We start from the raw sequence: 69,117 nt of genomic DNA on the forward strand, positions 1-69,117 counted from the left end.
AAATGGCTCACTTTGGTGGGACCTCTTCCTATGGGGGCACTAGTTATTTCCCCCATCACTTCAGCCTTTTGCAGGAGAGCTGAAAGTGCTTCTGCACACAATATGAAGAGGTAGGGTGAGATGGGATCTCCCTAACGAATGCCTCTTGATGGGGTAAAAAACTGTTGAGGTTCCCCATTAACAAGAATTGAGTAGGACACTGACTTGATACATCTCTGAACCAAGTCCACCCACTGGGGAGGGAAACCAACTTTGGTCATTACAGCTTCTACAAAGACCCATTCCACCCTGTCATAGGCTTTACTCATGTCCAATTTGAGGGCCATGAACCCTTTCTTGCCTTTCATCCTCGTTGCCATTGAATGGAGAATTTCATAAGCAACTAGGGTGTTATCTGAAATAAGTCTTCCAGGTACAAATGCACTTTGGTTTGCTGAGATGATCTGAGGCAAGATGAGTTTCATCCTATTTGCCATGGTTTTTGAAACCACTTTGTATAGGACATTGCATAGACTAATAGGTCTGAATTCTGTTACTCTCTTTGGACTTTTAACCTTTGGAATGAGGGCTATATAAGTATCATTGACCTTTTTAAGGGAACCTCCTTTGTTTAGAACACCCAGTGCATAATCACACACTTCTTTCCCAACCAATTCCCAAAGTTTTTGGTAAAAATGGGCTGGGAATCCATCAGGACCAGGAGATCCTAATGGATTCATTTGGAAAATGGCTTTCTTGACTTCCTCTGTAGTAAAGGGTGTGGCTAAAACCTCCTCCATTGTTTGACTGATTTTTGGCTTAAGAGCATTGAGGCATGTATCTATGTTAAAAGACAATGAAGAGCTGAAAAGGTCAGAGAAGAAACCTGTGAAGATGCCACCTATCTCTCCCTGTTCAAAGGTAGTTCTACCCGTGCCATCATATATGGATGTGATAGCATTTGTCTTTTTTCTTTGGTTCGCTTGCATGTGGAAATATGTTGTATTTCTATCCCCCTTTCTCAGCCAATGCTGTTTTGCTCGCTGCCTCCATTTCATATCAGTTTCAGCCAGGGACTTTTCAGCCTTCTCTTGCATTAGCTTCATAGCATCAATGTGTTCCCCATCTCCATTATCTTGTAGATGACTAATCTTAGCCCACATTCGAGTAGTCTTTTGTTGTTCAACTCTGCTGTGATTTTTCTCCCAGTTGGTTAAACCTTTTTGACAGATTTCCAGTTTCATTCTCAGATCTTCAGCTAAATCCCCTCCCACTCCCATTTTTATCCATGCTTGTTCTAAAACATGACCACAGCCTTCTCTGATGTCCCAAGCAGCCTCATATCTAAAAACTTTTTTTTCCTGCTACCCTTTCCACCATTATGAAGGATTGAGGTGCTTAGAGGTGAATGATCAGACTTGATAGCTGCCATCACATTACACAATGCAGAAGGAAAAAGATCAAACCACTCTCTGTTGGCCATTACCCTATCTATCCTTTCCTTTGTAAAACCCCTGCCCCTTCTATTATTTGACCAGGTGAACTTTTGACCAGTATAAGTAATGTCTCGAATACCACAGTGTACTAGTGCCTGTCTAAAGTTCTCAATCTGTTTGTAGGGTCGGCCCTGACCTCTTACTTTCTCTCTTTGGTGGAGGATCTCGTTAAAATCGCCTGCACACACCCAAGGTACTACCGGGTCAGGTTTTAGCATTTGTAGTAACTCCCAGCTCCCTTTCCTTTTGCCTACTTCAGGATGCCCATAGAATCCAGTGAATTGCCATGGCCTGCTATCCTTTTCACTAGTGATAATGGCACTTATATGCCACCTAGTGTAACTAATAAATAGTCTTCAATCATATAACATAACATCATGAGATGATGAAAGAATAATAAAAAAAAAATAGATGATGAATAGCATTATACTTAGCAAGTACTTGATCAATGGTTATTTTAATATTTTAAAAATTCACCTGATCATGCTAATGCTAATTGCTAAAGTGTTATTCGTTGGAATCAAATCAAGAGATGATATATAATAATAATCAAAAAAGTGATTAAAATAATAATATAAATATTTAATTCTTTTACTAAAATATCAACCTCGATCGTTTTGTAATTGCAATAATCAGTTAATCGTTTTAATTGTATTAGTCAGCACCATTATTCCATTCACATCAGTGGTACGTATAAGAACAAAAGAAACCTTTGGCCGGTCATGATCGTATTTATAACTGCAAGCCGTGCACATAACAAAATCAATATTTTCATGCATATGGTCGATGATGATATGGATTCATAACCTGATCAAAGTACTCTTCTGTTCTCATACCATTATTTATATATGTTGATGCAAGCATGCATCCGTACTGTTGTTTTCCCTATATCATTAGCATAAATGGACAATGAGATAGGGAAGAATGATTCTGTCTTTATGTGATCATGAATTAAATGCCGTTTGGTTAGTGAGAAAATGACCAGCTAAAGTAGAAGATTGATTCAACTTCACTTCTCACCAAGATGACTGAGTCATTTCTTGATATCATCGATCGACCATCAATGCATAATGGCGGAATTTGCCACCCAACATTAGCTGACAAACAACCCTCGGCATGTTGCTAAGTCAGCAATTAACCTAAAGTGGGGGAACATGATGTCTCATTGTATCCTACATACGTAGCTTCCTCCAATCCATTTTCGAAGCTTAGGGTTATATCCAATTCGATCTTCTTTTCTCTTTTGAATTAGGTTTACATCATAAATGGGGTTTTGAAGACCTATCATCGCCACCATCGATCTCTTATACATGAGATGTTTTCATCTCATTTGTACCATACATTAGTTTTCCCTATCCAAATATATTATATTTTATTTCTAAATTTTAAAAGCATCTCCTTATTTAAACAGTACATAAATAGTAAAAATCTGATATGAACAGTTCGTGAACAGTATATAAATAGTGTATGAACAGTATAATTTGACATGAACAATATATAAACAATACGTAAACAGTAAAAAATTCGGCTACCCTTATTAAATAGTGGGACCACACATTTTTTAAATTCTAAAAATTAAAAACCATCTCATCTCATCTCACTATCCAAACATATATTTTTTTTACAAATTATTTCATCTCATCTTAACTCAAAAGTTTCATTACTATTAAAAATATCTCATCTCAAAATTCTTAATTTGAATTCAAATATAATTTATCTAAAACTATTAGTATCATCATGTCCAAATGACAAAAAAACTTCCTTGCCAATGGTGGAGGGTGAGAGTTGAGACCCCAAGCATTTTTTGCACGTGCCACCTGTCATTCCACAGGTGTCGGCTTGTGAGCAAAATTCAGGTTTAATGCAGACAAATCAGCCACCTACACCTTGAGAGGAATGAAGTTTTGGGAATCAAGAGCCGCATGAGTGACTCGGACTCGATGCTAATTAATCAACAGGGACGTCGTCAAGACGGAGAAAAAAATCTTCCTTAATCCCCCGTTAAACCCACAAACAAAGCTTTATATCAAAACAAGTTGAGAAGCTGATCATCACATTCAAGCTGCAGTAGTGACATGTATGATGTATTTGGTCAAAATCAAAGGGCTATTTCATTAGGAAAATGCAGACAGCACAAAGGATACGGTACGGAGTGTTTGGAGCCCACCAATCATTCTATATCCAAGTGCTAAAATCCAACACTACTCGCCTTGCGCGTCACTACCTATCCTATTAATTATTAAACTATATTCACCCCCCGCCGGACTTTTAAATTCCGATGGCAACGTTACAAAACCGTTTCTCATTTCACTACTACCCGACGAACTCAGACCGCCTTTCTTCTGTCGCCTTCTCTCTGTATTTTTCCATCCGCAAGCCGTTTTGGCTTGGGGTTTGATATTCAACCCTGCCTTTCAGGCTGAAAGAAATGATCTAAATACAATTTCACTCCATAAATGTTTAGGTGTAGTTTTGATAGTAAAATGAAATTAAATAATTTGATATGGAAGTTGAAAATTAAATTAAATATTGTTATAATATTATTTTTTAATATTATTATTATTTTAAAATTTAAAAAAAATGAATTATTTATTATATTTTACATGTGAATTTTAAAAAGTTACAATGATAATATAAGATGAAATGAAATCGTTTCTATATCCAAATTAAGTTATTTATAAAATTAAATTTATATTAATATAATATATTAAAATTGTAAAACTCGATCGTTTTATTGTAACATAGATATAAAATAATATCGTTACCTTAGTTTATGAATTTAGTTTTAAGAGTTATTCTATTTAAGTGTTTACATGATATAATATAATTTAAAAAATAAGTTTTTTTTATAAATAAAATCTTACTATTTAAGTGAAGTGGTTCATATGTTCTACATCAACTTGAATTAATTGAATTTTTCAGTTTTATTTATTGCTTCGGACTCTTTTGGCATAATTTGGCATGCATGTGGAGCGTACGCGTATCCGGCCAAAGGTGAGGCAATTTGGAAGGAGTTTTGCTACATACAAGCACAGTTGCGCACTAATCTGTGTACCAATACTGATTTATTCATACTTAAAATTTAAATCAACACTGTTTTCAATAAAATTTACTTTTTGACCAATCACATCACATTGGTGCACAGATTAATGCACAATTATGCTTGCAACTATATTTTTCCATTTGGAAGTACATTATGCACACGGTTGAAGATTAAAAAACTCATCAATGGAAGATTAAAATATTTACAAACAAACAAACTAACAATAGAGAAAGGCATATGCCTGCATTTATCATTTCTTCCCGTCTATCTTATCATGTATATGTGTATAGTCACAGCTCGTACCATCTAAGCTATATAGGCTAGCGTGTTTTCAACTTCACATGCAACAGTAAAACACTCCCCCTCCGACCTCACGGACCGATCCCAAAACAAGCCTGAATAGATTGAAGCTCAGTCAAAATCTCCCCCTGAAGATCTGTGATAATGGCAGGAGCTGATCAAACCACAAAAACCACCATCGCCACCACCACCAAAGCCAAGTTTCAATCAAGCAAACCGGCTGCTCGTAGATTTGTGGGAGTCCGACAAAGGCTCTCGGGGAGATGGGTGGCGGAGATCAAGGATTCGTCCCAACGTGTAAGGCTATGGCTAGGAACATACGATACTCCCGAAGAAGCATCTCGAGCCTACGATGAAGCAGCTCGAGCCCTGCGTGGGGAAAATGTCCGCACCAACTTTGCAGTTCCAGTGAACCCAAGTTCGAACATCTCAGGGACTTCGCCTTGTAACGGAGGGCTGCACTCGCAACCTGATGGGCGGCATGGTCTCAGCTTCTCTTCCTTGAAGGTTAAGTTGAGCAAAAATTTATAGAGTATCGTGGCGAGGACGAGTGAGAATAAATCCTCAAAAAGTAGGGTGAGCGATCAATCAACTTTTGCTAAGATTTTCCACTTTAGAAATAACCAATACCAAGGTGGTCCTATGGAGATTAACAACGCTGAGAAAGCTGTGCAACCAAGCATTATAGTTCCTCATATGGAGACTGAGCCTTCTTCTTGGGAAAGCTCGAGTGTCTCGGAATGCAGTGCTGAGTGGATAGGTTACCGGCAAAATAGACTGGATTCGGACGGGTCAGATATTGGTGAAGTTAGTTTTGGTCGTGATCACGGCTTCCTGGACCAGATTGGGGGCTGGACGGATAGCCCAGAACTGAGTGTTGATGGTGGTCATGAGGAGGAGGGTTCGAGGAATAAGAGGTTCAAGGTTTCTTCTTCTGTAGTGGTGCCTCCAACGTTTACTGGATCCCCAAATATTGGTGAAATTTGAAGGCATTATTGGGATGGACCAAGATCTAATGTTGTATAAGACTTCCTTTTGGAAAGGTGCATGATGAGACTTATCGGAAGTTTCAAAACTTCTTTTTCTTTTTTAGCAGATCAGAAGTTTCTAAGAAAGTTGCTGCTTCTGCTTTTTTCAAGTGATCATAGTTATGCCTAGAAAAGAAGAAGGCCGGGCGCAGAAGGGTCGATGGTCATAAGTTCTTAAAAACTGTGTGTGAAAGAGAGAGAGAACAGTGCTTTGGAATAAACAATAATATAAAGACTAGACCATATATCTATAACAAGGTTATTGTAACATGATATATTGACATGGCCAAGTTGGGTCACTTGCAATGAGAACCATGCTCATAATTATCGACAGCTAGGAAACAGAGACCAACACACACACACACACACATATATATATACTAGGTGGGAGTAACGTGTAAAGCACGTTTGTCTAATTTTATGAAATGATTATTTGTAAAACATAATATATATTTTATAAAAATTATTGATGTCACTTAATAATTTAAGGCATATTGGAGAAGATAAAAAAATTAGTTCAAAATATCATATAATCTAATACATATTTATAACATCCATAATTTTAGCAAAGATGTATACGAAAAATTTAATAAAAGTCTAACACAAACGGTAGTTCAAAATATGTGTCGTTTGATATTTGTATTATAATTCATCAATTTATGTAATCCTGTAGACGATCAATAGAGACAACATTGAATTCTTATTTTGCTGTTGGTTGAATCGATCAAGATCAACATAAAGTTAAAATATAATCTTTTTATAAAATTTGTGATATAATATTTTTTATATATAGCATATATATAAATTCTAAAATATATTTTGAAGTTGTTGGCCGAATTTACTCTTTATTGATTAGTTCAAGGATTACGACCTTTGTCACGTGCCCATCATAGCAAGCCCACGTGTGGAATATGACTTAGTGGAAGCTACGTCCTACTACCATGGGAAAAAAAACACTTTGATTAAACACACTTGTATTATATATTATATGAGATTTTTAAATTTAGAATACTCAATAATCTGATTTAATGAAACGTATAATACACATGTATTATACTTAGGAATTCACGTCTTATGCACCTAATACACGTGTATATGTTAAGGAGAAAGAGAAAAATATAATAACTAATCTTTAATTACTTATTATTATATAAACTATTAAGTATTGTAATTATTGTGATTAATAAATCATATAACAACATTGAATGTTATCTCTCTCAACATTTATGTCTTCATTCTATATGCCGGTTACATTCACATGTATTTAAACAAACGGTGTTAACTTTAACGGAAAAACAAGAAAAATCGTTAAAACAAGATTTTCCGTTTCATACACACTTTTTATATATAGAATATATGTATATAAAAATTAACTACATTTTCCCTTTTATATATATAAACATTAATTTAATTAATATAAGCCATCTCAATTATATTGAGCTAAAGTTTATGGTATTCGTGATAGTGTGTATATATATATATATACTATCCCCTATAAAAGGGAAAATCTGAGTTCAAATCCCCTATAAAAAAAAATATATATATATATATCACCAATATCTTTTAAAATTCTCCCGTCCAAACTTTAAGTGGATTTTAGAGATAAAAGATAAACACAACGTAATATTTATATAACATTTACTTAAAAAAAATAAGTATTTGTGACGAGTTATATATATATATATATATATGTGTGTGTATATATATTAGCGACAAGAATTACTATTTGTTGTGAGAATGATTTTATTTTAATAGAAAATAGTCATGATTTTAATTTGTAGCATATTATAACTAACTATAAATAAGCATTTTTCTTTTTAGTGAATATTATACAAATACTGTTGTCTTCCAAATAGTTCTAGTATTAAAATGTTGTATAAATACATATTTTGCCTCTTAATTCCCGAAATTCACTTAGAAGATATTTTAAGGGATTCTTATATAAGTTTGTAGTTAACATTTGGAAGAAGAGCTTGGTACAAACCAATTAGGGTCCGTTTGGGATTAACACAAATGTTCTTAGATATTCTTAAATTATTTCACTATTATTTTTAAAATATTTCATTATTATTTATAAATTACTTGATCACTACCATTCACAGATATTTCGATATATTCTTAATATCCAAACAACCCTCAGAGTATATATATATATATATATATATATATATATATATATTTCTAAGAAACCGCTCTCTTTGAAGTTCACTAGCTAACGCCCAACATGATTTGATTTTCACCAAACATGTGATCTTGAGGAGTTTCCATGCGTTTTGCTCCGATCCCCTTCATTCTCTTTCATTTTCTCATGTTCAAACTCTCTCTTTCTTTAGATGTTGTAGTTCATATTATGCGCTTTGTTGTCCTCTACCACACACGCACTTTGCCATGCACGATCATCATCTCCTTCATCCACCTGCCATCTTTAGCCTTTAACACAGCCATATTGTTGGCTTGTGAGCCATATACGCCACAATAAGCATGCGCGAGTATTATGTTGCCGGAACTCATATCCCTGCACGTGCTTGTGCTAAGATTGATGTTTACTTTTGCCTCCTTGACCTCAAGGACGTAGGTGTAAAGACCTCTGGTCATCACTTTGGATCAGTCATGCACCTCTACTCGTCACTGTTTGAATATTAAGAGAGTCTCAAATGATCTGTAAACAGTAATAATAATTTATAAATAGTAATAAAGCAGTCAGAAAACATTTGAAAATGGTACTTATATTCCCAAACAAATCCTTACTCACATCAATCTTAATTCCCAAAGAATTGAAGCCATTAATGAGGTATGACCATTTTTTTTTTTGGTTGCATATATAAGTTGAAAAGTCATGGGACTGAAACAAACTCTTTGACTCCATGTTTTAGACTTCTAATAAGGGTCTTAAAGAGACACTGTTTTGTTTCTCATCGGCCCCTCATTTTCTATCCTGCTAATTGATTTGTTCAATCCAATATTATTTTTGTGAAGGGAGGCCCTCAAGGAGAAAGGCACAAGCCTAGGGAGATCAGGTCGCAAGGAGTACGGGCCCATCAAGTAAGGCATCAAAGCACGACGGAGGCTTGGGATGGGAGCCAAGCGCAGAGCCCACAACGCACCTCCCCATCTAAAGAGGCCAAGGGGCCTAGCCTAGCCCAAGCGGAGGGTCCCCAGGGGGACAGCAGGCACCTAGTAACCTGGTAGTGGACCTAGCCCGGCCTATAAGAAGGTAAATAGCTGACAACTGCCGCGAGACCCCGACGGCCAGGCGTGTCCATTCCTAGACGTGTCAAGTTAGGGGCATGCCACATTTAATGAATGTCAGGAAGCCCGAACACGCGATGGCACGCAAGCGCTGTAGAACAGCACAACCTCGACCTGACACCCTGCCAAGATGGGTGGCTAGTGTTAGGTCTAACCCAAGCACGGCTTGACCCCTCACAATCTCCCTTGACAACCGAATTCAGGACATGTATAAATAGCCCTGCCCTAACAAGAGAAACTCTTTGATTTTCTCATTCTAGATTCTCTTGACTTTCCTCTCTGCTTAAAGGTTCTTTACTGACTTTGACATCAGAGGATCCTTGCACTTCACCCAAGCCACTCTACTCCTTTGTCGAAGTTTGGGCCACCATGGAACTGCTTGGACGACGAAACACAACATCAACAATTTTGTTTTTTTCCTATTTGTTTGGTGATAATACATGTGGGTTTGTCACTAGAAAATGCTTAAAATGGGAATAACTATATTTCTATTTTGAAAATTTATTTCCAATGGGAACTAGCGATATGGCCATGGTTACTCCTTGAACCGACTTTTTTCAAATTTTATAAATTAATTCTATATATTATAAATTTAGAGAAATGTTTGACGGAAGGTTTTAAAATCCAAGTAATCCAAGTAATAAAGGGGCAAGAGATATTAAAATGAGGGATGCTACTCATCACCCCACACCACACTTTATATATATATATATATTAATATTATTTATTTATTTATTATTTTTATTTTATTCTGTTTAAACTAATTGAGTTGTTCTATTTATTATCCTACACCACATATTTGTTATAGGAAAAAAAAAATTAAAATAGATATGGTTTGTAATGTGTGAAAATAATTAGTAGAATTATTCACGAAAATATTGTCTCTACTACTTGCGAGTTACTTAGTTGTCACTGGTGTGTGGATTTTCTAGAGTTTCTTGAAACCATCGATCTTAATCATGGTTATAATTAATTATTGCATTTGTCCCTGGTGTGTGGATTGGTCCCTGGTGTGTAGAAGAAATCCTCTCTTGCGTCGTATTCTGTTGCGTCTTAGAAAGTGTTTTTTACAACAATTTTCCCAATTCGCTGCAATGGTGCAAGCCCAACTAGTTGTTGGAGCCCAATGTGCAGCGATCAGGAAGTTGCTAGAAAAACCTGTATCCCGACAATAGAAGGGTGTTTTGCAGCGATATTACACTGCTGGAAAAGCCTGTATTCCTTGTAGAATTAATTAATTATTGCATAAATTAGGATCTACACAAAGTAATGGTTTGGCACTTCCCAAAAGATTAAAAATGATAATCAATGAATAATATATGCCAAGCAATAATGTTGATGAATTTACAATAGGAATTACTTGACGATTTTTTTTAATGAAGGGATATTTTAAAATTCTTTGGATGCTTATGAATACATTTCAAACCAATTATACCACATAATTTTTTAATTAAAGGTAATTTTAAAATATATTGGTGGATGCTTGTGAGCACCCCACAATTTGAAAACTAGTCCTCTTTTGCCTGTTTGCAAGAAGTAGAAGGCATCATTTTCTTTCCTCCTCTCCATGCTTCCTTAGATATTGAGCTTCCTACCAACTTGCAAGAGGAATACTAGTTTGGTAAATGAGGTCATTGACTTCATTTGAGTTTACTAATTAGACCTATCTAGTCAGTAGGTGGATGACAAGATCAGTTTAATTGGAACAGAAAACATTATCAGGGTCCGATCTTGTTTTGGTGTTTAAGGGCTAGAGACATCAGATGGCCCATGGCTAGATCAATTTCTTGGAAGACTTTCTTCAGAAATATCTTATCTTTACACTTCTGAATTGGAGGGGAGCAATCAATACTCTACTCCCCTAAACGAGCTTCGTCAGAAACTTCGGGGTTTCAAACCATCCTTCTTTTGGGTTCCAATTCGATTTTCTTTCTCGATTTTCATTTCTGGGTTCAAGAAACTTCTGGGTTTCAGATCCTCAACCATTTTCATTCTTGATTTTCATTTTTTTTTATTAGAGTCGGGCTAGTGTCTGCTTGCATGTTACCTCTACAAGTGACCCCTAGTATAAAATTCATCTTTTATTTTTATCCCATTTTTTTATTCACATTTTTTTGTCATTTTTAAATATTTTTAAAAAATAAAAAAATACATTAATACATTAAAAATTACTTCTTTAATCATTAAATAAAAAAAATACTAAACGGTCAAATAGAGCGGTCAACAACAGGCAGCATAGTAGCTTTTCTCTTTTTATTTTTATTATATTTTTTGTCAGATGAAAACATGGCAAATTACCACATCACCCGCTTACACATCAGTTCCGCATGGGCGGTTGTAAGTAGCAAAGTTGTTCCATTTAAGAGACACATGTCAATTTTTGAACTCGCTACTTAATTTGAAGAAAAACCCTGGCATTTCTCTGTTTTATTTTCTATTAAATTTTTATGTTGAAAAATGATATTTACAGTCATAAAGTGCACAAACACTACTCATTAATCCTTTTGAAAGATATAAATAAATATAAAACTTACATCAAAAAATTATTTTTTAATAATGAGCCCAACTCTTTTTTAAAAAAAAATGTACGACGCTTGCATAACCAATTACTATATTCAACATTACTCTTTTATATACATAAATATATATATATATATATATATGTAAGTAAGTGTGTGTGATATGTTAGCTATTGATTTGTGATATGTATATAAGGAAACAGAATTGGATAAGCTGAGATGGATAAAAGTATCAAAATCCATTCAGAGGGAGAGAGATTGAGAAGGAGACAAGGCTCGTCGGGGATTGTATTTGATGATAGATTCTTGTCAGGGCAGCTCAACCAAACCTTGATCAACAAGAGCTGGAGAAGCTAGATATCAAAGAGGCCAAAACATCAAGAACCGAACTTGGACCAACTATTACCATTGAGCGCAACAGATCCAATGATGGAGCACGTTTCTAAGGAAGGTAGTTTTGGCTATCAATCCACCTTCGCCGAAGCACTCGACGTGCAAGTCATGCCTCTTTTGGATAGGCAGGGAAAAAGGAAAGGAGAACGCGAAACCTCCTCCTTGTATAAATTAATTCTCGATCGGGAACTCCTCCTTTATGATGCTCATCTCTCTCTCTCTCTCTCTCTCTAATTTACGATTACTCAAAAGCGGATTAGATTTGGGACGTCAGTTCTACACTACTCAAATTGGTTTTAACACGTGATTCTTTAAATAACTTGTTCTTGATCTTATCCTTTCTCCTCTGTCGAATCTTTTCATTATGAGGTACATGAGGATCATCAGAGAGCTCATGATGTTATGAATTCATATCTCTTAGTCTTTGATCTGTGTCTCTGATCAGTATCAGAGATGGTGAAAAGTGAGAATGCAGGAGAAGAGATGAGTGAGGGAGAAGAGATGGATTGAGGGAGAAAAGGCGTTGGGTGGGCGAGGGAGAAGACTCGAGTGTGAAGGAAGGGGAGTGATGGGTGAGAGGGAAGAACCGGTGGTTGGGTGTATAGACCGGTTTGCCACGTGGGCGTGTGATGTGTGACAGTAGACCAGTGCTTGAGTAGAGTTTTTCAAAAGAAAAAGTTATTTGAGCATGAGTAGAAATATTTTGTCTACAAATAAATTTTACAAAAATTAACTTACAGAATTATATGACTTTATCATATGGTAGGTGAAATTGTCTAATTTTTTTGTTGTAAAATATATCTAACGTCTTACATCAATACACATCAATATATAAATTTGTTTTTGTAAGATCTTTTTATAAATATCTAACGTCTTATGTTGTATATCTTATTCTCATTTTACTTTCATTACAATATACTAATGCAAAAATTTTTATTGGTCACTTAAAAAAATTAATTTAAAAAGAATATTTCTATATTTATAAAAGAATTATATAAAAGTAATCTCATAAATTGACATGATTTTATCTTATTTGTTAGATCTACTTTATAATTGGTCATTTAAAAAAATTAATTTAAAAATAATACTTCTATATATATAAAAGAATTATATAAAAGCAATCTCATAAATTGACATGGTTTTATCTTATCTGTTAAATTTACTTTATAATTAGTCACTTAAAAAAATTAATTTAAAAATAATATTTCTATATTTATAAAAGAATTATATAAAAGTAATCTTATAAATTGACATAATTTTATCTTATCTGTTAGATCTACTTTATAATAAAAATAACTTTATAATTTAACAAATTATATTAAGTCACATTAATTTATAAATTACTTTTGTATAATTATTTTGTGGTAGAGTATTTACTCTAGAAAATATGAATAATCAGGAGGACAAGACTGAGATAAGTATAGTATATTTTATTTTTGTTGGATTATTATTTATCTCCCGACTCGGATAGGAATGGGATAAATCCTATGACCAAACACTGCTCGAGTATCGATTATAATTTATAATGCTTCAAGCGATGGTACCCACAGGTCCAATACTCGGGAACTAGGCAATTCGTTCTCAGGACGCCGTCGTTTTAGTGACTACTTTTTCATTGGCCTCCCGGTTCCGCTGTGTCCAAGTAGTCTCGTGCTCAAGAAAAAAAAACATTTCTGAATACAGGTTGTCCAGTTACCCCTAGGGTTTCTCTGAGACCTCCGTACTGAAGCTTCATAGGTATGAAAACGAAATCTTTTGTTCGGTAATATTAACAGGTCCGACTTTTTTTCTCAGAATTCTAACCTCATTTTTGGTTTATTTTCATTTTTATTTTTCAAATTTATGATGCATTCGATTATGTGTTTCAAATGACGGTTCCTCTTATTTAAGATAAGAGTTCTCAGATTTTTCGTTGTGTCGATCTGTTTGCTGTTGATTTATTGTTATTTGGGTGAAGAACTGACACCATGATGGATGTAATAATTTATTTTTTCTCATATTATTGTAAAGAAATCGTTTTTTTCGTATATCTGTTACAAAAATTTGTTTTCATTTTTTTTTTCTGAATTTGCTTCTCATGAATCATTTAGGTTCTGCATTACAATGACAGAGACAAATGTAACAGTTAAGGTTGATGAAGCTCCTTTTGAACATTGGTTTGACAAAACTACTCATATACTTCCCTCTGTCTTTTGTCCACCAGCTTTTCATTAAAGTGTTATAAAGAGTTACTCGGTTGGGACTTGATGAATATGAGGCCCATCTTTTGCGGTAACATTGAATTTGATGCGAAGCAGTCTGATGTTGAGCGACTTTTCAGAAGATATGGCAGGGTTGAGAGGGTGGATATGAAGTCTGGTAAGTTATTTTTCTGCTCAGTCGTATTCTTGTTTGCTTTATATTATGAATAATTACTAACTATGATCTATCCTGGGCTCTTATGTACACTTTTTTTCACATGTGTGGATGTTGAGTTTGCCTTGAGTGATCCAGCTACTATAAAAAGTGAAAGATTCCTTGGGCTACTGGTGATGGTGATTTTGTTGATAACAGTATGATATGTTTTTAAGCTACAATGTATATTTGCTTGGCTCTCTCTTTTATGTACATTAATGTGACGAAATCTGAAACAGAATTATTAATGAGTTATATCACATATTTTGTATGAGTGAGTACAGATTGAAGTTTGAATGCATGTTATTTGTGCTTTGGATAGTTGGATTGATTTGGATAAGTATGGTAGAATACAGATATTCAACAAGTAAGTCCTACGGAAACTGAGAGATCTAACAGGACTATTGGCCTCATATCAATGTCGGATTGCCTAGACACTATTTTGACCTTCACATCTCAACGGCAAAAGTGCCCTCTTATGTTGAGTCGTTTTGGGGTTTCAACATGTTTAAGAAAAGGTAAAATAGCATACACCCATCGAAAATGATCAAATTAATTCAATGACCCTTTTCGTATATCGGTCACGGCAGCCAACAACAATACAGACCAGTTATGTTGTTGACTTATTTCTTCTCAACTGGGTCGGTTTTATTCTCAAATTACTTTTTGCTACTTTATCAAAATATTGGAATGACATAAATGCCCTTTTCCTATCAGCTGAAAACTTGTAATATGTGGTTTAAGGGAGATGGAGGTTGAGGGTGCACACATGATGGAACATCCATGCCAAAGAATTTGTGTTTTTTTTTTTTTTAATTGAGAGGTGTAACCTTAAAAGAATGCATATAAAGTCATCTTTTTAAATTTTCATGTACCCATGATCAGTAGCTATCAGAAAAAATAGCTGATTTTTTCTATAAGTAATAATTATTCATTAATAAGTGCAAAACAAGTGCATTGGAAGTATACAATAGAGACGCCCATCCAGAAGAAGATAAAGATGCAAGAAAGTTGTGTAGGTTTAGCCCATTAAAGTCTATGGAGATAGTCCAAGATAAAAATGCGTTGATAAAAAAAAAAAAAAAATGTTTTGAGCTCCTCGAACGTCCTTTCGCAATCCTCAAAGATAGCTGATATACAAGGGGGTCAATTTTATTCATTAAAATCATTATTTTCAGATGGGTGTTATGTTATTTTCCCTCAAGAGAAGCAAGTTTCATTGAAGTGTAAACCCCCATACTCAACCATTTCTTTGGCGCAGGATTACTTGGAATGTCCATGCTCTTCTTCGATGGATGTGCTTCTCTGCATTTCTTTTCTAGCATGTGCCCAAGCTCATCTTGTATTTTTCCTGAAGAATTAATCTGATCTGCCTTAGCCCTGCCATCCTACACTACCTCAGATACCATTGCTTTTTCATTCCTCATGATTTTTGCTCAGTGTTCAGTTTCCGACACGTTTCAACATAGAAATCATGATGATTTTGCAGCCAGTGGCAGGTGTTGTGTTACTTCCTGACAGTTTTTTTTAATATACAAAATTTTTTGAGCTTGACGAGCCAACACTTCCTCATTTTTGAAACTATTGCTATGAGCAGATTTTTTTCTCTTTTGGTAATAAGTTTATATAACTGAAATTGTCCTGCTCTGGTTTCTTAACATTCTGGCTGTATAGGATTTGCTTTCGTCTATATGGAAGATGAACGAGATGCTGAGTATGCAATTCGGAGACTTGACAGGACAGAATTTGGTCGAAAGGGCCGCCGACTTCGTGTTGAGTGGACCAAGGTGATTTAATGATAACATGGATATGTAATAATTTTATGATGTGTGCTTTGTATAACCTCTCTCTCACACATGTGTGCACAAACACACACACAGAGCATATAGAGACATGATTACATATGCAAGCGTATAAGATATACTTGACCTATTTTTGTTAAATTTGTCTTAATACCTGATCGATTGTGTATTACATCACCACAGAAGACTTTACTTCAATATATATGATGCTTTTGGTGATTTCATTGCAATATACCCATCCATGCTTGTCCTTGCATGTAGACATGCACTTGTTGGTGTTGAATTTTTTTCCTTCACTTTTTTCAGAATCTTTGAAGGATTTATTTATTTTTTTCCCCAATCCACATATTGTCCAAAACATTTCCTTGTGCAAGTTTACTCCTAGTGTTGAACCTTCAAACTTAATTAGTAAACTTTTTATTTCAGCACGAGCGTGGCATTAGAAGGCCTGGCGGTTCAAGATCTTCAGCTAATGTGCGACCATCAAAAACCCTGTTTGTCATTAATTTTGATCCAAGTTATACCAGGACAAGGGATCTGGAAAGGCACTTTGATGAATATGGGAAAATATTGAACATAAGGATCAGAAGGAATTTCGCGTTTGTTCAGTACGAATCACAGGAGGATGCTACCAGAGCGTTGGAGGCAACAAACATGAGGTTGTATTTTCTTCAGTGAGTCCTACGTTGCGTAGACTACTAATTTATTTGATTTAGAAGCTGTCATTAGAAATGATTATAGTATATTTTTTAATCAACCCTCTGCTGTAATTTATTTTATGGGTGACTAACATTTGTTCCATTTTATTGTCAAACTTGTTCCATGTTAACTCTGCTTTATTTGTATTTGAGATGCAGTAAGTTCATGGATCGAGTCATTTCAGTGGAATATGCAGTTCGAGATGACGACGAGAAAAGAAATGGGCACAGTCCTGATAGAAGAGGCCGAGACATGTCTCCTGATAGGAGAAGCTATGATCGTGGGCGATCCCCAAGTCCATTTCGTAGGGATAGGGCTAGTCCAGACTACGGCCATGGAAGTTCCAGACCTGATGCAAGAGGAAGTCCCAAGTACGACAGAGTCAAGAGCCCCATTAATGGGAGATATGACAGGTTCATCTTTCTCAGATACTTGTTTTTATGTGTTTTAGTTCTGGCTATGCAACCTTGTGTTGATAGTTACATTTATGGCACTTGAATTTTGATTGACAATGCAGCCGTTCGCCACCACCACGGGGAAGATCCCGTTCCTGAACAGAAGAGAACGGCAGATCCAGTCAAGTGGTTGGTTGGCTTGCTTTTTCCTTCAATTTGTAGCCAGTTTGATTGCAGATATTGCAGCTCTCTGCTTGTTATTTCCACTTTTATATGGTAATTGCGAATTTCCTTCTGTTTTCTGAATTGATAAATCAGGGATTATTAGCTCCTTGTGGTGCAGGCACCAGATACAGACCACTGGTTACATGTGGACACCGACACCATTGGACAGTTCAGCCAATGACTTGGATTGAGAGCAGGGGGTTATGTTATTATCTATTTAATGGTTCATGTTATTGGCTTTTAAGTCTTTGGGTTATGTTATTTTGAACTGTCTTAGTTCTTTTAGTGGGCTGTTGACCCAGGTGTGACTAGGGTTAATTAGGGTTTACTTTCTTAAACCTTTTTTTAATTATTGGGAGACTTTTTGATGATAAGTTTCTGACAGTAGAGTCATCTTTGTTTTCCTACTACCTCCGTTCATTGCTTCTTTCCCCTTCTTTTATGCTGCATCAACCTTACCTGGTATTGGTATGAATTTTTCGTGTTTGGTCTCTCTAATCATTGTTTTTGGCTATATTTTTTCCATGGTGTATAACTCGGTGGTAAAAAGGTTTCTTCGGAAACAGCAAAGTTGGGTGTTGCTTATGCATTACTTTGTTAAGCAATATCTAAGGACATAACAACATAACAAATGATAAAGAGATGAAAATGGGTGGGAGGGAGATTGGGATTTGAGTTAGAAGTACTTTTCATTGTGGGATGCACATAGAAATTGTACGTGAAATGCATATTTTCTCTCTTTTGTTCACAGACAAAATTGTGAACCTAGTTGGTGTGAATTTGCGTTGGCTCATGAATCTTTAATTAATCTGTGTGAGACAACGAGATTTTTTCTACAATGACAACGATGAGGCTGAAAGTTTGTTTTATTGTATTCTTCAAAATGTAGAACTTGAATTTTGAAAACTTAAGATAATGCTAAAACGCCCTTCTGGCTGCACGCAACGCCAAGACCAGCCCCCACACGTCTTGGATTTCGGATTTCTCGCCCAGAGTGCCTTCTCTTCAGCCTCCATGCTACGCTCTCTCTTTAATCATTTATTGCAAAGCCCCCCCCCCCCCCCCCCCCCCAAAAAAAAAAAAAAACAAAAAAGAACAAGTTTATTTTCTAAACAGCTTATCTTAATATAAATTTGTGAGCTAAAGTTTCATATATTATATATGTATATATATTTTTTATTTTTACTTATCATTCATATACAACACATTTGGTAAGACAAAAAAATTAAAAAAAAAAGTGTTTGATATAGAAGACTTATGAATAGAATTTTTCGTCTTTATAATCTCACTCAATTAAAAACCTACATACTGACCACAGCTCCTCATAGTTGATTTTTTTTTCTTTTTTAAAAAAAAAAAAAACTAAGGTTTCACTTTCACCATTTTTTGTAGATGCTAAAAACCACAGGTGTAATGAGTAATAAATATGATTTGATGAGCATTATTATAAAAGGGATTTCATATTTGATGTGATAACATTGCTCTTCTAAATTTCTAATCATAACATTCTAAGGGTCAGTTTGGAATAGTTTAATTTTAAATTAAGTTTAACATCTAAATATATAATTTTCAAATCATTAAATTCAATTCAACTTAGCTTCTTTTTACACATTAGATCTATAATATTTTTCAATTCAATATCTCTTCATATGCGGGATCAATAATTTTTTTTAATTTCTTATAAATATATTTAAATTTATCTTAACATTTAAATACATTTAAATTTATCTTTGGTGGGTCTCACAAATAAAACTCGCTCTATTATTTTAATTCACTACTATTTATAAAAATAAAATCAGTTCATTTCAACTTAGTTTAAAATCCAAACGAGGTAGTGGTGTGAGATTTAATTTTCATTTTTTTTATTGTATTAGAAAAAGATAACTTCCCATACACTTTTATGGGCTAATAAGATAAGTATGTCTTTTCATGGCTGAGTGTTAAGTGGACGTAGCAATTCTGCAGCATAATCGACAAACTTGTATACTTTGGCTTTTGAAATATATAAATAACTAGTATTGTTGATGGTGGAGTATGACCTTCTTTGATTAAGTTGTAATAAAGTAAATATAACACTAAAGATCATTGCCATTATATAATAAACACGTGAAAATTAATTGAATCCTTTATGTTTTAAACTATATAGCATTCAAATTCAGATGTAGTACTAGAAGAGAGAGAGAGAGAGAGAGAGAGAGAGAGTTAGGTGTAGAAATTATAGGCTCATCATTTTGGCACATATCTCCTCTCCCATAGGATGAGACCGTCCAAACAAGTACATTTTGATAAATAATGTGAGATATATTTGTGAAGTGCATAAATTTTATGTAATTCTTTAAAAAAATAATGAAATTTATTATTAAAAAATTAATTTTTTATGTAAATTTCATATTTATTATTTACTCTTTTTTTGTCAAAAACATTACACGACATTTACATACTTTACGACTATAAATATAATTAATCTAATTTAATTAATTTGGCATGCTCATTATTATATTATAATGTCCAAATATTATTTGATTCTCCTTAAGCACATGATTCCACTCCTTGGTTTAAAATTTGAAACCCAAGGCTCACTTAAATTTAATGGATGTTATCATTGGGATTTTAAGATCAACCTTCCCCACAAATAAATAAATAAAAACCCTAGAAAGCTAGATATATAAATTGATATTGTATCATGTTTCATTGATTTTTCCAAAATCAATCTAAAGGTTCAATTCGTAATTCTAACGCACTTTCCCGATGATCTGTCTCCTTCACACGTGGGATCCTTTTCACCCTCATAATGATCCTTTTGAAAAAGTCATAAGCTTTCTTCACTGACTAGTTCTGCCACGTCATCACTTTGGTAACGTAAATATTTCGAAAAGCATATTCAAATTTTACCCAATCCCAAACGGTCGGATACTCAGTCTGGACCCCAATCATGGCCGTTCAATCTTTCATCATGCTCGATCTTTAACCTCTAAGATACTGCGTTTTTTTCACTGAAAGAATCCAATCGACAGGGAGACTGACGTTTCCTTCCGCAAGAGCGAGAGAGAGAGAGAGATAGTGAAGTTTGATTTTTGAATTTGATTGCGATTATCATATATAGTCTCTCCGTGTCTTGTAGTGGTAAAGCTCGAATACTTTGTGGGTTTTTCAAACATGGGGCGGCTTCCTCTTCTTCTAGGTTGAAGATTCGCCTATATATTTTTCTTGTTTTTTTTTTTTTTTTTTTTTTTAATGATTCTGACCGTTTGATATCTGTTTCTTCGTTACGAAACAAAAATGAGCAGTGGCTATCTCTGATTTTGAGATACTGTTTTCTGGTCCGGTGTTTTTGAAAGTGAGTGGGAGGGAGTTTTTGAATATCCTTCCGTTGTTTGATTGCTGTTTTTGGAAGTACTGCTGGGTTTTCATTTTACTGAGGAGAGAGATATTTGAAGTTAAGTTATGGTCCGTTGCTGATTCTTACAAGCATTTCCGAGTTACAGCTTGGAGAGAAAGAGAGGTTTGAAGATGAAGCTATAGTGGGTTGCTTTCTGAGTAAAAAGGGACAAGTTTCTTGAGTTTCTGAGTCTTAAAGGTTGGTTCTTGAATCTTTATTTGCTTTCTTTCTTTGATGCCCACTTCAGAAGAATGTGATTTCGTTTTCTTTTCGTTATTTCCTTTTGAATTTTAAAAATTAATTTGCTTTCTTGACGCTACAGAATAATAGCTGGTTTTTAATCATTACTCCTTTCTTTTTCTTCCCTTCTCCTTATTGAACCAGTTCGTAGAGATGGAACGCACTGTTTGTGGCTGTTAATAATGGAAGAATCCTAAAACTTCAGTAAAAGTCAAGTCAACTTGCGGAGAAAAAGAAAATCTTTTTTTTCGTAATAGTTTATTATTTTCTTGAAATTTTCTTTTTCCTGTGTGACTTGTCCATTTCAATTAAATAAATACACTCAAGGAAATACATCTTTAGATGGAGACGCCTGTATTTGAATTCAAAGGAAAGTCTCTCTCTCTCTCTCTCTCTCTCTCTCTCTCAACCAGGAAGGTCCATATCTGGGGAGAAAAATGGAAAAATGCAGCTAAGAGGCCAAGTTCTCCCTACCTCAAGAAGAAATCTTAACCGTTGAATATAGATCAGGATCAACTTAGCAAAAAACTCAGTAGAGATATCTGGTATCGTATTCACGATCTCCTGGTTGGAAAGTAAAGTTGTATCTTTAGTTTATACTTTCCGAAAAGCCCCTCATATATCAATGCATTTCAACTCTACATGGTATGACAATGGTTGGGCTTTTTGGAATTTCAAGTAGTAATCTGCCGACATTTTCTTAATTGGACGGCACGGGCTGGCCGATAGAAGCAACTTCTTTCGTTATCAATGACAGCGTTTTGAATAATCAATTCGAATTTTATTTTGATATAATTTTATACGTTCTGATTTTTTTATTTATTTTAAATATGGCATTTAATGAGCACTTGCTATAAAGCAGTGTGAGAAAACTCGTGGGGCTTCTTTGGGTACTTCGATATAGTTGGTCAGGTCTTGCTTTCAGCAAAATAAGTTTTTTGTGATCACACAAGATTCTCGAAGCTCATGATGTTGTCCCATTTGTTGCTTTGTGTGTTCTTTTATCAAATCTCTTATTTTTATACTGCAGGCTTAATCTATAATTCATGTGTTTCTTATTGCAACCGCTCCACTGCCATCTAATTTTTCTATGAAAATATCATCTCCTTACCGTGTTTTCTCGTCTGGGTTGTAAGCTCACAGGCCCTTGGTTTCCTCATTATTCCGGTTGTCACTGCTTTGGCCAAATTTGATCGTTAAGATACATTGAAATCATGGTGGAAGATAGTGCAATTAAGGTTTTGGCTGACACCCAGTCAGCTGAAGAGTGGTTATCTCATGCTCAAGGGCTTGTTCCAGTGGCACTTAATAAGGCTAGGGAGGTAAAAGTGTTTCCTGGTAGGTGGAAGATGATAATATCAAAACTGGAGCAGATCCCAGCACGTTTATCAGACTTGTCAAGCCACCCTTGCTTCTCAAAGAATGCACTTTGCAAGGAGCAATTGCAGGCCGTTTCGAAGACGTTGAAGGAAGCGATTCAATTGGCTGAGTTATGTGTTGAGGAGAAGTATGAAGGCAAGCTTAGGATGCAGAGTGACTTGGATGGTTTGTCAGGGAAATTGGACTTGAATTTGAGGGACTGTGGGCTTTTGATCAAGACTGGAGTTCTTGGAGATGCTACTTTGCCTCTATCTGTAGGTGTTTCTTCAGCCGAACCAGAGGCTGCATCTCATAGCAATATAAGGGAATTACTCGCTCGGCTTCAGATCGGGCACTTGGAAGCAAAGCACAGGGCTCTTGACAACCTTGTTGAAGTAATGAGAGAGGAGGAAAAGAATGTTTTAGCTGTTTTGGGCCGGAGCAATATTGCCGCTTTAGTTCAATTGCTCACAGCAACATCTCCACGTATCCGGGAGAAGACAGTCTCTCTAATTTGCTCACTGGCAGAATCTGGGAGTTGCGAGAATTGGCTTGTCTCAGAAGGAGTTCTGCCTCCTCTGATTCGGCTTGCTGAGTCAGGTAGCTCGGTGGGCAAAGAGAAGGCTACAATTTCACTTCAAAGGTTGTCTATGTCTCTGGAAATAGCTCGTGCAATTGTTGGGCATGGTGGGATTCGTCCACTGATTGAGATCTGTTCAACTGGTGATTCTGTTTCACAGGCTGCGGCTGCTTGTACTTTGAAGAATATATCAGCTGTCCCAGAGGTGAGACAAATTCTAGCTGAAGAAGGGATTGTAAGGGTTATGATCAATCTTCTTGATTGTGGCATGCTGTTGGGTTCCAAAGAATATGCAGCAGAGTGCTTGCAGAATCTCACTGCCAGCAACGATAATCTAAGGAGGTCTGTTATTTCAGAAGGTGGCGTTCGGAGCCTATTGGTTTATCTTGATGGTCCACTGCCCCAAGAATCTGCAGTTGGGGCATTAAGGAATTTGGTTGGCTCGGTTTCTATGGAAGTATTGGTTTCACTTGGTTTCCTGCCCCGGATAGTTCATGTGCTTAAATGTGGATCGCTGGGTGCACAACAAGCTGGTGCATCAGCAATCTGTCGGATTTGTACCACAACAGAGATTAAGAAATTGGTGGGTGAAGCTGGATGCATTCCTCTGCTTGTCAAGATGCTTGAGGCTAAATCAAATGGTGTTAGAGAGGTTGCTGCACAAGCAATTTCAAGCTTGATTATCCTTTCCCAGAACTGCAGGGAAGTTAAGAGGGATGACAAGAGTGTGCCGAGTTTGGTACAATTGCTTGACCCAACTCCACATAACACTGCAAAAAAGTATGCAATTTTCTGCCTTGGATCTCTTTCTTCAAGTAGGAAATGTAAGAAGCTAATGATCTCATATGGAGCAATTGGATATCTTAAAAAGCTCACAGAAATGGACATCCCTGGTGCCAAGAAACTGCTGGAGCGGTTAGAAAGAGGAAAACTAAGGAGTCTGTTCAGCAGAAAATAGAAGCTAATTGCAAGTGGCTTTTGTATAATGGTGTCCACCCCCCCCCCAGTTTTTTATGTTAGTTGTTTCATTGTCTATATGAGACAAAGTTGTTTATGATATGAACTTGGAATGCGCAAGCTTGCTATTCCATGCAATCAATGTTCTACTATTAATTTATGTCTCTCTATGCTGCTTGCGTATTTTCCTTCTTTCCTCATATTTATTGTTTCGTGGATTTCTGTGACAGAAGATATGTTCGTGGTTATTCTAAGGTGATGATTATGTTTCTAGTACAGTGGTGCAATAATGGCATCTGAATCAAAGTAAGCTTTTCTGAAAGTTTTTGTGGAAGGATGTTGATGCGGTTCATGAAACCACCTATACTTGTGAGTCTGTGACGTATGATGCACCATCTTTGTTGGTAGAAAATAGAGGATTTTTAACATTCGAGCAGGACAGGCAGCTGGAATTTGGACTTTTGAAGCCTGCATTACAGTGCGTCTAATTTACTGAAAGGGTCTGTACCTGCCACCACTTGGGTATTTTCAATGCTTCAAAATGATGCTTCTGAGCTTCCCTTAAACATAAGAAAAGGGTTATGATTTGGTGTTGAATTCTAACATGTAGAATTTACTTTGAGCATTTTTCAAACATTGCTTTACATGCATGCATATATATGTAAAATCCTTGTATTTTGTTTTGAACCCAGCCTTGAAATCCTATTGGGAATGCTTCCAAAACCTTATTTATCAAGCTTTGGATATTATGACGTGGTAAAGATGGTGGTTATCTTGGATTGCAACCCAAAGATTAAAGAAACCACAATGACATCATGGAATATATGGTTTGTTATAAAGCAGATAGAGCACTAACTCTGAGGTGTCCAAAACTCAGTGCTTTTTGGTACCATTTTACTCCAACCACCATACATCAACCCTGAAACAAACCCACATAATCAGCCTGTCTCTTAAAACCTGTAGCAAAACTCTGGACTGAAGTGTATTTGGATCAAAGAAATGCTATGGAAAGAAGAAAATAACAAATATATTTGGTCCCCTAAGTTAGTGTTACCAAATTGAATTTTGTCAAACTTTTGGATACACAGTTGAAATGAGATGAGATGAGATATTTTAAATAGTAATAAAATTTTTGAGTTAAGATAAAATGAAATAGTTTGTAAAAAAATGTGTTTGGATAATGAGATTTGAAAAAGGTATGGGTCCCACAATTTTACAGAGTCTCCAAATTGTGTACTGTTCATATAATGTTCACGTAAGTTTTACATTGTTTATGTACTGTTCATGTCAATTTTTACTGTTTTATACAGTTTATTTATTATTAATCTAAATAAATATTTTCAAAACTTAAAAAATAAAATATTGCGTTTAGATAACTAAAAGTGTCGTATCGTACAACTCTAGATAAGATATTTTTATCTGAACTGGCTAATCAAACCGGGCCTCAGTGGCCGAAACAATCAGTGTCCATTGAGTTATTTTGTCAATGCCCATTTGCATTCTACAGGGATTTAGCCCATCGAACTTTGTCCAGAGGTCCATGAACCTAAAAAATAACTTCTAAACATCTTCAATTGATTGGCTAAAAATTAAATCTATTAAGTATTTAGTTATTAGAAAACAAAATAGAAAAATGTTGTGTACAACCGAGCCGCGTCCTTGCCGCGGCCTCGTGTCCGACGTGGCAAATTAGCCCCACGACGTCGTTTTAGTTTGTAATTAATTTTCTTGGCCTCCGGTCCTTGTCTCGCCCCTCATTCGTCCGAATTCTTCCTCTCTCTATTTTCTCCCCAATTCTTCATCTTCCTCTTCTCTCTATTATTTCTCCTCGATTCTTCATCTTCCCCCACTGGTTCATCTTCTTCTTCTCGCCCCATGCCCCACGATTCATCACAGCTTCGTCTTCTCCGTGAAACTGAGCCATCGTCTCTTCATCTTCCTCTTCTCTCTATTTTCTCCCCGATTCTTCATCTTCCTCCACTGGTTCATCTTCTTCTTCTCGCCCCATGCCCCACGATTCATCACAGCTTCGTCTTCTTCGTGAAACCGAGCCATCTTCTCTTCGTCTTCCTCTTCTCTCTATTCTCTCCCCGATTCTTCATCTTCCTCCACTGGTTCATCTTCTTCTTCTCCCCCCACGATTCATCACAGCTTCGTCTTCTCCGTGAAACCGAGCCATCTTCTCTTCGACTTCTGTGTTCGTCTTCTCCATGAAGCCACTGACACAGATCGGCGACGTCTCTCTGAAATCCCCTTCCCACGAAGCCCCTAAACCCTAACCCTAACCCTAACCCTAACCACTCAAACTCAAACTCGAACCCTAACCCTAAACACTCTAATCCGAACCCTAACCCTAAACACTCTAACCCGAACCCGAATCCTATACCTAACCCTAACCACTCAAACCCTAACCCTTCCTAAGTTCATATCTATTAAACACACGACGACACCCCCACTTACATCAGAGATAATTTTGTGCTGCGTGTATTTCTTGGATTGGTCTTGGTTGTGAGTCATCTTTTTAATCTGAATCTCTTACATTTTATTATGCTTTGAGTAAATGGTATTGGAAGAATGTTGGATAATTTTACAGCTTGATGATGATGTTGTGGTAATGGGGTACACGGTTTGATTTTAATGTTTGGCATGCATTGGAAGTTTGCTTTGACTCAATGCTATAGTGTAGTGTTTTGATGTTTACAGAAATTACCATTTTTAGATTTATGGCATATGATGATTACATACAATGTATTTTTATGTCAAAACAAGTGTTAGAACCGAGACATTGGTATACTCTGATTGTTTGATTAAGTTGTCCTGTTAGCTTTAGAAACATGAGTCATGGTTTAATTTTTTTAATTCAAACTTTGTTCATAAAGTTTAAATGTTTGCTTTGAGTCATGTTTATTGGAAGTATGTTGGATAATTTTACAGCTTGATGATGATGTTGTGGTAATGGGGTACACGGTTTGATTTTAATGTTTGGCATGCATTGGAGGTTTGCTTTGACTCAATGCTATAGTGTAGTGTTTTGATGTTTACAGAAATTACCATTTTTAGATTTATGGCATATGATGATTACATACAATGTATTTTTATGTCAAAACAAGTGTTAGAACCGAGACATTGGTATACTCTGATTGTTTGATTAAGTTGTCCTGTTAGCTTTAGAAACATGAGTCATGGTTTAATTTTTTTAATTCAAACTTTGTTCATAAAGTTTAAATGTTTGCTTTGAGTCATGTTTATTGGAAGTATGTTGGATAATTTTACAGCTTGATGATAATGTTGTGGTAATGGGGTACACGGTTTGATTTTAATGTTTGGCATGCATTGGAGGTTTGCTTTGACTCAATGCTATAGTGTAGTGTTTTGATGTTTACAGAAATTACCATTTTTAGATTTATGGCATATGATGATTACATACAATGTATTTTTATGTCAAAACAAGTGTTAGAACCGAGACATCACAAGACTCCTTTGAGGGAATTCAATAGAATGAATTAGCACTTGTTTTTCCCTACCATATTTAGAACCTGTTTCAGTTTTGTTCATATCCAGTTATTAGATTTGGGAACTGCTTACTTGCACATTTGTGTATGCATTTTCGTCCAGATGTCATCATCATCATCATCAATGACTTCTGCATCCTTTGCTAAACCTACAAAGGAGGGTCCAGAATTTTGCTTCTGTGAGCTTGAAGCGGTAGTGCGATACTCAAAAACTGAGCGAAATCCAGGACGACCCTTCTTAGGTTGTCCAAAGTATAACACAAAGGTAACTACATAATATTGGTAGGCTAAATAGAATATCCATTATTTAGTGTTAGTGACATCTAACACTCTTTTTAACCACGCTTTGACCAGGGCTTACCATGTTGCAAATTTTTCAAGTGGGCAGATAGTAATGACGATTGCGAACACCACTGCCAACATCAATTTCGAGAAATATACGCAGAACTTTTAAAGAAGGAGAAAGAACTCGAGAAGAAGGAGAAAGAGCTTGAGTTGAGAGAGATTTCCATAAGGCGTTCACGTGCACTACTCCGGCTTTATTGGGCTTTTGTGGTTGTTGTCTATTGTTATTATGTAGTATTTAACTGATTATTCCAATGCAAGAATATGTAATGTTCAGAAACTCTCGCTTATTTTCTATGTCTAAGTTGTAATGTACATCCAACATTAACCTGCAGTAGCTGTATGTTCAGAAGTAGTATTAGTTTTGAAGTCTGAGTCTGCTAGATCTGTATGATTGACCTTTGTATTTACCTCAGAAGTTATCAGCATATTTCTCCCCAATTCTGAGTCGATTAAACTCTCTTCTTGCTGAATGTATGTTCAGCCTGTTAACTTGCAGTATGTTCTGTTCAGAAGATTAACTTGCATATGCTAGGTTCACATTTAGTTTGTGTATTGCGTGAGATCTCACTCAGTCCAGCAACTAGGTTCTGGACATATGGCATTGAATCCTTAACAAACACCTGGTAGTTACCTAACTATAGACCAACGCGGGCCATCACTCTGTACTTAACCCAATCACACAACCTGTTAATTGTCAACAAACCTGTTATCAATCCCATAATGCAAAACTACATATCTAACACTGCTGCCTGTTGTCCTATCTATCATGCAACTCTCCTGCAGCGTGATTGTTTATTCATACGTGCAATTCTTTTAAAAATTTGATGCATTTAGTGACTTCCAATTTCTTTTAAAACCACAAACATCATTTCAACACCTTATAAGTCTAAAATTCTGTTCATTCTTCACACCAATTTTCCTTAACTCCACCTGCTGCATACACATTGTTTGCTCCCTAATCCATACAAATGCAACTCCACATCAATCCCCCTAAAAAAATTAGAATGAGGAACACAAGAGAGAATATTTTCTATATTCAATAACTCCACAGCAAGACGCCAAAAAAAAAGGTCTAATTTTTTGGCAAAAATTATCAAAAATAAGTGTTAACTCCACATCAATCCCCCTAAAAAAAATAACCATACATCCAATAAAATTCTCAAAAATCTACATTAACCCCCCATCAACCCCCCTAACGAAAATATCCATACATCCACAAAAATTCTCAAAAATCTACATTAACCCCCCATCAACCCCCCCTAACGAAAATATCCATACATCCACAAAAATTCTCAAAAATCTACATTAACCCCCCATCAACCCCCCTAACGAAAATATCCATACATCCACAAAAATTATCAAAAAAGTTACATCCATTTCCACTAGAATCCACGTAATTCCACAAAGCCACCCAAAATCTTTACAATACTCATTATCCATAAATTCAAATAGTGCAATTGCTGTAATCCATCCATCCCATTGTTCAATCACGGGGTTGTGATTCATCCAACCCAAGCAAAATCTATAAAGAGAAACAGTCGAATAAAAACGTCATATCTTATTTTTACAAAAATAAGATGATTTACTTAGATTGGAATCCACTTACACTTTCTTGACTTTGAAGCACTGGAGTTCGAACCTGGGTTCCACTAAAGTCCAAAGCTGTGCTTTCTGGAACCACCTGGTGAGAAATTCAAATTTACACCACCCAACCATATCATTTACATAATTCATTACAATGACGATAAATTAGATCTTTACCTCCACTAATCCAGCTCCAACAATATCTATCTCTGAATGGCCAAATAAAGATCTCTGTGTGTTCAAGATGGGTGTATCTCCTCCATCTCGCTAATAACCAAATAACAGGTTATATATCTTATCGGATTTTAAAATAATAGCATATATAACATTGTATTAAATAAACATACCTCTTTGTGTTTCCCCTTTCCTGGTGTTTTCCTCGCTTTCGCCAAGGACTTTCGCATATCTTTCTCCATCCGGGATGCTCTCCTCAGAAATGGGGGTCTGCCTTTCCCACGCACAACATTTGGACTGCGTACTGGCCCAGAACCACCGACAGTAATTGCATCCCCAGTCGTACAATGCACATTGGAACCCATTTGAGTCATCGATGGGGGTTCTTGGTTGGTACCATACAAATCAATCATGGCATATAACTTAGCTTTCGCATCCTGACTATGCTCTTTCGAACCCGCTGCAAGAGTAATCATCTGATAACAGATATTCAACAACTCAGAATATCTATTAGAATCTGCCCGTTTTTCCCCTCCATCGTAACTACTGTGGATCAACGTGTATCGCCTCTTGATATCCTTCCTCCAGCGATCTAAAATATAGCTATCTGGCAAAGTTGTAATCTCGTTGCATCTGAATACGGCCAAGATGTGCCTACACAATATCCCCCTCATCTGGAATAATCCACAAGAACAATGTGCCTGTGATTGTTCTTCACTAAAGTCCACAAAATATGTAACCAGTTTAGTATATTCTGCCACATGAACTTCATCTTTTACCATATAAGTCATGACTGCACCATCACTCATATGTAACTTTGGATTCATATCGATCATGCCAGTAACTTGCTGTTGTACTTCCTTGAATTTAGAATTCGTATACAAATCTTGAAACCTCTTCTCAATTAGAGATCGAGATATGCAGGGGGTGGTGACACTAAAAGAGTGGAAGTCCGCAGCATTTTCATTCTCTATTTTCTTTTTCAACGCGTTGTCAAACTGGTCGACAAATTCTTTCAGGTTGGTCTTAGCATGAACATACCCGTCAAAAAAGGCATTCATGCTCTCACTCCGCTGCGTTGTACTCATTCCAGCCCAAAAGTAGTCTTTCAAGAATGGTGGAACCCAATACTGACGCTCAGCGTATAGACTTTGCAACCACGCATTTTCCTGCAAATTGTACGTGGTAATTAACTTCTCCCAACTTGTTTCAAACTCTTCAACACTCTGACTGTCATACACACATTTCATCAAGTCATTTTTCATCCCAGTTTTGTAGGAACCATAAGAACCAAGCTTTTCAGGGACTTTCTTCAGTATATGCCATAGGCAAAATCTATGTCGGGTCGTTGGGAAAACAATAGCAATGGCATTTTTCATCGCTCTATCTTGGTCAGTTATAATAGCTTTAGGAGCTATACCATCCATACACTGCAACCAAGTCTGGAATAACCACACAAACGTCTCCGTATCCTCCCGAGATATCAAGCCTGCTCCCAATAGAATTGACTGTCCGTGGTGGTTTACACCAACAAATGGTGCAAACGGCATCCCATATCTATTCGTCAGGTAGGTCGTGTCAAATGTAACCACATCACCAAAATATTGGTAAGATGCTCTACTACGGGGGTCGGCCCAGAAGACATTTTTCAACCTTCCATCATCATCTAAATCCATCAATGTAAAGAACCCAGGATTTTTGTACTGCATCCTACAAAAATATTCTCGCAGAGCACCAGCTCCACCTGCGCCTAGTCGTAAATGTCTTGCCTTATCGATGTAATTACGACAATCCTTTTCTAAAAACGGAAGATTCTCATACCCGCCCGCACCAACAACAAGAGATCCAAAACTCTTGTTCAACCGGACACCCGCTTGGTCATTTGTATCTAGAACTCTTTTGACGGCGTCACTCACTTCTCTATTACATCGAAAGAAGCGAGATTTCTTTGGACTAAGGCCATGGTTATGGACATTATGAACCGTAGTCAACCGAAGTTTTCCATCATAATTTAAGGCATTAATCTTTGCCTTACATTCGGTCTTTCCTGTCGGACGTGGGTTGGCGACATTGAAAGTCCTATTACGAGCCTTCCCACCACGAGCACAAGCAAGGGTGACATATCTAACAGACTGATCTTCTGCCCTCTCAGTCCTTTTTGTCATCACACCAAACCCACATTTTTTACCATAATCCTTATAATAACTCAATAAATCTTCAAATGAGTTAAACTCCATCCCCTTCTTTGGCTCCTCAATCACATCATCACCATCGACATCAACATTCTGACATGTCCCGGCACTACAATCTTCAGTTTCTTCACGAGTTGGTCTATTCTCCCTAATTTCATTAACTGTAGAGGATGTACATGGTGCTTTAGTTTCCCCAACATTGATTCCATAATAACCATGCAGGTAATCTGGACAGCTTGATAATATGTCCTGCAAAAAAAGGGTGGATAAAGTTATTCATTTAATTTGGAAGTAAAAAACAACTCATATCAATAGTTATCATAAAGTTTTATTGATATATTAAATAATATAACATACCGTGTATGGGGGTTTCGAGCTACATGGTGTTTGCGTGTACGGGTGTTCTTTCCCATTTCCCATCCTGAAAGGGAGCAAAATGCAAATACTCAATCTGAAGTGTAAAAATGCAAATAAGGGTCTTAAATCCACAACATGTTTCTTGACTTTATGGAAAATTCTCATATAAGGCCCTTTCATTTTATAAAATCCATGCCTTATGACTTAGCTTCCTATTTTGCAACAGTACTTCTATATAGAGACTTTGCATCAGCATTACGACATTCATTTTCCATATTTAGGAAGATTTCATTTTGATTTATTATTGTCTAAAAAAATAAACATCAATGTCAAACAATTGCCTCAAACTATCTATCCCCTTTCTCATATATTAGATAAATTTAGACTGACACCCACAAGGAATCTATAGCCACTGCAGGTCAAGCATCAAGTTTCGCATTTTTGTATCATCTATCTTTCTTATGAGATGCATATTATTCTAAAACTGATTGAGAAAATTATAAAATTATATATGGTTATTATTCTACAAGCTGTGAGGCGTGGAGTAGATTTCCTTGCCATTTTAATTAGCAGTTCTTCTACATACCATTTTAGTTTAAATTAGTTCTTAAAATTAAACTGAATATTGATTAACAACATGCACATTTCATCCTCAATCGACATCAAAAATGTTCTTTAAGTTACAACGTCAAGCACATTTCTGTTCCTCTGCAAGACACATAGCCTATGTTTAAGAAATTTTCACTGCATTTCACCTCTCTGTATTCTCACATGTTCCTCCTCTTACGGAAATTTCAGTCACATTGCATAGTACTAATTTATAACATTTTAACAGATCTAAGTACTGGATCTAGCTATCCATAATATACCTTACAAGCCGACGGTACTTCACTAATGTTCGTCTGCCCCTGCGTTGTACAAGCCTAAAAATGCCACTTTTTCCCTCCTACTACTGGAACAACTGGTTTTTACCAAGAACATAGAGAGAAAAAAAATCGATTACGTTATTGCACTAATGTACAATGGAGAAAATGAACAGCCGACGGTACTCACACAGATGTATATGGTGCTTCAGTTATTTACCTCGTCTCGCCGGAGCTTAACGTTCGACTGGTGTATCACGTTTGGCTGGATCGGTTCCGTGACTTTCCATTCTCAGTGCAGGTAATCAACAGCCTCGTCTTCGACTCAGAGCTCTGGGAACAACGACGGCGACCGCCCCTCACACAGATCGGCTACAACATTAAACGGCAACAACCCACGATTTCCGTTCAGTCCAAATGGGTTCAGACCAAACGAGGAAGCGGCTCACGGCTCACGAACGACGGCGACCGCCACTCACACAGATCGGCGACAACCCACGACAGCAAGCCCCACGATTTTCGTTCACCCCAAATTTGTTCAGACCAAACAAGGAAGCGGCTCACGAAGGTTGTTTTTGTTTTCGGAAGAAACAGGTTTTCGTTTTACGTTTCCCCCCTTTTTTTTTTTTTTAAATTAATTAACTCGGCTGACGTGGCATGCCACGTCAGCCGAGGCCGCGGCGGGGGCCCAACCCCGGTGGTATGTAGAAGAACTGAACAAAATATGATCACAATGAATTAGCTAAATTTTAAATAATTGGACTTTAGCTAAAGTAACTTTCAAAATATTTTCCAAATTAAATTTATTTATTAATTTAATTAGAATATAATTACTAATTCACATATAATAAGTAGAATGATAAAATTAATATTTTCTAAAGTAATATTATTTTATTATTATATAATGAATAAATAAAAAATCTAATATTAAAATTTAATGTGAATAAAATAGCTAAAGATAAATTTATCTTATCTTATTTTATTATTATATAATAAAAAAATAATTATTCTAATATAAAGATTGGAATATTCAAAATTAAATTTATTTCACACTGTTAAAAGTGTTTTAATTTTGATTAATTCATTCAGTGTGCTCCCACAGACTTCACGGCGTGGCTTTGCATATGGAGCCAAGAGAGTATACGACGAACATGGCTGCAATACAACATTTTATAGTGGGACACAGACACACGCATTATCTGGGATGAGGCATAACAAATTGACTGCTTCCTTCAGATGCGTGCTTGACCAAAGTTCATATTTTTACGGTCCACCTGTTAAGTTTCAGAAGTGGGCCCATTTGATTGATCCATGTTGATCCATCAACGGTCAAGAATTCAAAATTATTACTTCTGTAAATATGATTGGGACTGGGAGAGGGTTAAGGCCATGTTTTGGACCTTATCCCATTTTCTATTTATAATGTTATTTTCCAACTTCATTTTGATATAAAAATATTTTTTAATTTTTAGTTTTTAATTTTTTTATCTTATAATTATTTAAACACAAAATTCAATATAATTTTTATAAAACTTAAAAATCATTATAATTTTATAAATTTTAAAATAAAAATTATAGTTAAATAAGATTTTAATTTTAGTAATAATTTTATTAATTTTTTATATTTTTTTACTGTTGATAAAATCAGGTGGCAGCGAACCTTTTGTTTGTTAGTTTTGGGAGAGAGGACCGAACAAGCCCCTTTAACAGAGCCTATCATAGTGGGGAAGAGAGGTGACGCTGGAGAGAGGCTCTGAGTCTGAGATTTGCAGGGACGGAGCTTGATTGCGCTTCTCGAGGTCAGTTCACCGGGCACTTCCTTCTGTACCACCTCTCTCTCTCTCTCTCTCTCTCTCTCTCTCTCGTAGAATATAGACTTCGCAAATCCCCGGTCTATGATCCGTGATTTGCTCTCGAAGTACACTGGCAACAAATTCTGTATCGAAGATTTTCTTTTTATAATATTTGGGTTTTTGTTTATGAACAAGATTAGAACTTTCGGCTGGATATTGAAGAATTGTGGAAAATATATGTTTTATTTTTCTGTTCTTTTTTTTCTCAGCTGGGTAGGGAGTTTTTTCGGGTAAAAGATTGAATTTTTCAACTGTTTTTTTTTTTTTTTTCCCCTTTTCAGTTTCAGATTAGTACTTTGGTTTTAATGTAGATTGAGAATGGAATTTACTAATAGATATATTTTAGTTTTATTGATTTGTTGGAGTCAACATCTTTTTATATCTTCCTGTAATATAATCTCTGTTTGGCATGTGGGGGAAATAGAGCGAAAGGGAAAAATTGAGAGGTTAGACTCTAGGTCTGTCGATGGTTAATTTCGTAGTAGAAGTTAACTGGGATAAGCCATAGCCTCGTATTAACACAAAGCTGAATAGAAATCTTTGTTGTATCAGGCCCCGATGGAAAAAACCGTCTGTTGACGTATATGGTTCCTACCTTTTCTTATCCTTTGTGGGATTAAAACTACTCTGATTGTGGTTTAATGAGACGCTGTTTGTGCTGCGTGAACTAATTTAACTGGTTTTTTATTTTTAATTTCAGTTGTTGCATACGATCTGGATTCTCTTCATTGATTTATGAGTTTGGATGAGAGTATATCTGTTCCCAACACTCTTTCCACAGTGTTTACTGATTACATGCTATTTCTAGGTTGTTTATGTATTACTGGAATGTTCGCTTTGTAAGAAAGCCAACCTAATTATGCATGGCTATTGTATTGAGTTAAATACTGAATACAAGAGTAAAATGTTTAAGAATAGAACAAAGGTACAGCTACGTATCAGCTATCTATGGAAACTATAATCTGCTATACAAGGAAATTACTGATTACGGAATGTACAAGGAAATAACTGGTAAAAATATAGAGCTGGCATCAAGGCAGTGTATCACGGCAGAACAATGGCAATATATCTTGACATGCTTGACATACTTCCGTTTTTGCGATGGATGCTCTCTGGTGTTATTCTTCATTTTTTGAAGTTGAACAGGACTTCGAATTTGCAGGTTTATTCAGCGTAAAAGATGAGTACACTCGATGCAACTAGGGCAGAACTTGCACTTGTTGCTTTGTATTTGAGCAAGGCTGAAGCCAGGGACAAGATATGCAGGGCAATACAATATGGCTCCAAATACTTGAGTAATGGAGAACCTGGTACAGCCCAAAATGTTGACAAATCAACTAGCTTGGCAAGGAAGGTTTTCCGTCTTTTCAAGGTTAGATTTTATCATGTGAACCTAGTCTTTATATTTCATTTGGAACTGTTGCATATTTGGTACTTACATTGGACCTATGTAATAAATATCTTGTGCTTTTCCACCTATCTGTTTTTTCATTCATTGACGAAAGTAAGTTATGATTGGGTATTAATGCTTTGGTTCTTGGAGTGCGGTGTACTGGACCAGGGTTCACTCTGTAGGGGTGGGTCCAAAGGTCCCTCCTTGGAAAGGTTCCCCAACAACCAAAAATAAAAAAAGGAAGAAGAAAATATAATTCAAGGGGACACCTTTGTGTTGTATTCTAATTCCTCCCATGGTATTGGAATGCACATAAAGAGATTCTATGCTGCAGAAAATCTGATATTGATCTTGCTTTCCAGTATGTTTAAATTCCGTAACATTGTATGCTTCAATCTGTCAATCAGTTTGTCAATGACTTGCAAGCTCTTATCAGTCCAACTCCGCCAGGAACTCCCCTTCCTATTGTTTTGCTTGGAAAGGTATGAATGAATTTGTTTACCCCCATTAATTATCCTTGCTTGTTTTCTTAGTGACCCTGTTTTAATACTTGCTACAGTCCAAAAATGCATTACTGTCAACTTTCCTGTTTCTTGATCAAATTGTTTGGCTTGGTAGAACGGGCATTTATAAGGTATGGCATCCAAGTTTCTTCTTTTCTTGTTCCTTGTATTTTATATTGGTTCCCGTGATATAAGTTTGTAAGAAGAAATTTGAATTTTGGTTTGTTGTAGAACAAGGAACGGACAGACCTACTTGGCCGCATCTCTCTCTATTGTTGGCTGAGTGCCTCAATTTGTACTACTTTGGTTGAGGTTTGTTGATGCCCAGCTTCCCTCAAGGATTTAAGAACCCCCCCCCCCCCCCCCCCCCACAACACGCCAAAAAAAAAAAAAAAAAACAAAAACACAAAAGTGTTGTTATGACATGGTTTTGCTTCCTGTCTTTTATCAGGTTGGAGAGCTTGGAAGACTCTCTGCATCAATGAAGAAGTTAGAAAAGGATCTTAATAAAAATGATAAATATCAAGTACGTTTCCCATTCTCTTTTCGGATGGGTTGCCCATCAAAGTTTTGTTTTTTTTGTTTTTTTGCCATTCTTATTGCTGTTCCAACCCACCGCTTGCCCCTTGTATGCTTTGGTCTTTTGTGAATGCAGAATGAGCAATACCGAGCCAAACTTAAAAAATCAAATGAGAGGTCTCTGGCCCTAATCAAAGCAATCTTGGATCTAGGAGTAGCTGTTGGTCTGCTTCAATTGGTACCCAAGAAAGTTACTCCCCGTGTAACTGGAGCTCTTGGATTTGTTAGCTCACTTATCTCTTGTTATCAGGTACTTGCATATTCTTTGCTGCAAATCTCTAATTAAGATCCCTTGTTCATTTGTTTAACTCTGGCTGCTGAAACTCAACCATGCAATGTAAGTAAATTATAAGTAATTACATTAAAAAAAGAGGGGTGGTGATGGTTTGAAGAAAAAAGTTTTTGTCATGCAAGGTATGAAACTACTGACGTTACCTGGGAGTAAAGCTTTTCTGGCAATCGCCGTTTACAAATCCTCCAATTTTTTGCTGATATAATTTTTTTAATGGTTTTTGCTTCGCAGTTGCTTCCATCGCCAGCCAAGGCCAAGGCACCATGAAAAGAGAAGCATCTCCTCAATGAGATTCAACGTTATTTAATTACTTGGATTTGTGAGATTTAACTTGGTTTGAATTTAAGCTATTTGTCTATTATCTCTGTTGAAATTTCTTATTTCATAATAATTATCTGCTGGTAACCGTACGAGTGGATTTACTTGTTACCAGACAAACTTGTAGATCAATAAAGGAAGATCATATTTTTGTATGACATATAAGAGGAAGCATCCTGGTAAGGATACATGTTTTTATATCTTTAAAAAAAAGGAATGATGGCTGGAATGCTAAAGTGATCATCATGCTTGGAATCAGCTAGGGAATTGATGTCATTAACAAAGGGTGGTTTTGTAGGCAGCTAAAGCTGTAATATAGTTATTTTTAACATGGCTATAATTTTCTAAACACGAATCCGAGCTGTTTTATCGTTTTGCTGAATGATATGATTTTAAAATACTCAACGAATCTGAGATATTTTAAGTATTTTTTAAATTTTGAAAAAGGAGAGAAAAAAAGTTGAATAAAAAATATTATAAAGTTAAAATATTATAAAAATATAGTTTTATAATATTATTTTTATTTGAGGATTTAAAAATGTTGGAATTGTTTTTTATTTTTTATTTAAAAGTTATGATGATTAATTTGAAAATTTTATATTTGAATTATAATTAAAATAAAATAAGATGATTTTGTTTCTATCTTAAGCCCCAAACCTCCTTTTGAGGGATACGAAAACCAGATGTCACGTGAGGCATTGAGTTACATGAATGCCGCTTCAATCGAGTTGGTTAGTTATTGAGACTTTAATATGTGTTTATTTCTTTGTAAAAAATATCTGTGCCTACTCTCGTTTGTGTTATTGTGAACTTTTCATGGTCTAGTGAAGGGAAGTGTTGTATATCAGAAAATAGGATCCCAAAGGTATTATTTTCCTGCAACTACCAACGAATTTGAAGTTACCAAGTAGGTGACCGATCGAAAGAAACACAAATTTGTAATGTATTTACAATCTAAAACCGTTTCTTAAAAAAGTATCAGAAGACATTCAAGTCACTCAGACAAATATAAAATTGGAAACTACACTTCTAGTAACCAATAATGTATATAATCTCTCCGGCAAGGGAAGGAAAAAAAATGGTAAGACAAACACAACTTCAGACTTGTTCAGTACCAGTGAATCCTTTTTGTCGAAAGCAATAATTACAAAACATGCAGATAAACAGGGATGAACCGTATTCTCCTGATAGAAAGACTGCCGAGCAGAGGACTTTCAACAGAATTCTTCATATGGAAAGGGTGGGGAGGGGGAGACATTCAACAAATTCAGAGAAGATTTTCTTCTTCCTCTTCACCCAATTCAAATTCATCCATATCAACTGCTACATTTCCCTGCAATATATTACCAATATACACAAGATGCTGCAAATCTCTGAGACGGCCCTGCAACTGATCAGCTGATGGTATGCTTGGTTGGGGTTGAAACTCGACCAACGTGTTATTCTTAATCTCCAAGACAAATTTCCCAGATGGTTCAAGAATTTCTACGCCAAATGTTGGAGATAACAGCCGCCCCATAACTTGAACGTAAGACACACTGCAATTTGGAATCAAGTGCATCAAAAAATAAACTACATACAACTTTCTGCCTTCAGTCCAACTAGCAGCAGAGTGCTCCACACACAAAAAATATTACTTTGTAAAGAACAATCTAGCCCCTATAGGTCCTCCATTATGTAGGATGCTTCTGTGAGGGCAGGAAAGTTGGATTTACACGTTGTACCGTGCATACAGAGAGCTTAGTGGTACTGAAGTAACTATTATAGCTGCATCAAATTTTGGTTGGCACACTTCTTTCCACAATTTTTTTCCACCATTTTATATTGCACATAATGATGAAAACCAAGCAATACTGAAAGAAATGAACTGCAGGAAGTGTTTTATGGCTGCTTTAAGGGACCAGGCCTCTATATATAAACTGTATTTTCAATAGAATGAACGATGCTTTTATTTTTACCATAAATCCTTTTTATATAAGATATTGATGATAAGTACCCTAGCTGAGAACAATTATCCAAACTACCTGATAATTGATAACAAGAACAATTCTTTCCTTATCACAAGCCTTACTAGAGAAAAGGCTGCAATAATCTTATTCTCCTACTTAATCTAAAGAAATTTTATTCCATATCGAAAAAAATGCAGTTAACAGTGCAGTAAAAACACCAGTCTAACGTTGGGGAGGGTGAGCTGACGCGAGCATGCATATCACAGAATATTTATTTTTTGATTGACACCGGATGTCTATGAACAATGTTCTAACTAATCTCGAGAGTGCACAGGCCCTCGGTAAGGAATTTTCTGCAAGTGCACCACGGGTAATTCAAGGGGAACAATGGCTCTTAAAGATTGTTTGCACCCTAGGGCATTTGAACCTTAGACCTGGTAACCCCCAAGTCCAAGGCTTTTACCACTTGAGCCAATCCCTAGCGGTTGCGTATCACAGAAATTAACAGAACCTACTTTCCGATATATGCCAGTTAAGCCAGCCCCTAGTCATTCTGACAAAAGCATAGGCTAAAAAAGTGTTAAATAGGAACGTAAATCTAAAATTTTAAAAAATTGTATAATCAGATATCCAAGAGCACGGTTAGTATTAAAAAAATCCCTGCATGTGGAAGAAAATTCTACAATTTCAAGATACAGGTTCTAGTGGCAGAGGGAAACTAGGCAGTAAACTTGTGATAGCTAAGAGCCTAAGACACTGATCTTGGAGTCTATCCTCTCCCACCTCTGCTTTTGTATATCCTATCTGGGAATGTCTTTTCTCAATCTCCAGGGTAATTAACCAGTCACACAAATGTCTTGTATGAATCAAAAGCAATAACATGATATACAACACTTAACGAAAAGACTGAAGCCTATACACTGGTTTAAATAACAGATAATTAGCAGTGGAGGAAAATTAGCATTTCTTGGGCATAGCAAGTCCTCCATTGTATAACTACAGATTAATATTAAAAAAAAAAAAATAGTTGTGGAAAAGGGGGTATGGAACAAACCATGTATAAAATAAGCCATCCGTTTCTTGTCTCTGTACCCTGCCCAGCAGCTCAATCTGCAAAATTCCACCAACACAAAGAACAGGTTCTGGAAGCTTGAACTTCTGTAAGCCACTTTCCTGTTTGAGGAAGTCAATTCAAGGAAGTCAGTTATTTCTCAAGAAGCATATAATAAAAAGAAAGATAATAGCATGATCAAGAGAAAAAGAATAGCATTCAGACAGGAATAATGATATTTGAAAGCAGGTGTAGACGACACACACCTCACACCATTAGCATTGCAGGATTTGATTTGCAGGAGGAGTTTAAATTTAGTTCTCTTGCAAATCAAACCCTGCCATGTCAGTGGTGTGGGGTGTGTTCTTCACACGAGCTTGCAAGTAGGACTCTTCAGACAGTCATCAAATAATAAGTCAGTCTTGATAAAAATGCTAATAAGGATTCAGGAGATAGTAAATTGGATGAAAGGAGTGACTAAGAACTTTGTTACCAGCCTTTGTAATATCCTTAAAACTTTAAAAACAACTTTCTATGAGCTTAATCTCATTAATCATAACCTGCTTGCTTCTATATTATCTCATATCGGTCCACTTTCCTAAAATGAAAATAGGTTCTTAAACCCAGGAAAAAGGGAGAGCGCTTCTCATAAAGGGATGCGGTTACCATAGAAGGATCTTTGACCTGGTTTTCATGGCTGGAGAACAATGTTTGCTTTTGATCAAATGGTAAAATCTTTCTTCACTGAGAACACAGTTCACAAAACCCATTACATCTCTTATGAGTTGAGTTGATTTTCATATTGGTTTTACTAACTAGGGTTCTTCCCTGCACAGAACAAAAAATGTACTGAAATAGAGGATTTACAGAAGCAAGCAAGCATCAGCATCAATGTCCGTAAGTTTAGGAAATTTCTTTTTCCAGTCCCATTTTTGTATCAGAAGCCGTAGTTTGTCTGTTTCATAGCTTGCCGAAGATTGTGGGAAGCTCAAATCAGGTCTCTCAGAGCAGGAATATTGATGGGGCACCGACATTGCACAGAATATCCTAGTAGCTAAGCAATGATATTACGTTCATTCCATACTAATAAAAAAAGTTATGTTAATTACTGATGGGATATCACTCCCAAGGGGTTGACCCAAGTAGTGAAGGCCTTGGTCTTGGATCACTCCCTTCAAGGTCTAAGATTCAACCCCTCACGGGTGCAAACAATCATTTGGAGCCACATCCCCTGATGAAAAGCCAGCGATTTAACCAATTCCATGTAGGGAAACTTCTGAGGGTGCGGAGCACAGGACCGGGGTTTGCTCTGCAAGGGTGGATCCACAAGACCCTGTCTTGGAGAAGTTTCTGGACATTAAAAAAAATAAAAAATCCTCGTAGCTACATAATATTGCCATAGGCTAAGAGGACTGTGTTACCCATTTGCAAAAATCAAAGTAACTCAAGCCCCATTTGGATGTTAAAAAATCTCATTTCATCTCATCTCATCTAGGGGTGTAAAAAAAAAAGAAAACCAGTTAGACGTGACCAAACCAATAGATTCGGTCCGGTGTTGTACCGGTTTTCATATTTTGAAAACCGGTTTAAACCGAACTGAACTAGACAGGTATATATATATTTATAATTTTTTATATCATATTATATGTTAAATTGCTAATTAACATAACATGAAACCCCAAGGGGTTGGCCTAAGTGGTGAAGGCCTTGGTCTTGGGGTCTCATTCCCTTCAAGGTCCAAGGTTCAACACCTCATGGGTGCAAACAATCCTTTGGGGCCACGCCCCCTGGTGAAAAGCCAGCGATTTAACCAGTTTCGTATAGGGAAACTTCTGAGGGTGCGGTGCATGGGACCGGGGTTTATTCTGCAGGGATGGGTCCAAAGGGCCCTGCCTTGGAGAGGTTCCCCGACATTAAAAAAAAAAAAAAAAAAAAACATAACATGAAATTCTAAATTTATTATTCAAGTCTATTAATCTTATAACATAAAATTAACATAACATGTAATATAACATAAAATTAATCATATAATTTTTAATATAATATAAAATTTTAATCTTAAACATAAACATTAATATTAAGTTATTAATATAAACTTACTTTGATATATATATCAATGATAAATACATTTTTAGCATAATAAATTATATAAATATATATTCCTTTTGTAAATATATTTTCACACATTTGATCATATATACTCATATAAAAAGTCTAGAACGTATATAAACTATAGTTAAATTCAATGTTATACTAGTATGTATTAATTATTATAAAATAAAGTACTTATACTACAATATGAATATACTAATAGTTTAGTGTATGTAAACATCATATTATTACTAACACAGATAATCCATAAAATTGGAAAAAGGGAACCGGACTTGACCGAAATAGGAAAAATCAGAAGTTCCGGTTTCGGTAGTGAATCGGTCCAGTATTGGTTATTAAATTTTCAAAATCAGTGTATACCAGTTTGATTCTAAAAAATGTACAAAACCGGACTACACCAGACCCGTTACACACATTCTCATCTCATCTCAACATCCAAACATTACTCAAAACACAAACATTTTTCAATTTTAAATTTTCAAAATTTTCAACAAATCATTACCTAATCATTATAACTTTCCCAAACTTTCAAACAAATCACAAAAAACAATTCAACCTTTTCAAATCCTAAAACAAAAATAATATTAAAAAAATATATTCTAACAATATTTTAATATTTTTATTTAATTTTTTTCTCTCCTATCCCAAAACCCCATAAAATATCTTAACTCAAACTATTTCACTACTATTCATAAACCATTTTCCTACTATTCACAGGTTTTTTATTTCATCGCAATCCAACATCCAAATGAGGCATTAGTTACAGTGTTCCCATAGTGAAGCTTTTGCGTAGGGGAAATATGTCACATGTGCAAAATAGGTTGACTCAAATCCATCCATTGCAGAATGCTTCTCTGAAAGGGTGGGTGGTCATTTCATGGCTCATTTTTAGGCTGTCTTCAAATCCAGCTTCTTCTTCAATTGGCTTCAGGTTCTTGAAGCAACAAAGGGGGGTGGGGATAAGTGGTCCATATCTATAGTCGCAGCTACAATAAATAAATCATACGTACTTTCAACTTTGCCATTTAGTTTCAGTTTTAAATAACAATGAACAGCGTTTCATTTAGAGTGGCTAGATAGGCTGCCATTTTCAGTTCAGGGAATTCTATCAGCAATGGACAGCCCTATTGAGTTGAAACCTTTGTTATGCTCCACCTTCCATGATCCTATGTCTGCTCTGTTCTTCAGTGGAAGAAGAGAGAGCTCCTAAAACATTATGCCAGCATGGAAGGCAGACCAGAAGAAAGAAATAGATTCTCATGCAAAAATCAGAGGAAAAGCAGCTTTTGCAGGCAAAACACATTGCATTTTAGCTAAGTGCCGACAGAGCAATGCCAGCAAAAGATTGCAGTTCAGCTTCTTAATAGACACCCCTCATCACTAAGAATTCCCTCACCTCAGAAACCAAATCGAAATGGTAAAAATATCACAAAAATAAATAAAGACCTGAGCCATTGGAAATTCTTGTGAAGTGTAGGTCCATATAAATTTCTCATCAGCAGAACCAGGGGACAAGTCACCCAGGAGATAATTCCCTACATCTGCAGGGCCCTTGGGATGGCCCATTCTAAATCGCACGGCTTTGGCCGAATAAATAGGTTCACCCGTCTGAAAGTAAGCTGGACAGATTAACAAACACATCATCATTGAAAGATGTTTATAAGGTCAAAACAATGTGGAAGAATGCCTGGTTAGTGGAAAGGTTTGACACAATACCTTGGAAAGGGCTTATATTTATTTCAGTAATAACACAAAAGTCATCGGCCAATTTGTATGTTAGTCTCTCAGGCACCTCAGGATTACTCTGTCCTTTACTCGACCAGTATAAATGTCTCAGTGCAACAAGAGTATTATCAATGCTTTCCACTGGATAATTATCAGTGCTAGATGCAACAATTGCTTCTGAAATGCAATCCCTAACAATAAATGATGTGCAAGCTCGAGCTAAAAGGGCATAAGCCCTATCATTCCTTTCCAAAGATTCCCATTCCTTTGAATAGCTAGATCCAGCTTCTACAGGCTCTGTTGCTCTGCATTTGTTCAACCCAATAACATGGGCAACTCTAGATAACTGAGGAAACATTCTCAAGCATAATTGCTTCCAAAGACCATTTGCAATCACTGCAGATCATTAAGAGTTACTGTCATTTCATTCACCTTGGTACTGAGATAGTAATTAACACTGAACTTTCAGAGTTCATAAACTACCAAACTGACAGAAACAATGGACTGAAAAAAGTCGTACATATCACCTAAAGGATATCAGCATAAGCTAAATATTCATAACATGCGACCAACTGCATTTTAAACCTGTAACCAGTCTACAACACTAAGTACAGGTAAAAGACAGCAATTTCAATTCGTTTTTCTTTTTCTTTTTTCCCTTGTGAGTCATAACTACATGTGCCACTATGAAGTAGAAATTCTACCAACCCTTAATCATATGCCTCGCTTAAAATCATGTACCCTCCTAATCTAATATGATAACTACTCATGAAAGCCTCGAATGAGCACTGTTTATCAATAATTTTGTAACAAAATTTTGATCACATTGTATCACTTATACCAAAAACATGTAAGTACTGCACTTGTTGTACACAAAAACAACTTATTTTACTCCATATGGTTCCATAGTATACTTGCTGCTAAATCTACTCAAACTAAACAAAATAACGGATTTAAATTACTTGGATGAACGAAGGAATTGGGATTATTTGCAATATAAAATTAAGAGTACCATATTCAGAAACGCATGCATTTAACTGTTTTAACTCACCAAAATTTCGCCAAGACTGTGAGACAGAACTAACGCGTACAAGATCAGATGGATCTTCCAAATACGTTAGAATCTTCAACGATACGTCGATATCGAGCCGATCTAAGAAATCCATACAAGCTTCTATCAAGCAACTACTCCAAAAGATATACAAGATCCACTTGTTTGTTCAGACTTCAAAATCTGAATCGGTGACGTACAAGACAATTTATCAGCTGCTACAGTGACAACAAAAGTCCCCCACCCTCCCCTAACATGAAAATGGCAATCAAAGCTCAACGGAATTTCAGGTCCCTACCAAAACCAGAGAGCCTCGTCACAATCTGATACTCTAAAATGAAAAATACGCAAATTCTCACAATTTCAGGTACAAAAACCGAATTTCTGGAAAGAGAGATATATTAACAAAGGAAATGACTTAAAATTTTGCAGAAAAATGAGGTGCAGAAACTTACAAGACCAGTTTTTTGGAAGAAACAACTTTTCTCAATCTGGAAATAGGAAATAGAATATGTGAAACGAATTTATCCTGTCTTGTGAGAGATGAAGGGGCCTGTTTTTTTTTTTTTTAAGGGATGAGACAAACATTTATTTATTTATTTTCTATTTTTACTGTTTATTAAATTAATAAATTACTATATAAAAATTTAAAATCTACAATACTATCTCACCATCGTCCACGAGATCAGTCGCTGTTAAAGAAAAAAAAAAAAAAAAAAAAAAAAGAAAAGAAAAGAAGAAGAAGAAGAAGAAAGAAAGAAAGAAAAAGAAAAGAAAAAAGGAGGAGGAGGAGGAGGTAGGAAATCAAATCAGTAGATACGTAAGGCTTACGTAAACGAAGGAAAAATATTTGGATTGTGTAATTATTGTATAATTATTTTTAAAAAAGGTAAATAAAATATAAAATTTATATATTAATTTTTAAAAAAATAATTATGTTGTATTTATATATTTTACAGTTATATATAAAATTAGTTAAAATATTTTATTTAAAAATTTTGATTAAATAAAATTATATTAATATATAAAATATATACGCATACATAACATTTTTTTAATTTAATTATTGACACAAAAAATGAAATATTAAATTTAAATATTATCTTGAGGTTAACAACTCTATCCCTAATATAAAATGTAAATCCAAATAGGCTCTAAGTAGATGAGGAATATGAGATTTATAAAAATAATATAAAAAGAGATTAAAAATTATATAATTGTAAATGGTATATGGTATTATAAATTATAAAATTAATTTGATTATAAAGTAAATATGATATACTGTGTCAAGTGTGGGATATTTAAAAAAAAAAAGCAAATTTTCTATTAAAACTTGATTCTATAAACCTAATATTCTATCATTATACTTGCATAACACCTTAATTACGGTGGAGAAACCTCCACAGAATCACTATCCATAAAAATATAAAAAACTCTTGAAACCTAAATGTAGATAACCTACATATAGATGTAGGGCAACTTAAAAGCTCCACCACATAAATTTCAATAAGATGTGAAAGGAACCAACCTGCCGACAAGGATGGTGGATGATGGATTTACTTCTTATCATTCATTAATTATTTTATAATGTATTTAAAATTTTTATTTTTTTATTATTTTCTTATAAGTATTTTTTTTTTGCATTATTAAGTATTAAGAAAAAAAATTAAAAAAATATATATACAATTTTATTAATTATCATTTCGTTAATTAATATATAAAAAATTAGTAAATAAATAAGAAAAAATTGTAAGCTTATCATTATTCGACAAACCACCGACCAACAGGTTTTCGTCTATGAAAATGTGAGCAATCTTGAAATGTATTTGGACAAGAAGATCTAAAATGTCACTCCATTAAAAGTATTTTCACGAGGGTATGTATCATTTCGTTTATTTTTAAAGGTGAAATAAATTGAAATAAATTAAATAAAATATTATTAAAATATATTATTTTTATATTAAAATTTAAAAAAATTAAATTATTTATTTTATTTTATATAAAAATTTAAAAAAAATTATAATAATTAAAATGAGACGAGAGTTTTATAAAAATAAACAATGCCTCCATCTAAATTACAAGATTTTGGATCTCAATTAACCAGCTCGTAAAGCAAGTAACTCTCCAAACAAATAATTATGGGCTAAGATTCTGTATCATCATTTGTCTCAAATATTTTTTATAATCAAAGTACAACATTTGAACTCTACAATATTTAATTATGATAAATGACATTACAGTTTTAAGATGTATAAATTTTAAACATTTTTTTTAAAAAAAGGAGAGTATGCGGGACTTTGAAATTCATCTGATGAAATTATTTTTTTAACAATATACTTTAATTTTTTAAAGAGATTATGGCACACTTTATCCTAGAAGTTATCTGCATTTAATTATATCCACGGTAAAAGCCTAGCATTTAATACTACAAAGTCTAATATATGTTTCTTCTTCTAGAGTGTTTGTTATTCACTTGGGGTTGGCTTGATTTTTCGTATCTGTTTTATATGGATAGTTGGGATATTGGACTGTATGACATGTTATTCTTTCCATTCACATTCACATTCACATGGCTTTAATGTCCTCTTCGCATGGGTTGAAAACATCGCTTTCTCGGGTTTGAAAACTCCAATGTCTCTTCTCTTTTCAACAACGATGGGGTTTGTGCATCCACAAGGTCCGAAGGTTCTAGTTCTCGATAGGGCTGTGCAAATTTTCGAGATTTCCGACTCCGCTCCGAATTCGACTTCGACGGAGTCGGAGTTCTCAGAATTCGGAGTCGGAGTCAGAGTTACTCCGACTCTCATAGTCGGAGTCGGAGTCGGAGTCCGGAGGCCTTGTTGACTCCGAACTCCGACTATTTATACCTTATATATTATATATTGTATTATGAATATTACGTAGTCAGGTAGCTCAATGGTTGAGGCTCGGTTTTGTTTCTTCGAATCCTGTGTTCGAATCCCCTCATGCACCATTACACATTTTGCAACTATTTTTTTTAGGAAAACCTTAAACGACGCCGTTTTTGGATCCAAATCGGCAATCCCAAATACCAGCCGGATGCATCATCGCTCTCCTCCGTAGAGCAAAATGCGAGTCTCGAAGCCAAAAAGCACTACAGAGGGGTCCGACGAAGGCCTTGGGGAAAGTACGCGGCGGAGATCCGAGACCCTAACCGGCGCGGCTCTCGTGTATGGCTCGGGACCTTCGACACAGCTATAGAAGCCGCCAAGGCCTACGACCAAGCCGCATTCAAGCTCCGTGGTTCGAAAGCGATCCTCAACTTCCCACTCGAGGTCGGGAACTCGGATACAACCCCGGAGTCTGGCGAGAGAAAACGACGTCGTGAGGAGGAGGAAGTGAAGGTAGCGGTCGTCAAGAAAGAGAGGTCGACGGAATCGAAGGATACGACCGGTACTTCTTCCACGGATGTCCCATTAACGCCGTCTAGTTGGAAGGCGGTATGGGACGGTGATCTTCAAGAGATTTTTAGCTAGGGATTATGGAGATGTATGCTAGGGCGGAGGTCGGACCCCAATTCCGATCGGAAGCCATCGGAATTCCGATCGGAGTTCCTAACTCCGAACTCCGATCGGAGTCGAACTCCGACTCCTCGTCGAAGTCGGAGTCGGAGTGAACTTTTGGTTCCGACTCCAGTCAGAGTTGGAGGTCGGAAATGGCAATTCCGACTCCGTCGGAGTCGGAGCCCAGGCCTGGTTCTCGATGCATTCAGGAAGGTCTTCTCCCTGTCACGCAAGTCTGCCACTTCCTTGCGCAACAACTTTGTCACTTTTTTATTTTTTTAAAAAGAGGATATTTATAGTTAATTTTTTGTATTGAAATGAACTATTTGCAATAAAAATAAATTTATTTTAATTAAAAATAATCATTTCGTTAAAAATAATTAATCGTAAATAAATAATTTTCTTATAATATATTAAATATAATTATTTTAAAAAAATATTAGGAATAGTCACTATTCACTACTACACACTACACACTCTATAAAAAATATCTATATATCCTATGAAAAGTATCTTTATATCTTATAAAAACTTATAAGTGTGTGGTATACAATATAAATAGTGGTTGATCCATAATAAATTCTAATCATTTTATCATCATTTATACGTTATATCAAATAAATGTAAACTTTGTTTTTGGCAAAATAAATAAATAATATTATAAACAGTTTTAAAGTGTGTAAACTTTGCACACTTCATTTGAAAACAAGTATGAGTCTATTATTATAAAAATAAATTTTTAACTAAATCTTAGATTTACTTATTTTTTTCAAAAGGATTATTCGGAACTTATATACTTTAAAATTGAAAATATTATTTTTCAAGAGATAATAAGAGTAAATAATTATAAACTGATATTTTATTATTATTATTATTATTATTATTTAATTTCATGTGAAAATAATAAAAAATAATATTAATCCTATACAAATAATAAATTAAAGTTAAGGTTGTATTTAGATAATGAGATGCTTTTACTCTGTAAATAATAGTAAAAAATATTAAATAATAGTTAATAATAATATAAAATAGTAAAAAATAGATAAAAATTAATAATAAAATAATAAATAATATGACTTGCACACCAAAACCAGCATTTGGAGTTGTAAGGGTTAATGGAAGGTTGGGAATTCTTTTTAAGTTTTGTTATGTATAAGTAAAGTTGTATATTAATCTGCGTATTAATATTAATTTTTTAATATTTAAAATTTAGTTTAATATTATTTTTAATAAAATTTATTTTTTAATCAGTTATATTAAATTAATATATATATATATATTAATACAAAATTATATTTGTAATTAGGTTTTTTCATTTCCTTTTTAAGCCACTACTTTTCATGGTGGATCGAGACTTCCTTTTTAAGCCGCTACTTTCAATGGTAATTGGACAGCACATGCTTGATGTTGGAAAAAGCTTCACACTTTAATTATGGACCATGGGTACAAATGATCAAAGGAACAAACCTTTTTTTAGGAGCTCTTCTTTTTCTTGTTTTGGTTACGATGGCAAGTGAAAACTCTGTAACTTCTATTGAGAGAATATTGAGGGAGTCAAGTCAGGTGATTTGGTTATTTTATATAATTATTATAATTTTTTTAAATTTTTATATAAAATATAATAAATCATTTAATTTTATTAAATTTAAAAATAAAATTAATATTAAAATATTTTATTATATCAATATTTTATTTAATTTTTAACAAGACATTTTATTTCATCTCATTTGAACTGCATAACCAAATGGATACATATGCAAAACGGTTGAAGGTTTATGATAGGAAAAAATCTAGTTGCAAGCATATCTATATATTAACATATATATCAATCTAATCTGATTGGTTAAAAAATAGATTTTACTGAAAACAATACTGTTAAGATATTTAAATGATTTTTTTATTTTTATTTTTGTCTTAACTGTTAAAGAAATATTTTTCTTAATATTTAAGAAAATACAAAAAATAAACATTTTGAAGGTAATCGATATTTCTATTGGTAGACGGTTTCTAGAACTACCAACTTCACAAAACCCTAATTACCAGATGCTTGGGAATTTTTATTAGACGAAAAAATTGTGAAGGGTAATAAAATAGTTTTAATTTATAATATTTTAAAGGGATTAAAAAATGAGAGAAAAGATTAAATAAAAATATTATAGTGTTAAAAAATATTATAATAATATAATTTTTATTTTAAAATTTACAAATATTGAATTGTTTTTTTAGTTTTGTTTAAAAATTAAGAAAATTTGTAATGAGTAGATGAAAAAATTAAGATTTAAAATTAAAAATTATTTATATTTAAATAATATTTTAAAAAATAAGATAAAATAAAATAAAACTATCTCATTTTCAATAAATGGAATGAGATGAAAGCATCGCTTCTTCCGAACAACCCCTCGAAACTAAAAAATTTGCCTCTTTGTTCTGTCTTTTTCTCTACCGTTCAAAGTCATTAATGCAGTATAGCACTTTTGTCGAAAAGAAAACTCCTCCCTATTTTTTTGGCCTCAAATTCTGTCACGTTTAAAAACACAAGATGTGAAAGAATTTGAGACCACTATAGTACACATTAAAACTATTTTCAAATTTATTTGTTAGTATAGTTTCATCAAATATTTATTTTATCCATTATTTCTCTCTCTTTATTATTCCTTTCATCATTCTACTCAATTCCAATTATTATTTTCATGAAAAATTCACCGCATACAACTCAAATAAAATAAATTATAAAATAGTAAAAAGTGGTAAAATAAAATAAATTAAAATATAGTTAAAAATATTAAATATTAAATAAAATATAAAACAACACATTAAAATTGCTAAGAATTGCTCCTAAACTTCATGAGCAGTGATTTAACAGTATGGACAAATTTTTCCTTCCACCTGAAACCCAAAACAACCAATATAAGGCAACTACAAATCAAATCACAAGCTTTTCAAAGGGAGAAAAACAACATGCAAAGGAGTTCCACCCACTTCTCATATATCACTCTTCCATTAAAATATTTCACACCTGGTTTTGTAACCCACTCAAACCAATGAAACCATAAACCTCCCTTGCTTCTATATTCTCATACTACCATAAACCTCCATGCCCTATTTCCTAACCAAACAACATGCTCAGTAATGGAAATAGAGTCAAAATAATAACATCTTGTCAACATCCTCAGTACAACATTCACATATAGTTGCTGCCCATAGTGACATACACCCAGATTTAAAGTATAAAATAACAAAAAGTCACAAACTAGCATAGGTAATAGTTTATGACTAGCCACATGTATTTCAACCATGTGTGACTGCCAGCTAATAAAGCTAATTGTAAAGTGTTTAATTATAATATTAAGTGAATAAGAACAACCCCAAAACATTACATCAACAAGAGGCTACGAATCTTCAAAAGGTTGATATAGAGATGAAAATCGCTTCCTTGAATCCTCGAAAATCTCTTTTTGAATATTCAAGAAATATTCTTGCTGCATTCCATTCATGCTAGCAATATCTAACTTCATTATCTCTATATCAATCTTCATTTTCTTCATATCAATCTTCCTCTTTTTCTCCACCAGTAATTTAGTTCTATCAGAATGAAAATTACTTACTACTTGTCTTCTCTCAAAAGTACATATGGCTCTATCATTTCTCATGCAAGTTAAGGCCTCAACAAAGTCAGTATTGGATGCTTCTTTAGCCTTTATTTTTTTTTCTCACTTTCTTTTTCAACCTTCTTGCCTAGAGGTCTCTAAAAAATGGCCTATACGTTGTCATCTATCTTGTCGTCTCCTATTGGAGTCAACTCTGTAATAGCTGGTTGTTTCCCTCGTGGTCGCCTTCTCACTAGCAACATGGACATATGTTGCTGCCATTTTGTTTGGTGTCTCAATAGATACCAACAGTGTTCTATGTTGTAAGTGGCATTCTCAATCTCTCTATACATGATTTTGACTTTTTCAATCTAAATATGCCAAGCAGTGAGAATGAGAGAAGAGAATTTCAGCAACAAATTTTAGAATTGATGCAGTTAGAAACTCATACCTTATCTTGTTGTGTCACACCACTTGGATGCAATAATTTTACTTGGGCCACAATAACACAAAACTTATTTGTGTGTTTTTTGGATCACCGACCATCGATTGGTTAATGACCCCCTAGAACGATTTGTCATGGCAGGTTTTTTATACTCACTATAATAATTGCTAATTCTCTCCCACATTTGTGAAGATTTTTTATCTGTCCCTTGTATAGCATCATGTTAATGTTGATCCAAGCCGACATAAGGAGATTGTCCTCCTCTACGGTAAAAGACACACCTTATTGTATTTTCTTACTATGTGGCCTTTTTTCACCTTCCATTTGTGTTGCTTGGAGTACCAAAATAATTGAAGAACGAGAGCATTGAATATGAGGTTCATTTCTCTAAGAATAATAGCCCTAACTGTAAATCAAATATAGGAAAAAAAAAAAAAAAGAGAGAGCCTTATATATTCTCAAGTGAAATATAAAATAAATACTGTAATTTTTTTCGGAAGTGTTGCAAGGGAGACTTTTTTTTCTTAAGTGAAACATTTTTTTATAATTTTTTTTAAAAGAAACAAATTATCTATTAAAACTTGATTCTATAAACTAATTGTTTGGGAGTTTTTTCCCAGCCTAAGGCCTAGAGTCTGAACCCAATACTGTGAGAGGCCCAGGCCAACCAAGCGATTTATCAGTCCAGTTAAAGGGTTTTTATCCCTAGCAGAAGGCGGCTACCACCTTGGAAGCAAGGGAAGATTACCCTGGTACAAAGGAGGGCGGAGCACATCACCTTAATAGAACTGAGTCCTAGACAGCCTTGAGTGGACATGAGAGCACAAATGGCAGAAAACCCTCGATCTTCTAGTGGGAGCATAAGGAAGAACCAAATGACGTGCATCCCATAGCAGAACAAGGCAGAGGGTCACACCGTATTAAATACACCTCCCAGATGGCTATGCCGCATTAAATGCATCGCTCAGAAAGTCACAACGCATTAAATAAGTATGAAGGAATGAACTACGGGGAGGACACCTCCCCCTGTCGCAAAGCATGGGCATTTGATCTTAGGGATCAGGTATAAAAACGATTCCCAAGCATCGAGATAAGGGTTAGACTCTCTAAACTCTCCATACTCATTTACACACCTATTTAAGGTGATACTAACTTTAACATTGGAGATTTCCTGGCTACATCACAGCCACCTTCTCGTAGTGCTTTCTTTGTGTTCATAGGACTAAAATTGAAAATTGGACCTACCTAGGACTTAGTTCAAGAGTGTACGAAACACAACATTGACACTAATATTATATCATTATAATTGCATAAGACCTCAATTATGGTGGAGAAACCTTTACAGAATCAATATCCATAAAAGTATAAAAAACAAAATTTATAAGCTTTATCTAAATGTAGGTAACCTAAATCTAGGTGTAGGCAAACTTAACTTGTCCACAACATAAATTTCAATAAGATGTGAAGGAAGCTAAGCTATAGATAAGGATAATGATAGGCTTATTATTTTCTATCGTCCATTTGCTATTCTATAGTGTATTTAAAACTTTGTATTATTATTTTCTTTTAAATATTTTTTTAACATTATTAAACATCAAGAAAAAAATTAAAAAAAAAAAAAATACAACTTTACTAATAGTCATTTCCTTAACCATTAAGTAATAATAATAATATATTTTTTTTAATTTTAAAAAAAGTGAATAATAAATAAGTAGTGAGAAATAATAAGCCTATCATTATCTGACGCAAACAAACCCCCAACCAACATGTTTTTGTCTATGAAAATGTGAGCAATCTGAAAATGTATTTGGACAACAAGATCTATAATGTCACTCCAACATTCAAAGTATTTTCGTGTGGTTATGTATCATTTCGAAACCAATTAACCCCATGTATAGAGTCAATCTCAATTACTAGATCTTGGATCTCAATTAACCAGCTCGTAAAGCAAATAACTCTCCAAACAAATAATTATAGACTAAAGAATCTCTATAATCATTTGTCTCAAATATTTTCTACAATCAATGAAGACATAAATACAACGTTTCTACTCTATAATATTTAATTATGATAAATGATATTAGCAGTTTTAAAATGTGCAAGTCTCACACATTTTCTTAAAAAAAAAAAAAGTAAGTAAATTTAGAACTTACCTAATGAAATCATCTATTTAATAGTAGACTTCAATTTTTTAAAGAGAGCGCGTGCGCGGGTCTTGCAAGAGTCCTATATCTAGTATTATATCCACAGTATAAGCCTAGCATTTAATACTACAAAGTCTACATATTCAGTACATGTATTTCCTAGTTCTAGAAGAATGTTTGACATTTATAGTTAATTGTAGCTATATATGTTGACCCGTTCGGAGTCCAAGAGATTGGGTCTCTTACTTACTATAAAATATATGTTTCTTCTTCGATCTAGAGTGTTTGTTTGTTTGTTATTCAATTGGGTAGGTTCAAAAGAATGAATAATTTTTTGGGTTGGCATGATTTTACGCATCTGTTTCATATAATGGATAGTTGGGATATTGGACTGTATGACATGATATTCTTTCCATTCACATTCACATGGCTTCAATGTCCTCTTCGCATGGGTTGAAAACTTCTCTTTCATGGGTTGAAAACTCCAATGTCTCTTTTCTTTTCAACAACCATGAGGTTTGTGTATCCACTAGTTCACAAAGGTTCTAGTTCTCGATGAATGCAGGAAGGTCTTCTCCCTATCACGCAATTCTGCCACTTCCTTACTGCACAACATCTTAATATTATTAATCATCTTATTAAATATAATCATTTTATCATCCTTTTTACCTTTTATCAAATAAACGTAAACTTCGTTTTTGGCGAAAAAAAAGAAAAATAAGTAATATTAGATATAATTTTAGGATGTGTAAACTCTGCACACTCTATTTAAGAAGAAGTAAAATAGAGTGACGCTGGAGCCAAACGATAAAGACATAAAGTTGGAACAATAATTAAGCAAATCTACACTAATGCCGGGCTGAAGCGAGCCTTATTAAGTTACTCAGATGTTATATCCCAGCCCGAACCTGTCTCTCAGCCCATTAGCATGTCTCTCAGCCCATTAGCATGACTTCTATTAGATATGTTCTACACACCGACTTAAAAATAAAATTTAAAAAAAATATATGAAAAAAATACAAATTGCATCATTTAATTATTATAAATTTTATATTTTACGTTTTTAAAATTATAAAAATTGACATGGCGATTGCCAATGAGACGAAGAATTAGTGCCTGTGAGCTAAATTCCATAAGAGGGCCCACTTTTGAGAATTTGGAAACCAAAGCATTTTTGAAGAGAAGCGTACAAATGCAAGATTGGTTCAGCTCATCTCAAAGGCTTGGAAGTGAAGATAAATCGATATCTGTTTCTATTTACTGTATATTTGTAAAAGGTACTATTTTTTCCAACGAATTTAAAGTTATTAAGTAGAAGACGGACTCTAAGAGACAGAAATTGACAATGTATATACTATCTAAAACCATTTCTTTTTTTGGAAAATCTGAAGACATTCATGTCAGTCAGACAGATCGAAAGTTGGGAACTAAAGATTTACTAAATAACATAGATAAAAGCTCAGGGAGAGGGAGGGTGGGGAAGAAAAGACAAACATGAAACAACTTCATCCTCTTTTCTATACCAGTGATTCAGTGAAACATAAGCTGGAGATCATTGTCCACTAGACAGACTATAGACATATGATACGAAATCCAAGTTGCCTTGAGTTCATTAATTAGATCACCACTCTTAGAATAAAGCAATACTTACAAATTTTGAAGATAAACAGGGATGAACCGTATACATCTCCTGATAGAATAGACTGACAAGGAGGAGAGGACTTTCAACATAATTCTCCATATGAAAGGATGGTGAGGGGGAGACATACAACAACTTCAGAGAAGATTTTATTCTTCCTCTTCGCTCATTTCAATCTCATCGATATCATCGACCAAGTTTCCTTGCAATATAGTAGGAATAGACAAAATATGCTGGAAATATGTGCGACGTCTCTGAAAGTGATCAGCTGAAGGTATGCTTGGTTGGGTTTGAAACTTGACCAACGTGTTATGCTTAATCTTCAAGACAAATTTCCCAGATGGCTCAAGAATCTCTACACCAAATGTTGGAGATAACGGCCGCCCCATAACTTGAACATAAGACATGCTGCAATGTGCAATAAAGTGCATCAAACTATGAACGACATAAAACTGGAGAGGGAACGAAAGCTGGATTTACAAGTTGAACCGAGCACACAACGTAAAAAATAGCATAGCAATGCTAAAATAACCATTATAACAGCATCAAAGTTTGGTCAGTACACTTCTTTCCACAATTTAATATTCCACAGAATGATAGCCAAGCAATACCGAAAGATAAGAAGTGCAGGAAATTTTTTGGCTGCTTCAAGGGAGCCAGGCTTTCAAATACAAACTGAATTTTGAATAGAATGAACAATGCTGTTATTTTTTCCATAAATCCTTTTATACAAGACAATGATGTTAAGTTCCCCCATCTGAGAACAATTAACTAAACTACCTAATAATTGATAACAAGAACAATTCCATCCTTATCACAAGCCATACCAGAGATAAGCTTGCAATAATCTTATCCTCCTACTTAATCTAAACAACTTAAATTGTCATACCGAAAACGAAAGCGGTAAATAAAATAACAGTGCAGTAAAAATACCAGTAAACGTTGTGGAGGGTGAGCTAAAATGAGCATGTGTATCACAGAAAGTAACAGAACCTAGTTTTAGATATATACCAGTCAAGCTAGTCTCTAGTCATTCTGACAAAAGCTTAGGCTAATAAAATGTTATACATGAAAGTAAAAACAAAAATAAGGAGTAAAATCATATTTCTAAAAGCACGGTTAGTACTAAACTAGGCAGTAAACTTGGGATAGTAAGAGCACTGATCTTGTAGTCCATCCTCTCCCACCTCTGCTTTGTATATCCTGTAATGTCTCATCCTTCTCTCTCCAGGGTAACCTGTCCCCTTGTTACCCATTCACACAAATGTTGTGTATGGACCAAAAGCAACAAGATAATATACAACACTTATCTAAAAGAATTTAAGCCGATACATGGTGGTTTACATAACAGCTTATTAGCACTGGAGGAGAATTAGCATTTCATGGTAGCGAGTCCTCCATATATACTGCAAACAAATATTAAAAAAAAGTTGTGAAAAAAAAGTAACATATGAAACAAACCGTGTAGAGAGTGAGCCAGCCATTTCTTGTCTCTGAACCCTACCCTGCAGCTCGATCTGCAAAATTCCACCAACACAAAGAACAGGTTCTGGAAGCTTGAACTTCAGCAAGCAACTTTCCTGTTTATGAGGAAGTCATTTAAGTCAGTCATTTATTTCTCAACATGTATAATATCAAGAAAAATATAATAGCAGTATCAACAGGAAAACAATAGCATTCAGACAGTGATCGGCTAAAAACTATTAGAATAAAGAAAATACTAAATTGGAAGAAAGAGTGATAATGAACTTTGTTACCAGCCTGTAATCATAGCCTGTTTGCTTCTATATTATCTCGGATCTGTCCACTTTCTAAAATGAAAATTGATTCTTAAATTCTGGAAAAGAACGAGATGGAACTTTTCATAAAAAGTGGCAGTTACCATGGAAGGATTCTTAACATGGCTTTCATGGCTGGAGAACAACATTTGCTTCTGATCAAATAGTAAAATCTTTCATCACTCAAAAATCTGTTCATAAAACCCATTATGTCTCTTATGAGTTGATTTTCACGTTGGTTTGTTAACTGGGGTTCTTCCATGCACATAAACTCAAACACAAACAAACCTGTATTCAAATAGACGATTTACAGAAGCATGTATTCCAGCATCAATGTCAGTAAATTAAGGGAATTTCTTTTACCAACCCCATTTTGTTCAGATGCTGTATTTTTCCTGTTTTGTGTTGTAGATTGTGAATGCTCAGAGATCAGATCTCTCAGAGCAGGAATACTGATGCAGCCCTTACATCCTATGCAATATTCTAGTAACTGCGTAAGATAGCTATTGGCTGAGGGGAATATGTTTATACGAGCAAAAATCAGGGTGATTTAAATTGCTTGGTTAGTCAAGCTTTTGCAGAGAGGAATACGTAACATATGTGCAAAATCAGGTTGATACAATCCATCCATTGCTGACGTTCCTGCTGAGAGGGTGGGTGGTCATTTGATAGCTCATTTTTGGGCTGTTGTCAAATCCAGCTTTCTTCAATTGACTTCAGGTTCTCAATGCAACAAAGGGGTTTTGGGATTAGTGGTCCACATCTAAAGTTGCAGCTACAATTGATTAATCATGCCTGCTTTCAAATTTTCTGTTTAGTGTCAATATTAAATAAGTATGAACGGTGTTTCATATAGACTGGCTTGATAGGCTGCTGTTCACAGCCCCATTGGGTTGAAACCTCTGTCATGCTCCACCTTCCATGATCAGCTGTCTGCTCTGTTCTTCAGTGGAAGAAGAGACACGAGAAGCTCAAAAAAGTTTATGCCATCGTGGAAGGCAGAGCATAATAAAGAAATAGATAGTCATCCTAAAATCAAAGGAAATGCAGCGTTTCTTTTGTGGGCAAAGCACATTGCATTTTGAGCTAAGTGTTGACAGAGCAACACCTACAAAAGATTGCAGTTCAGTTTCTCAATGGTTTTGATGAAACAGACGCACCTAATCCCTAACAATTCCCTCACCTCAGAAACAAATCGAAATTGTAGAAACATTAAAATAAATAAATAAAAAAAGACCTGAGCCATCGGAAATTCTTGTGAAGTATAGGTCCATATGAATTTTTCGTAGGCAGAAACGGGGTACGAGTCACTCAGGAGATCATTTCCTACACCCATGGGGCCCTTGGGATGGCCCATTCGAAATCGCACAGCTTCGACCAAATATAGGGGCGAACCCGATTGAAAGTAAGCTGGGGCAAATTAACAAATCACATCATTGTCAATAGATGTTTAAAAGGTCAAAACAAACTGGAAGAGTGCAAAGTTCACGGAAAAGCTTCACATTATACCTAGGAAAGGGCGTATATTGATTTCTGTAATGACACAAAATTCATCAGCCAGTTTGTATGTTAGTCTCTCGGTCACCACAGGATTACTTTGTCCTCTACTCAACCAGTATGAAACTCTCCGTGCAACAATATCCGCTGGTTGAAGAGTATTATTGATGCTTTCCTCTGGATAATTATCAGTGCTCGATACACTAATTGGTTGCAAAATGCAGTCCCTAACAATAGATGATGTACAAGCTCGAGCTAAAAGAGAATAGGCCCTATCATCCCTTTCCAGAGATTCCCGTTCTTTTGAATAGCTAGATCCAGCTTCTACAAGCTCTTTTGTACTGACTTTATTCAATCCAAAAACATGGGACACTCTAGATAACTGAGGAAACATTCTCAAACATAATTGCTTCCAAAGACCATTTACAATCACTGCAGATCATCAAGAGTTCAAACCTATCAGTTCAAAAGCATCAATTCCGAGCCAGCAATGAACACTGAACTTCCAGAGTTCTTGAACTACTAAATTGACAGACACAACGACTGAAAGGAGTCTTAACATATCGATTAAAGTATCTCTCAGCATGAGCTAAATATAACATAACATAACACGGTGTTAAACCAGAACCTATTTTACTTCAAATGGTTCCATTTAGTATATTTGCAGATAAAACTACTAGAACTGAACAGAATAACCTATTTAAATGATTTTGGATGGTAAAGCAACGGGGATTGTTTACAATATAAACAATGAGTCTACCATATTTAGAAATGCAGGCATTTAAGTGTTTTTAGCTCACCAAAATTTCGCCAAGACCGTGAAACAGAACTAGCGCGGAGAAGATCAGATGGATCTTCCAAATACGTTAGAATCTTCAACGATATGTCGCGGTCGAGTCGATCCAAGAAATCCATACAAGCTTCCATGTCAAGAAACTACTCCAAAAGATATGCAACACCCAGTTGTTTGTTCAGACTTCAAAACCTGAGTCAGTATTGTACAAGACAATTTATCAGATGTTACAGTGGTAAGTTGAACACCCCCCCTTTCTCTCCCTCTTCTCTCTCTTCTTTAAAAAAAAAAAATGAAAATGACAATCAAAGTTCAAAAGAATTTCAATTCCCCAATCAAAACCACTAAACTTCATTGCAAACCGTTATCCGTATGATACTGTAAAATAACACAGTTAGCAAATTCTCACTAGTTCAGGAAAAAACCAGATTTCGGGAAAGAGAGAAAAACAAACGAAAGGAAAAGGCTTAAAAGTTCTGCAGAAAAATGAGGTGCCAGAAACTTACAACTTCACAAGACCATATCTTTCGGGGAAAAACAAAAAACTTCTTAATTTCGGAATGCGAGATGGAACAAATCAAATACTTCGTGCACACGTCTCATTAACTCATAAATTTACGTAGTGAAGTCATTGATAGATGGTAAAATTAATTTTATTATAAAATAGATTTAATATATTATATAAAATTATATTAATTTAGTTTTATTAAATTTATTTATGATTGAACACTTCTTATTCAAAAATAGTTAAAGTAAGATGTAAATCACAGAATAACATATCTTATATGATATGTTAAATTGTAAATATTATCTTTTTGTAATCTTTTCACATGACATAAAATACTTAGAAAATATCCGTGATTCTTTACTTATTTTTAATCATTTACTGTTGTATAGGTAAATAATAAAAAGACTAAAAATAATTTTATTCAATCATTAAACCTTTGCTAACAATATTTAAAAGAAAGTAAATCCAACTCAATTCATCTCAAACTAGTTATTAACGTAACTCTTTACTTTTTCAATTTCTCGTAAAAAATATAAATCCATTTCAACCTCTATCATACATTTTAACTTAAAATTTTAAATTCTTCTTAATTTAAAAAAGTTAAGAGCAGTGCGTGGCATGAGACTGGTCCCAAGAAGAACAAAAAAGTTTTTTTTTTTTTTTTAATATATCTTCATTCATTTTTTTATATTCTTAAATACTTTTTTAAAAAAATTTATAACATTACCAAAATCAATTCCTTAATTATTAAATAAAAAATTAAAAAAAAAAGAAAAAAAATTGTCAGGACTAACTATCGATGACTATCATTTCTAAAAAATAAAAAATCTCATCTCAATGAATTTATAAAATACTATTATCTATAACTCAATTCAACTCATCTCAATATTTAATCACAACTAACTTATAGCTTTTGGAGGTACAAGATTATAAAGTTGGTAGGTTTGAAAAGTGAGATAAGAATTTTTAATTTTAGATGAAAGTTTAAAATATTATTATTTTGAGATTTGAAAAAGTTAAATTAAAATTTAAAAAAATTAAATTATTTATTATATTTTATATAAAAATTTAAAAAATTATAATAATAAAATGAGATTATTTTTTCAGCCACTCTCGTGCCAAATTGGAAGCCTAATTGGATAGCACCTACAAGGTTTTCTTTTTCTTTCCTCGGCTAAAATATTAACCTTGGCTAATAAGATTGGAAAGTTAGTTAAAGCTGCCAGCTTTCTGAGCTACATGACTGTAAAGTTGTAGAAAGAGACTTTCTTTTGAAGTCACAGTCACTGTCAGTCCCCTTAACGCACAAGCTTTGGTTTTCCTTTGGTAAAAAGCTTAGTTGAGAATTAGATATAACTTAAATATCAATCTTATTGGAGAATTCAATAAAATCTTTAGAGGATTAATTTTAATAGTCCAAGGCGTTGATATTGAAATTCAAACCCAAAATCTAATGCATGCTGAATTACATCATAATAACTCAAACACCATTAAGCCAGATTACTTAATGTATAAGTTGTTGGAAGAAGGAAAGAGAGAAACCTCATGATAAAGAGGCACTGCACTTTAACTATAGGAGATGGGTACAATGATGAACTGACTTGTATATTGTTTGTAACAGTGTTCGGAACAAACTTCTACAGAGGGATACATAAATGATAGGGTGGAGATGTCTGCAACAGTGTTTGGCTATGGCTCGTCGCCGAAGGCCATCAGCAGGAAGGTGTTATTGTTAAATCAGAGAGGGAACTTGATTGCTAGCAACTAGCAAGTGTGCTTTTACCCTATTGCTCTCTGCTGCAATTCTTAAAGAGTGATGATATTTACAATCGGTGAGTAAATACAGCATTTATCGTGGTGCCCTTCATATCAGTTGATATGGCAGGCTTTTCATATCAGTGCCGTGCTTAATGTGTCAATATACAAACTTGCAAATGGATTTTTGTGTTCTTAAATGCAATCTATTTGAATTCGTTTGTCTCTCATAAACTTGGGTTTAATCAGAACCAGAAAACTCCATCTTTTAGCCTCTACTTTCATATCTTGGAACTTTTATGCAGACAAAGAATTTGAGACCACCAGCAAAACTTGAAGAAGAGCAGTCCAGACACTGAACAAGAATAATAAAGCCAAGTCCAGTAATGCCAGGCTCAGGCCAGATTTATTAAGCTATTTTAAATCCCAAAATCACACGCAAGAACTGCAATACACTTGTTATGACAACCGCTGACAGGTGGCTTTCAGAATTCAATGTATATGGTTGTCGATACAACTTGTTGACACCTAACTGAAATATCCCTGTTTGTTTCTCACAAAAATTTATGGGTTTGAAGCTTAAAATAAATCCTATAGAGAAATTTGAGTTGCATCCATGATTTTGGACACAGAATTTTGCCGAACACTAAAGATCTAACATGTATAGATAAAGAGTGCAAAGTGGATTTTTCTCCATAAAAGGCTAATGATCTGCAACCGAAAAACAAACTACAAGCAAGGGTGATACAATCACTACAGATAGAGATAACGCACAGCTGCATTTGGATGTTGGGATAAGTTAAATTGAGTTTATTATTTTGTGAATCCCATTAAGATGTGTTTAACTTTTTTACATTGAGAAATATTTAACTTTTTAGGTTGAGATGAGTTTAATTTTTTTTTATGAAAAGTTAAAAAAATAATAAATCTCATCAATAATTGATCTGAAATAAATTGAAATGACTTGAATTGGGTTCAAGTGTTCAACAACCAAACAAAACCATGTAAAATGTTAAACTCCTAGTTATGGACCGGTACTCCCAAAAATAAAAAGAAAAACAAAGCAGAAACAAAAGAACAAGTCCAAAACTGCTAGCCGCTATAAGTATACCACAGAACTCCTAGTTATGGACCGGTACTGAGCGCTGATCAGCAGCATACTTTGACTCATTCTTTATTTCCCATGTACAATATTCAAACTCGACGACCTGAGAGGCACTTGCCTAAGAAACACGAATCATTCTTATTGACCCAACGCCGGCAAAACAATTCCATTCGGCTTTATTCAACGTCCCACAGAAAATTGTCCCTACCTCCTGCTTTCTGCGTCTAAAGCAGGAAATGATTGTTCAAGGTACCAAATGCAGTTCTAGCATTCAAGTGATCCGTTTTAGTTTTATGAGTGGTAAGCAGGAGGAATTTTTTGTTCCTGTTTAAAGGAGGACCCGCTCGGAGACTAGGGAACAAGAATCAGCAAGGGAAATCTATTACATAGATGAAACATCATCATTATATGCTGAACCTCAAATGAATCGAGCATCTTATTATTTGGCCAAAAGCAACTGCAAAAAGCCACATCATAGAGAAGTAAATAAGCACAATTATACAGTGAAAGATCATTACGGGTCCCTCACAAAGTAACCGCAACTTGAAAGTCCTTCCTTGTGGGGCTAACAAGCATCTATTTGGCGGAACACCTCAATATTTTTACAGCTCTCCCTGCCTACAAAAACAATCTAGCCTCTTTCCCCACACTTTTTGGGTATATAAACGCAGAGTCCACACAAAGACCACCTTTGGTGTGAGTGCAATCGATCTGAGTTAAGGAAAAATTGATCTTCATCAATGCATTGGTGTTCCGAACAACAAAGTCTCCAGCATGGTAGTAGAACCAGGTCCCATGATTGTCCAAATAGCTCTGGGACACGGCATGTTGACCATCAGAAGTTGTTAGCTGGAATCTTACAGGTTTTATGTCCCAGCCATGGATGTGCTCGGAATTACAAACCCGACGTCCCATTCTCTTGGAGGACTTCCCAAGCTGGAGTCTGAAAAATAGACCATATGTTCCGGCAGGGAATTGGAACTCAAACTCACCATCTACTTCCAACCACCAGATTTGTTGGAGATAAGCGACTGTCTGGAACCTATATCAAAGATAACATGATAAGTTAAACCATGTCAAGTTCACATAACATGAGGAAACGCTGAGGAGAAAACACGCAACATGAAGAAACAAGAGCATAACACACAAATACTCCAAATCAGCAAAATAAAAGTTAAAGTGAGAAGATGTATATAGTTTGTTCAGCAGTCCAAGAGATGAAAATTAACATGTAGTCAACAACAAGGTAAAACCAGCATCCTTCTCAACTTGAAACCAAAAGATACAACAAACCTGGCAATTCATCTACCATATTTCACATATTGGGAAACATGAGAAGGATCAAATTTGAGAACACACAGATTGTCCCCAATTTTACTTAGTAACTTACTAGAAACAGCCACCAGGGAAGAACTTCTACGCAACATCTAGATCAATGTCAGTAGCAAAGGGATACCAATTCAAAAAGTTGAAAAACCAAAAGCATGAAGAGAACCAAAATCTACATGGCTTCGAAATTATAATATCAGCCTCTGTGGTTAATTTAACGAGTCTCATAAATCTCACGCAAGACATAAATCGAAGGTAAATTTCACTAGCACTAATTATGCTAGGCTGTGAACAAATAAAAACGTTTTAGATCACAGAGCGGCTACTCCAAATTTCACTACAGGAGAGTAACTTTATGATATTATTCCACAAACTATGCAACTGATATGATGAGAAAATCATGTCCTCTTTATTAATTATGATCTTACCTAGATTCCTCAGTCGGAATGTGTTTCCAGTATCTCCGATCATCTATCCCGGTTATCCTTAGAGCCTTCGACGAAATCGCCACACAAACGTCCCCCGTACTTTTTTCCAGCCAAAGTTCCTTCGTAAAACAAAATTCCCAGCAAATCAATAAAATAAGAATATAATGAGAGAGAGAGAGAGAGAGAGAGAGAGAGAGAGAGAGAGAGAGAGAGAGAGAGAGAGAGAGAGAGAGAGAGAGAGAGAGAGAGAGAGAGAGAGAGAGAGAGAGAGGTACCTTTGTGCCATTGTCAAAGGAATTAGGCCTGCAAAGCCTGGCATAGATATCCTTCTTCCCAAACTTCACCAAAGCTTCCTCATAAAAAAATCTCTCCATAATATACAGATAATTGGACGGCAGTTTTGATTCCCATAAAAAATCCGCTGAAGAAGCGCCCCGAAAAGTCCGGTTCAACCGGGCCAATCTGCAAATGTCAGGAGGGTCCAAGTACATCAGAACCAGCGCGACGCAGCTCTCCGGTATATCCTCCAACCTGGGCTTCAACAAATGATCCGTGTCCGACACGCCGACAGACATATTAGCACCCATCTCAAGCCCTAAACCCTGTACCTCCGAATTTGTATCCAAAAAGAAAACTTCTATGCAAATAGATGCAAAACCCAGAACTTGAACTTGGTTCAAAGCTTGAATTTGAACCTGAATTTGTAAATCTTCTGAGAGAGATTAAGGGAGAGAAATGTAACTTCAAACCCAGAATTGCAAGTCAAATTCATGGGGTTTGAACTCACATAAGCTGGGAATTCAAACCGAGGATTTTGGATGAGTTAAGAGTGATTCAAGGCGAGGGTTTGAGCCCAACAAGAATAACCGAAGAACGATATGAGAAAAGCTAAAAGTACAACTATTTTGTCAGATAAAGAAAGGCCCTGAAAAATCAGTACGAACAAATACCATGTGGTGGAAAAGAAAGGAGCAAAGGGTGTTAGAAGTCTGTGTCTGGTGTGTATGAGATGGACACGTACGTTTCTCGGAGACACAGAACGTTCCAGACATGAAAGAAAGATCAAAGATAGTTTTAGAACATCGTTGTTATTAAAGTTGTCACCTGATTCGAGGAGGATTTACGTTCGCTGCCCCAAAATATCAGATTCTTTGAGATTTAATATGCGGTTTTAATCAAAATACTTTTTACATCTAAATTTTTATTTTAGAGAAAATATTTAAAAAATAAACAGTAAATTTTCATATTACTATTTATTCTCTAAATAATTTTTTATTAATATTTTATTCTAATATATAAAATAAATTATTTTTTAAATCATTTATAATTCCTATCATCCTCATATTTGTTATATTTTTAAATGATAATTTTAAAAATAATTTAAATAATTACGAAAATATAAAAAAATAATTTTTAAAATATTATCATACTCACAAAAAAATAATCAATTTTTTTTTTTTTTAAATATTTACAGAGTAATAGTTCAAAATTTAACAAAAAAATATTGAATAGTTGAGTTTATAAATAAAAGTGAGAAAAAAAGTAATAAATAAATAATAGAGAAATATTATTTTAATACAATAGAGAAAGTATATGGAATGAGATGTAAGAAAATTTTAAAATATGAGTAAAATTTAGAAAAAATTTTATTTTTACTTAAATTATAGAAAATTTTATAAAAAATTCAACGTGGATGCTCTAATCACTACTTCTAATCTGTAATTATATTTATTTATTTTTTTAAGAACATCATATTTATTTGAGCAAACCACGGTAAAGAATTCGTCCTTTCAAGCACTAAAGGGAGCATAAGTATTTCTGAAGTAATTTTTACTGAAAATTTATTTTTTATATAAGCGTATTATGACGTAAGATTTTTTATATTAATTATTTTTTTAAATTATAATAAGTTCGACTAACCCATATCTAACAAAGCTCATTTTTATGATATTAATCAAATAAAAAACCACTTTAAATCAGGATTGATTACTTTTGTTGGTATTTAGTTCAGACCGTACTAAGTCGGTTCAAGTTGAATTCTTAACAAATTTGCTGGTTGTGACAAAAAATAATTTAATTAAAGAAATTTATGGCCTCTTTTGATTACTTAATTAAAATAAGATATTTTAAATAATAATAAAATTTTAAATTAAAATAAGATGAAATAATTTATAAAAAAAAATATATTTAAATAATGAGTTGAGATGAGATAGTTTTTACTTTTTAGAATATAAAAAAGGTGTGGGTCTCATAATATTTATAGAGTATTTGAATCTTTGAGATTTTGCATTGTTTAAGTCAGTTTTGTACTGTATATTTAATTTTTTTACTGTTCACATCAATCATGTATTGTTCATTGTCAGCTTTCACTATTTTATACTGTTTATTTAAGTAGATATTTTGAAAACTTAAGAGATGAAATATTACATTTGGATAACCAAAACTACTGTACCATACAGCTCCAAATGACATGAAAATCTGACAAACCAAATTGTGCCTAAGGCTTGGATTGGTTTTATAAATATTTCAAATTATCTCATCTAAATACTATTCAAATATAAACATTTTTTAGTTAGAAATTTTCAACATTTTCATTTAATCATTACCTACTCCTTACAACTTTCACAAATTTTTAAACAAATATATAAAAAATAATTCAACTTCTTCAAATCTTAAAATAAAAATAATATTA

The 69,117-nt window shown here is 34.8% G+C and overlaps 10 protein-coding genes across 24 annotated transcripts; 6 read left to right on the top strand and 4 right to left on the bottom strand.

Moving 5' to 3' along the window:
* The first annotated feature begins 4,962 nt into the window (after positions 1-4,962).
* LOC122303517 (ethylene-responsive transcription factor RAP2-11-like) lies at positions 4,963-5,349 on the top strand. Its single transcript, XM_043115368.1, has one exon. The coding sequence runs from the start codon at positions 4,963-4,965 to the stop codon at positions 5,347-5,349; it is 387 nt and encodes a 128-aa protein (XP_042971302.1).
* Positions 5,350-13,587: 8,238 nt separating this feature from the next.
* On the top strand, positions 13,588-17,932 carry LOC122309298 (serine/arginine-rich splicing factor RS40-like). Of its 8 annotated transcripts, none has more exons than XM_043122770.1 (8): positions 13,588-13,744; positions 14,211-14,365; positions 15,663-15,900; positions 16,076-16,188; positions 16,630-16,862; positions 17,061-17,315; positions 17,420-17,486; positions 17,616-17,932. In XM_043122770.1, the coding sequence occupies exons 3-7, from the start codon at positions 15,876-15,878 to the stop codon at positions 17,454-17,456; spliced, it is 663 nt and encodes a 220-aa protein (XP_042978704.1). In that variant the 5' UTR covers positions 13,588-13,744; positions 14,211-14,365; positions 15,663-15,875; the 3' UTR covers positions 17,457-17,486; positions 17,616-17,932. The 8 variants fall into 8 exon arrangements, 7 of the variants coding, with proteins under 7 accessions (XP_042978704.1, XP_042978659.1, XP_042978686.1 ...); XM_043122732.1 differs by lacking the exon at positions 15,663-15,900 and adding an exon at positions 14,098-14,131 and having other exon boundaries at positions 13,646-13,744; XR_006242407.1 differs by lacking the exon at positions 15,663-15,900 and having other exon boundaries at positions 17,420-17,573; positions 17,641-17,932.
* Positions 17,933-20,515: 2,583 nt separating this feature from the next.
* LOC122309327 lies at positions 20,516-24,220 on the top strand. 3 transcript variants are annotated; one of them, XM_043122795.1, is made up of 2 exons: positions 20,516-21,099; positions 22,172-24,220. In XM_043122795.1, exon 2 carries the CDS (start codon positions 22,356-22,358, stop codon positions 24,036-24,038), a length of 1,683 nt encoding a protein of 560 aa, XP_042978729.1. In that variant the 5' UTR covers positions 20,516-21,099; positions 22,172-22,355; the 3' UTR covers positions 24,039-24,220. The 3 variants fall into 3 exon arrangements, with proteins under 3 accessions (XP_042978729.1, XP_042978720.1, XP_042978737.1); XM_043122786.1 differs by having other exon boundaries at positions 22,278-24,220; XM_043122803.1 differs by having other exon boundaries at positions 22,285-24,220.
* A 2,489-nt stretch (positions 24,221-26,709) lies between these two features.
* Positions 26,710-28,218, top strand: LOC122309352. The gene is made up of 2 exons (XM_043122829.1): positions 26,710-27,814; positions 27,904-28,218. The coding sequence occupies exons 1-2, from the start codon at positions 27,653-27,655 to the stop codon at positions 28,138-28,140; spliced, it is 399 nt and encodes a 132-aa protein (XP_042978763.1). The 5' UTR covers positions 26,710-27,652; the 3' UTR covers positions 28,141-28,218.
* Positions 28,219-29,380: 1,162 nt separating this feature from the next.
* On the bottom strand, positions 29,381-32,479 carry LOC122303600 (protein FAR1-RELATED SEQUENCE 5-like). Its single transcript, XM_043115479.1, has 6 exons — positions 32,448-32,479; positions 32,205-32,268; positions 29,829-32,096; positions 29,659-29,748; positions 29,504-29,578; positions 29,381-29,419 (listed from the first exon to the last, which is right to left on the bottom strand). The coding sequence occupies exons 1-6, from the start codon at positions 32,477-32,479 to the stop codon at positions 29,381-29,383; spliced, it is 2,568 nt and encodes an 855-aa protein (XP_042971413.1).
* Positions 32,480-34,715: 2,236 nt separating this feature from the next.
* Positions 34,716-38,165, top strand: LOC122309341 (peroxisomal membrane protein 11C-like). 2 transcript variants are annotated; one of them, XM_043122814.1, is made up of 8 exons: positions 34,716-34,866; positions 36,083-36,292; positions 36,721-36,795; positions 36,873-36,947; positions 37,048-37,128; positions 37,268-37,342; positions 37,472-37,645; positions 37,919-38,165. In XM_043122814.1, exons 2-8 carry the CDS (start codon positions 36,101-36,103, stop codon positions 37,952-37,954), a joined length of 708 nt encoding a protein of 235 aa, XP_042978748.1. In that variant the 5' UTR covers positions 34,716-34,866; positions 36,083-36,100; the 3' UTR covers positions 37,955-38,165. The 2 variants fall into 2 exon arrangements, with proteins under 2 accessions (XP_042978748.1, XP_042978755.1); XM_043122821.1 differs by having other exon boundaries at positions 34,731-34,866; positions 36,067-36,292.
* Positions 38,166-38,926: 761 nt separating this feature from the next.
* Positions 38,927-46,579, bottom strand: LOC122309362 (F-box protein At4g00755-like). 3 transcript variants are annotated; one of them, XM_043122845.1, is made up of 6 exons: positions 46,565-46,579; positions 45,894-46,187; positions 44,834-45,238; positions 44,564-44,736; positions 41,009-41,127; positions 38,927-39,543 (listed from the first exon to the last, which is right to left on the bottom strand). In XM_043122845.1, exons 2-6 carry the CDS (start codon positions 46,006-46,008, stop codon positions 39,273-39,275), a joined length of 1,083 nt encoding a protein of 360 aa, XP_042978779.1. In that variant the 5' UTR covers positions 46,009-46,187; positions 46,565-46,579; the 3' UTR covers positions 38,927-39,272. The 3 variants fall into 3 exon arrangements, with proteins under 3 accessions (XP_042978779.1, XP_042978787.1, XP_042978771.1); XM_043122853.1 differs by lacking the exon at positions 46,565-46,579 and adding an exon at positions 46,349-46,509 and having other exon boundaries at positions 45,894-46,076; XM_043122837.1 differs by lacking the exon at positions 46,565-46,579 and adding an exon at positions 46,349-46,508.
* Positions 46,580-48,548: 1,969 nt separating this feature from the next.
* LOC122303674 (ethylene-responsive transcription factor 5-like) lies at positions 48,549-49,390 on the top strand. The gene is made up of 2 exons (XM_043115596.1): positions 48,549-48,683; positions 48,896-49,390. The coding sequence occupies exons 1-2, from the start codon at positions 48,549-48,551 to the stop codon at positions 49,388-49,390; spliced, it is 630 nt and encodes a 209-aa protein (XP_042971530.1).
* A 7,698-nt stretch (positions 49,391-57,088) lies between these two features.
* On the bottom strand, positions 57,089-61,917 carry LOC122309383 (F-box protein At4g00755-like). Of its 3 annotated transcripts, none has more exons than XM_043122868.1 (6): positions 61,807-61,917; positions 61,308-61,492; positions 60,520-60,939; positions 60,248-60,420; positions 58,694-58,812; positions 57,089-57,640 (listed from the first exon to the last, which is right to left on the bottom strand). In XM_043122868.1, exons 2-6 carry the CDS (start codon positions 61,432-61,434, stop codon positions 57,382-57,384), a joined length of 1,098 nt encoding a protein of 365 aa, XP_042978802.1. In that variant the 5' UTR covers positions 61,435-61,492; positions 61,807-61,917; the 3' UTR covers positions 57,089-57,381. The 3 variants fall into 3 exon arrangements, with proteins under 3 accessions (XP_042978802.1, XP_042978795.1, XP_042978811.1); XM_043122861.1 differs by lacking the exon at positions 61,807-61,917 and adding an exon at positions 61,651-61,796; XM_043122877.1 differs by lacking the exon at positions 61,807-61,917 and adding an exon at positions 61,710-61,774.
* Positions 61,918-65,072: 3,155 nt separating this feature from the next.
* Positions 65,073-67,522, bottom strand: LOC122309402 (F-box protein PP2-A13-like). Its single transcript, XM_043122887.1, has 3 exons — positions 66,701-67,522; positions 66,426-66,544; positions 65,073-65,710 (listed from the first exon to the last, which is right to left on the bottom strand). Exons 1-3 carry the CDS (start codon positions 67,010-67,012, stop codon positions 65,287-65,289), a joined length of 855 nt encoding a protein of 284 aa, XP_042978821.1. The 5' UTR covers positions 67,013-67,522; the 3' UTR covers positions 65,073-65,286.
* Between the last annotated feature and the right edge of the window lie 1,595 nt (positions 67,523-69,117).

The sequence above is a fragment of the Carya illinoinensis genome, chromosome 1, assembly GCF_018687715.1.
Source record: "Carya illinoinensis cultivar Pawnee chromosome 1, C.illinoinensisPawnee_v1, whole genome shotgun sequence".
Lineage (NCBI taxonomy): Eukaryota > Viridiplantae > Streptophyta > Magnoliopsida > Fagales > Juglandaceae > Carya > Carya illinoinensis.

Excerpts from the sequence above, each read along its gene's own strand:
- LOC122303517 (XM_043115368.1), top strand. The coding sequence starts at position 4,963 with ATGGCAGGAGCTGATCAAACCACAAAAACCACCATCGCCACCACCACC.
- LOC122309298 (XM_043122725.1), top strand. The coding sequence starts at position 14,254 with ATGAATATGAGGCCCATCTTTTGCGGTAACATTGAATTTGATGCGAAG. Across the intron at positions 14,366-16,075 it reads GAGGGTGGATATGAAGTCTG|GATTTGCTTTCGTCTATATG; the intron begins GTAAGTTATTTT and ends CTGGCTGTATAG. Across the intron at positions 16,189-16,629 it reads TTCGTGTTGAGTGGACCAAG|CACGAGCGTGGCATTAGAAG; the intron begins GTGATTTAATGA and ends TTTTTATTTCAG.
- LOC122309327 (XM_043122795.1), top strand. The coding sequence starts at position 22,356 with ATGGTGGAAGATAGTGCAATTAAGGTTTTGGCTGACACCCAGTCAGCT.
- LOC122309352 (XM_043122829.1), top strand. The coding sequence starts at position 27,653 with ATGTCATCATCATCATCATCAATGACTTCTGCATCCTTTGCTAAACCT. Across the intron at positions 27,815-27,903 it reads GTCCAAAGTATAACACAAAG|GGCTTACCATGTTGCAAATT; the intron begins GTAACTACATAA and ends CGCTTTGACCAG.
- LOC122303600 (XM_043115479.1), bottom strand. The coding sequence starts at position 32,479 with ATGGAAAATGAATGTCGTAATGCTGATGCAAA. Across the intron at positions 32,097-32,204 it reads GCTCGAAACCCCCATACACG|GACATATTATCAAGCTGTCC; the intron begins GTATGTTATATT and ends CTTTTTTTGCAG. Across the intron at positions 29,420-29,503 it reads TGCTTCAAAGTCAAGAAAGT|ATTTTGCTTGGGTTGGATGA; the intron begins GTAAGTGGATTC and ends TTCTCTTTATAG.
- LOC122309341 (XM_043122814.1), top strand. The coding sequence starts at position 36,101 with ATGAGTACACTCGATGCAACTAGGGCAGAACTTGCACTTGTTGCTTTG. Across the intron at positions 37,129-37,267 it reads TTTGTACTACTTTGGTTGAG|GTTGGAGAGCTTGGAAGACT; the intron begins GTTTGTTGATGC and ends GTCTTTTATCAG. Across the intron at positions 37,646-37,918 it reads CACTTATCTCTTGTTATCAG|TTGCTTCCATCGCCAGCCAA; the intron begins GTACTTGCATAT and ends TTTGCTTCGCAG.
- LOC122309362 (XM_043122845.1), bottom strand. The coding sequence starts at position 46,008 with ATGGATTTCTTAGATCGGCTCGATATCGACGTATCGTTGAAGATTCTA. Across the intron at positions 45,239-45,893 it reads ACAGTCTTGGCGAAATTTTG|TGATTGCAAATGGTCTTTGG; the intron begins GTGAGTTAAAAC and ends AATGATCTGCAG. Across the intron at positions 41,128-44,563 it reads AAGAATTTCCAATGGCTCAG|GAAAGTGGCTTACAGAAGTT; the intron begins GTCTTTATTTAT and ends TTCCTCAAACAG.
- LOC122303674 (XM_043115596.1), top strand. The coding sequence starts at position 48,549 with ATGGGGTTTGTGCATCCACAAGGTCCGAAGGTTCTAGTTCTCGATAGG. Across the intron at positions 48,684-48,895 it reads AATTCGGAGTCGGAGTCAGA|GAAAACCTTAAACGACGCCG; the intron begins GTTACTCCGACT and ends TATTTTTTTTAG.
- LOC122309383 (XM_043122868.1), bottom strand. The coding sequence starts at position 61,434 with ATGGAAGCTTGTATGGATTTCTTGGATCGACTCGACCGCGACATATCG. Across the intron at positions 58,813-60,247 it reads AAGAATTTCCGATGGCTCAG|GAAAGTTGCTTGCTGAAGTT; the intron begins GTCTTTTTTTAT and ends CCTCATAAACAG. Across the intron at positions 57,641-58,693 it reads GCTGGCTCACTCTCTACACG|CATGTCTTATGTTCAAGTTA; the intron begins GTTTGTTTCATA and ends TGCACATTGCAG.
- LOC122309402 (XM_043122887.1), bottom strand. The coding sequence starts at position 67,012 with ATGGGTGCTAATATGTCTGTCGGCGTGTCGGACACGGATCATTTGTTG. Across the intron at positions 66,545-66,700 it reads CCTTTGACAATGGCACAAAG|GAACTTTGGCTGGAAAAAAG; the intron begins GTACCTCTCTCT and ends TGTTTTACGAAG. Across the intron at positions 65,711-66,425 it reads ATTCCGACTGAGGAATCTAG|GTTCCAGACAGTCGCTTATC; the intron begins GTAAGATCATAA and ends TCTTTGATATAG.